At 46.9% G+C, this 60,948-nt stretch overlaps 3 non-coding genes across 3 annotated transcripts; all 3 read left to right on the top strand.

Moving 5' to 3' along the window:
- The first annotated feature begins 928 nt into the window (after nt 1–928).
- trnav-aac (transfer RNA valine (anticodon AAC)) lies at nt 929–1,001 on the top strand. The gene has a single exon. It is a non-coding gene; the product is annotated as a tRNA-Val (tRNA).
- Nucleotides 1,002–10,570: 9,569 nt separating this feature from the next.
- trnak-cuu (transfer RNA lysine (anticodon CUU)) lies at nt 10,571–10,643 on the top strand. The gene has a single exon. It is a non-coding gene; the product is annotated as a tRNA-Lys (tRNA).
- Nucleotides 10,644–48,979: 38,336 nt separating this feature from the next.
- trnak-cuu (transfer RNA lysine (anticodon CUU)) lies at nt 48,980–49,052 on the top strand. The gene has a single exon. It is a non-coding gene; the product is annotated as a tRNA-Lys (tRNA).
- The last annotated feature ends 11,896 nt before the right edge of the window (nt 49,053–60,948 follow it).

Genomic DNA, 60,948 nt, shown 5'->3' with positions numbered 1-60,948 from the left:
ATTGATGGAGTGCAGCAAAGGTTCACCAGACTGATTCCCGGGATGGCTGGACTAACATATGAGGAGAGACTGGATCAACTGGTCCTTTATACATTGGAGTTTAGAAGAATGAGAGGGGATCTCATCGAAACATACAATATTCTGATGGGACTGGTCAGGTTAGATGCGGGGAGATTGTTCCCGATGTTGGGGAAGTTGGAGCAGGCTCGAGGTTCTAGATGGCCCACTACTGTTCCTAATTCTTATGTTCTTATGTTCTTACAGCAATTCTGGAAGAATAACATTGAAACGAAATGTGACCTGACACCCAGAAACAAGTGTTCAGGTAGAAGGCTAAATGTTGCATCCCTTTCTGCAAAAAATTCCTTTCACAAACATTTCTCTGACCGAAACGGCACAAAGCAAAAATGTTCCTTTCAAAGTCATTAAACTCCCGAATTTCCGTGCCCCGCGAATCTCCTGAATCAGATGACTCTAGTTTTGCCGACTCAATCCATGTACCTTTGCAATGTTCTGCTTCCACCCACACTTTGAAATGTGCCACTAACTTATCGAATCATGGAATGGTTACAGCACGGTAGGCCATTCGGCCCATCGAGCCCGTGCCGACTCTCAGCGAGTCCCAATCCCGCGCCCTTCCCCCATCGTACTGCAATTGTTTTTCCATCAGACACTTTTCCAACTCCCATCTGAAAGATAATATTGAGTCTCTCTCCACCGCCCTTTCAAGCCGTGCATCCCAGATCCTAACCACTCGCTCCTGTTCCTATGTGTAAAGTCTGGGAAACACGAGATCAATTCCTGCCACACACACAGCCTTCCGAAAGATCGCACATTCATTCTATTCTCGAAAAACCAGCTCCTGAAGTATCGGCCAGCTGTGTAGGTTAAGGCTAGGTTAGATTCCTAGCAACATATCAATCGCAGTGTTTCTGTAGTGTAGTGGTTATCAAGTTCGCCTAACACGCGAAAGGTCCCCGGTTCGAAACCGGGTGGAAACATTTTCGACATTGTTCAATTAAATGTTAGAAAAAATGGAATAATTGACATTAAATGTTCAATATTAACAAAGTTGGTGTTTGTTTCTGCTGATGTTAATAACACTTCAACTAGGCTGGAGTTTAATATTATGATATTTCAAATAACAGTGTTAATATTTGATGTCTCCAAGATTAGAGGGACTAATTGATGTCCTGTTTCTGACTGCTCCATATTTGATCGGGGCGGAGGGGCGGTGTGAGATCGGGGCTCAGGAGAGGCGAAGGCCCAGGGACAGTACGGGCCAGCGCACACTGCGATCTATGGATAGTCGGCACATGTGTACACACTAGGTCCATGCAGCAGAGCTTGGTCTGTGGTCGCCTTGGGTAATCCTTGCCTCTGGACCAAGACCTAGCTCTGTCAAGCCCGTGTGGTGGCAGGTGTGCAACGGTCACCCCACGTTAAAACCATCCACCCACAGGCATATTCCACCTTTCATGATGTAGTTCGGGACCTAGATTGTCAGGTCCCTCATCGAAACACCTGTGAACTCATCCCTTTTTAGTGTGGAAACAAATCATCCTCGATCCGAGGGACTGCTTAATACTATACTATTAACAAAATGCAGTGTCTCACAGCCCTGTTACATTGGCTGGTTTCTCTGTACAGTTCTGTACACACTCAAACTCTGCACAGCGTCTCTCACTCCGTCCCGTTTCCAGCCCTGACGGTGCAGAAAGACCCTCTCAAAGCTGCACGTTCCGGCTGCTTTCAGTTGAGCTGTGAGAGATTATTAAAGGATCCTGCATCTCCGCCGCGCTTCACAACAGCAGATCGAAGCCGCAAACAACCCCTCGACTAATCGCTCGTCCACAGCTCCACAGTGAGTGAGGCCAGGACTGTCATGTATGCAACCAGCATTGTAACCCATGTAAAATCTGACCTAAGTTGTACACTGTGAGAACAATGACCACTTGGTGGTGAACTTGTTCGAGACATTCCTAACCTGGACCTTCAGGTATAAAAGGGGAAGCTCCACCCACTTCCATCACTTGAGTGCTAAGAAATAAAAGACAGGTCACAGACTGACCTTCCCTGAAGCATGGGCCTCGTGTGCCTTTACACTGTATAGTAAGGACGTATCAATGGCGACGAGAAACTGGGATTTAAACCACACGAGCATGGCCACGAGCAGAACCGACAAGAGGTTCTGTGTTAAGCAATGGTTGGGACAGAGATTCAACATTGTTAAAGCATCACACAGTTCTCCAGGCAGCCAAGGGCAGTCAGGCATGCCCCAATATGTAGCCAAACCCAGAGGGGGTGTTCTACAGAGACAATGGCAAGCTGAATAGCGATTCACGTCATTGCAAGGGACAATGCGGCCAGTAATGGGGCCATCAACACCTGTTAATGGTGCACTCAAGGACAATCACGGGGCAGTCAATGACGATCGACTGGCAAGAGACCTTTTGTTTCCCACAGCAGCTCATGTTGGAGGCATGGAGGCACACACTCAGCCAGAGTTTGCAGAGATGAGCAAAATACATGCAGAAATTGCAGAAATGAACACTGGGGGAAATCGCTGGAAGCTGAAGTTCAGCGAGTTCATGTGGTGCACGTATAAAGTTCATACACCAGGACGCCACCGATAATGATGAAAGTGCTCCTCAATGGCATCCCAGTATCAGTGGAGCTAGACACGTGGTCCAGCCAGTCCCTGATGGGTATCAAATAGTTCGAAAAGTTGTGGGCGTCCAAGGCCAGGAGGCCAAAATTATTGCCGATTGACGCACAGCTACGAACGTACACAAAGGAGATCATTCTGGTGCTAGGCAGCGCCACAGTAGTCGTGACCCACAAGTTCGCTTGCTGTCATGAACTGGAAATGGGGCGATGTCAATGCAATTTCCTCTGTGGAGCGAGTATCATGCTCACAGATCCTGAACAAATTTGACTCATTATTTCAACCCGGCATTGGCACTTTCATGGGGGCCAAGGTAGTGATTCACATGAACCCGTACGCCAGGCCAGTACACCACAAGTTCAGGGCAGAGCCGTGCGTGATGCGGGAAACGATAAAAGGCGAATTGGACCACCTGCTAAGGGAAGGCATCATTTCGCCAGACGAATTCAGTGACTGGGCGAGCCCGATTGTGCCGGTGCTCAAGGCGGATAGGTCGGTCAGGATATGTGGTGATGACAAGGGGACCATCAATCGGGTGTCATTCCAAGACCAGTACCCGCTACTGAGAGCGGAGGACCTCTTTGTGATGCTATCCGGTGGCAAGCTTTTTTCAAAATTAGACCTGAACTCAGCTTACATGACCCAGGAGCTGGCGAGTGAGTCGAAAAAGCTGACCACCATCACGACACACAAGGGGTTGTTTGAGTACAACAGATGCCCGTTCGGGATTCGTCGGTTGCCGCGATCTTACAATGAAATATGGAAAGCCTCCTCAAGTCGATTCGAGGGACGGTGGTTTTTTCAAGACGACATCCTCATCACGGGTTACGATACTGAAGAACACCTCCACAACCTGGAGGAGGTGCCACGCAGACTGGACCGGATAGGGCTGCGACTGAAAAAGGCGAAGTGCGTCTTCATAGCTCCAGAGATAGAATTCCTGGGGAGAAGGGTAGCAGCAGACGGGATCAGCTCTGCTGCCTCCAAAACGGAAGAGATCCAGAGAGCACTCAGACCACGTAACACGACGGAGCTGATTCGTTCCTGGGGCTCCTGAACTATTTTGGTAACTTTCTTCCCAAATTGAGCAAGCTGCTAGAGCCGCTACACGTGCTCCTACGCAAAGGTCACGAATGTGTCTGGGGGGACAGCCAGAAAAGGACTTTTAATAGAGCTCGCAATTTGTTATGTTCCAACACTCTGTTAACGCTATATGACCCATGTAAGAAACTTGTGTTAACGTGCGATGCGTCGTCCGATTGTGTCGGGTGTGTGTTGCAGCATGTCAATGCCAAGTGTCAGTTACAGCCGGTAGCTTTGGCCTCCAGAAGTCTGTCCCAGGCAGAAAGGGGCTACGGGATGGTAGAAAAGGAGACGTTCGCATGTGTATATGCAGTAAAGAAAATGCACCAATACCTGTTTGAAAGGAAATTTGAGCTGGAGACAGATCACAAACCCCTAACGTCCCTTTTGGCAGACAACAAGGCCATAAATGCAAATGCATCGGCCCGCATACAGAGGTGGGGACTCACTTTAGCCGCCTATGACTACACAATTCGGCACAGACCGGGCACCGAAAACTGCGGCGATGCATTCAGCAGGCTCCCACTCGCCATCACTGAGGGGGCTACCGAGCATGGTGCTGAGATGGTCATGGCTGTTGAAGCTTTCGGAAGTGAAGGCTCACCCGTGACAGCCCGTCAGATTAAAGTCTGGACAAATAGAGACCCGCTATTGTCTCCAGTCAAGAAATGTGTCCTGAATGGGGACTGGGCAGCCACGTACAGGGCATGTCGTGAGGAAGTTAAACTATTTCACCGGCGCAGGGATGAACTCTCGATTCAGGCCGATTGCCTACTGTGGGGAAACCGCGTAGAAACGAGATGGGCAGAGAGGTGTTCATCAGAGAACTCCACAATGAGCACACGGGCATTGTCATGTGGAAGGCAATTGCCAAGTCACACATTTGGTGTACAGGGAAAGACGCAGATCTGGAACTTTGCGTTCGCAGGTGCAACACCTTTGCCCAGCTGGGTAATGCGCCCAGGGAAGCCCCCACTAGCCCATGGTCCTGGCCCACCAAGCCTTGGGCACGCATCCATGAGGACTACGCAGGTCCTTTAAAAAATGTTTTTTTGGTTGTAGTAGACGCCTGCTACATAAGAAACATAAGAAACATAAGAATTAGGAACCGGAGTAGACCATCTACCCCCTCGAGCCTGCTCCGCCATTCAACAAGATCATGGCTGATCTGGCCGTGGACTCAGCTCCACTTACACACCCGCACCCCGTAACCCTTATTTCGCTTAGTGGTTTAGCATCTATCTATCTGTGACTTGAATACATTCAATGATCCCGCCTCAACTTCTTCCTTGGGCAGATAGTCCCACAGATTCACAAACCTCTGGGAGAAGAAATTGCTTCTCAACTCGGTTTTAAATTGGCTCCCCCGTATTTTGAGGCTGTGACCCCCTATTTCTAGTCTCCCCTAACAGTGGAAACAACATCCCTGCCTCTATCTTGTCTATCCCTTTCATTATTTTAAATGTTTCTATGAGATCACCCCTCATCCTTCTGAACTCCACCGAGTAAAGACACAGTCTCCTCAATATATCATCATAAGGTAACCCCCTCCTCTGCGGAATCAGCCGAGTGAATCGTCTCTGTATCCCCTCCAAAGCCAGTATATCCTTCCTTAAGTAAGGTGACAAAAACTGCACGCAGTACTCCAGGTGCGACCTCACCAATACCCTATACAGTTGCAGCAGGACCTCCCTGCTTTTGTACTCCATCCCTCTCGCAATGAAGGCGAACATTCCATTCACCTTCCTGATTACCTGCTGCACCTGCAAACTAACTTTTGGGGATTCATGCACAAGGGCCCCCAGGTCCCTCTGCACCGCAGCATGTTGTAATTTCTCTCTATTCAAATAATATTCCCTTTTACTGTTTTTTTTCCCAAGGTGGATGACCTCACACTTTCCGACATTGTATTTCATCTGCCAAACCTTAGCCCATTCGCTTAACCTATACAAATCTCTTTGCAGCCTCTCTGTGTCCTCTACACAACCCGCTTTCCCACTAATCTTTGTGTCATCTGCAAATTATTTTACACTACACTCTGTCCCCTCTTCCAGGTCATCTATGTATATTGCAAACAGTTGTGGTCCCAGCACCGATCCCTGTGGCACACCACTAACCACGGATTTCCAAACTGAAAAGCACCCATTTATCCCGACTCTCTGCTTTCTGGTCTCCAGCCAAATCTCGATCCATGCTAATACATATCCTCTGACTCCGCGTAGCTCTATCTTCAGAAGTAACCTTTTGTGTGGTACCTTATCGAATGCCTTTTGGAAATCTAAATACACCACATCCATCGGTACAACTCTATCCACCATGCTCGTTATATCCTCAAAGAATTCCAGTATATTAGTTAAACATGATTTCCCCTTCATGAATCCATGCTGTGTCTGCTTGATTGCACTAAGCCTATCTAGATGTCCCGCTATTTCTTCCTTAATGATAGTTTCAAACATTTTCCCACCTACAGATGTTAAACTAACCGGCCTATTGTTACCTGCATTTTGTCTGCCCGCTTTTGTAAACAGAGGCGTTACATTAGCTGCTTTCCAATCCGCTGGTACCTCCCCAGAGTCCAGAGAATTTTGGAAGATTATAACGAATGAATCTGCTATAACTTCCGCCACCTCTTTTAATACCCTGGGATGCATTTCCTCAGGACCAGGGAACTTGTCTACCTTGAGTCGCATTAGCCTGTCCAGCACTACCCGCCTAGTGATAGTGATTGTCTCAAGTTCCTCCCTTCCCACATTCCTGTGACCAGCAATTTCTGGCATAGTTTTTGTGTCTTCCACTGTGAAGACCGAAGCAAAATAATTGTTTAAGTTCTCAGCCATTTCCACATTTCCCATTATTAAATCCCCCTTCTCATCTTCTGAGGGACCAACATTTACTTTAGTCACTCTTTGCCGTTTTCTATATCGGTAAAAGCTTTTACTATCTGTTTTTATGTTTTGCGCAATTTTAATTTCGTAATCTATCTTTCCTTTCCTTATTGCTTTCTTATTCATTGTTTGCTGTCGTTTAAAATTTTCCCAATCTTCTAGTTTCCCACTAACCTTGGCCACCATATACGCATTGGTTTTTAATTTGATACTCTCCTTTATTTCCTTGGTTATCCACAGCAAGTTATCCCTTCTCTTACTGCCCTTCTTTTTCATTGGAATATATTTTTGTTGTGCACTATGAAAGAGCTCCTTAAAAGTCCTCTGCTGTACCTCAATTGTGCCACCGTTTATTCTGTGTTCCCAGTCTACTTTAACCAACTCTGCCCTCATCCCACTGTAGTCCCCTTTGTTTAAGCATTGTATGCTCGTTTGAGACACTACTTCCTCACCCTCAATCTATATTACAAATTCAACCATACTGTGATCACTCCTTCTGAGAGGATCTTTTACTAGGAGATCGTTCATTATTCCTGTCTCATTGCACAGGACCAGATCTAAGATAGCTTGCTCCCTTGTAGGTTCTGTAACATATTGTCTCAGAAACAATCCTGTATGCATTCGATGAATTGCTCCTCCAGGCTACCCCGTGCGATTTGAATTGACCAATCAATATGTAGGTTAAAATCCACCATGATTACTGCCGTTCCTTTTTCACATGCCTCCATTATTCCCTTGATTATTGCCCACCCCACCGTCAAGTTATTATTTGGGCGCCTATAAACTACGCCCACCAGTGACTTTTTCCCCTTACATTCTCTAATCTCCACCCACAATGATTCAACATTTTGTTCATTAGAGCCAATATCATCTCTCACAACTGCCCTGATGTCATCCTTTATTAACAGAGCTATGCCACCTCCTTTCCCTTCTTGTCTGTCTTTCCAAATTGTCAGCTTCCCCTGTATGTTTAATTCCCAATCTTCGCCACCCTGCAACCACGTTTCTGTAATGGCCACCAAATCATACTCATTTGTCATGATTTGTGCCGTCAACTCATTTACTTTATTTTGAATGCTGCGTGCGTTTAGGTAAAGTATTTAATACTAGTTTTTAATCTATGATTATTAGTTTTGACCCCTCCTGCAGCCCCTTTATATTCATACATATTGTCCCTTCCTATTACCTTGTGGTTTACAGTTACCCCAGTACTACTCTGCTCTGTTGCCTCCTGCCTTTTGCATTCTTTCTTGGGCTCCTTTTTATCTGCGCTCTCACCCACTCTAACTAGCTCAGAGCACTCTCCGGCGTTCTGAATACTCCTCGCATTGAGGCACCGAGCTTTCAGGCTTGCCTTTTTATTCCACTTTGACCCTTTAGAATATTGCTGTACAGTGGCCATTTTTGGTTTTTGCCTTGAGTTTCTCTGCCCTCCATTTATACTCATCTCCTTTCTGTCTTTTGTATCTGTCTCCATTTTGTTTCCCTCTGTCTCCCTGCATTGGTTCCCATCCCACTGCCATATTAGTTTAACTCCTCCCCAACAGCACTAGCAAACACTCCCCACTGAGGACTTTGGTTCAGGACCTGCCTAGGTACAGACCGTCTGGTTTGTACTGGTCCGACCTCCCACAGAACCGGTTCCAATGCCCCAGGAATTTGAATCCCTCCCTGCTGCACCACTGCTCAAGCCACGGATTCATCTGAGCTATCCTGCGATTCCGACACTGACTAGCACGTGGCATTCGTAGCAATCCCGAGATTGCTGCTTTTGAGGTCCTACTTTTTAATTCAGCTTCTAGCTCCTTAAATTCATCTCGTAGGACGTCATCCATTTTTTTACCGAAATCTTTGGTACCAATGTGCATCACGACAACTGGCTGTTCTCCCTCCCTTTTCAGAATGTCCTGCACCCGCTCCGAGACATCCTTGACCCTTGCACCAGGGAGGCAACATACCAAACTGGAGTCTCGGTTGCGGCCGAAGAAACGCCTATCTATTCCCCTTTAAATCGAATCCCCTATCACTATCGCTGTCCCACTGTTTTTCCTGCCCTTCTGTGCAGCAGAGCCAGCCACGGTGCCATGAACTTGGCTGCCGCTGCACTCCCCTGATGAGTCATCCCCCTCAACAGCACTCAATGTGAGGCCAACGTGATATCCGCTACACTGCAGCCCATCAAAGGGCGAGAAACCACTGAATGCAAAGGATGAGCTCACAAATATCAGGGGCAGTGCAGACTGGTCAATGTCAAACCCTCCTTTCTTATTCAGCAGTGGCATGAATGGGAGTCAGACGCCACAAAATTTGATTAAAGACACAAATACAAGCAACACTTGCAAATCTTTTCAGTGCAAAATTCTTTCACTTTATTTGAAATGCTACAGCGTTGAATCTGAAAATACGCATGTTGGGATTTTATCTTTACTACTGATTGTATGTTGTGTGCACGGTAGGAATAACCGGTGCTTTTAAATTTGATAAAAGTTGCCCCAGATTCGTGGTGTCATCGGCAATGAGGATTTTGAACCAGAAAGCTATAATACAGTGAGTAAAATGGGATATGGTTTTCGAGTTAAGATGCAAAGCACAGGACAAATGATTGAAGTATGGACTGTTCCTGAGTTAGCATGTGTTTGATTGTGCAAAAGAAGGTGAGGGGTTAATTAATGATGGTTTCCCGTGAAAGCAAGAGAAAAGTTCAAGAAGAAACCATGCGGTGCCTGTCAGGTGAGCGCTACTTGTGATGCCTGGTGGGAATGGGCCGAGATTTTAAAGCCCATTGTATTACAGAACCTTCATAGAGACGAACATCTCCAACTCACTGTGTAGGTCTCATGGTGCAATGGTAGCGTGTCTGACTCGAGTTCCGAAGGTTACGTGTTCAAATCACGTAGTGGTCACTGTTCTTTCGGATAATGTTCTTCCAGAATTAATATTTCCTTTGCTGTTTGGCAATAACCAGACACTTGCTCCAAGGGCTGTCTCATTGTTTCCAAGGTGGCAGGCAGATAATTATTTTTATTTAAAAAAATACTTTATCCAAACCAGGTTCCCTAATGGTCTAGTGGTTAGGATTTAGTGCTTTCAACGCCACGGCTCGGGTTCGATTCCCGGTCAGGGAAATTGTACTTTTAATTCAAAACCTTATAAAAAAAATGGTTCATCTATTTTACACATCTTTATGCATCTCCTGTGTAAAAAAAAATGAAGCATTGATTTAAACATCATTAATTAATGCATAAAATTCTATTGTCATATGATATATTTTGCTCTGAGCATATGAGGAACTTTTCTCCCGATCCCATTGGGTTTAATTCTGGTAATCTGGTGCTGAAAGTGGAGATGTTTCCGCAGTGTACCGCAAATCATAGACACCTTCAGAGGCAGTCTCTCGGGATCGAGGAGGACTTGCTTCCATCCCAAAGTGAGTCCTTTGATGGCTGAACATTCCGATACGAGAGCCACAGACCCTGTTACAGGTGGGACAGACATTCGTCGAGGGAAGGGGTCGGTGGGACTGGTTTGCCGTGTGCTCCTTCCGCTGCCTGCACTTGGTCTCTTCATGCTCCTTGCGTCTAGAGTCAAAGAGCTCAACGCCCTCCCAGAAGGACTATCTCCACATCGGGCGGTCTGCGGCCAGGGCCTCCCAGGTGTCAGTGGTGATGTCGCACTTTACCAGGGAGGCTTTGAGGGTGTCCTTATAACGTTTTCCCTGTCCTCCTTTGGCTCGTTTACCCTGAAAGGAGCTCCGCATAAAGACGTAAACATAAACACGTCAGGATGAGGGGCCGGAGTTGGCCAATCGGCCCCTCCAACCTGGTCCACCATTCAAGAAGATCCTGGCAGTTCTTCAACAGCAAGTTTGAACATCTGGGGCGGAGCCAACAGGCGCCTGGCTGCAATGAGTGATAAACACCTGCTTTGAATGGAAGCCTGGCTAGCTCAGTCGGTAAAGCATGAGACTCTTAATCGCAGGGTCGTGGGTTCGATACCAACGTTGGGCGATTTATTTTCATTTAATGTTGCTTTGATGGAAAACCTCTGACCGAAACGGCACAAAACAAAAATGTTGCTTTCAAAGTCATTGAACTCCGAAATTCCCACGCCCCGCGAATCTCCTAAATCAGATGCCTCTACTTTTGGCGACTCAATCCATGTCCCTTTGCAATGTTGTGCTCCCAGCCACACTATAAAATGTGCCACTAACTGATCGAATCATGGAATGGTTACAGCACGGAAGACCATTCGCCCCATCGAGCCCGTGCCGACCCTCAGCGAATCCCACTCCCCGCCCTTTCCCCGTAGCCCTGCAATTGTTTTTCCTTCAGACACTTATCCAACTCCCGTCTGAAAGATAAGATTGAGTCTGCCACCACCGCCTTTTCAAGCCGTGCATTCCAGATCCTAACCACTCGCTGCTAAATGGCCATCTCCTGTTCCTATGTATGAAGTCTGGGAAACACGAGATCAATTCCTGCCACGCTCACTGCCTTCCGAAATATAGCACCGTCATTCTCTTCTCGGAAATCCAGCTCCTGAAGAATCGGCCAGCTGTGTAGGTTAAAGCTCTGGTTATATACCTAAGGTTGCTTGAGATACAGTGTTTCTGTAGTGTAGTGGTTATCATATTCACCTCACACGTGAAAGGTCCCCGGTTCGAGCCCCGGTGGAAATTGTATTTTGGAGAATACTTTTGCTGTGAAATAAATTGAACAAAAGTCGCCCCAGGTTCCTTGTCGCATGAGCACTGAACATTTTAAACCAGTCTCCAACATACAGAGTGAGTAAAGTCAGATAGGGGAAAAAACTTCATCAATGATTAAAAATCCTTAAATAATTAAAGTTCAGTTATTGAAGTTTCCACTGTCCCTCAGTAACAATTCTACAAAACAACGCTGTCGGTTAATGAATGGGGCATAAAACAAATAATCTTCACCCATCCCCATCCCCCGGCACACAGTTTAATTAGTTGCATGTCATTATTTTAAAGATTTTGAATGGAAGAATTATTTTCTGAATTCGTACTCCCTCTGTGAGCGCCGCATCACGAAACGAGCAGGAAACACATTAATAAGTTTACCACAATTGCTGACCTTTCTTTGCTTTTTTCTTGTGTTTTTTCAGCTCTTCGTCCTTTTCAGCTCCTGACTGCGGATATTGCTGTGATGAAACCTGAACAAAATGCAATGTCTGTCTCACTGTTTCCCCGGTGTCAGGCAGAGATACGCCTGCTGCCCTCATTTATTGCATGTGACAGGACACAAAAGTTCAAAATCAACCTGCAGGTGGCCACACACAGCAGTGAATAGTCAGGATGGCCGAGCAGTATGCGGTGCTGTGTTTAGATCACTGTCTCCACTGGAGATATTATTTTTGCACCAAAAACTAATGTGCGATAAAAGGGAACAAGAGCATTCCGGTGTGCATTGTCACATGATGCAAGCTACCTCGGTCCCGGAACAAAGCTCCCCGGACACCGTGCACAAGCTCAGGAAAACAACGGGGGAGAGGATATCCCGGCCGCTGGGCCTTCCAGCAACACTGAACAAGTGCCCGGTCTGAAACTTTCCAGAGTAATAACTTGTAACTGGAGCTTCTAACAGTCGGGATGGCCAAGCGGTCTGAGGTGCTGTGTTCAGGTCACCGTGTCCTCTGGAAGTGTGGGGTCAAATCCCACTCCTGACATTCAGTGTTTTTAATTGCAAACTCATTTGTTTGGACACCACTCGCAAGTGCTTTGGGACATCCATGGAACTTCATAAAATGACCCCACTTCAGTTGCAAACAATGATATCAAAGTTCCTTCTCAAACCGGGAATCGATCCTGGGTGGCTGTAACGAAAGGAATGGTTTTGTGAAGCATTGAAATGTGCCCTCTAAATATCTCGCACTGCTCATTTAAAAACACGGTTATAATTTGTTTCATTGCAAAAGAAGGCAGGCTCGAAGGGCGAAATGGCCGACTCCTGCTCCTGGTTCTTGAGTTCTCATACAGAGCACAGAAAATATGATCAAATGATCAACTCTCCCTCAGTTCGCATTTTGTTCATTGTGCAAAAGAAGATTATGGGTTCATTAATGATGTTTTCCAGTGAAAGCACCATAAAAGTTTAAGGACAATAATTCACCCAACATGGGGCTCAAACCCACGACCCGGAGATTAAAAGCCTAATACTCCACCGACTGAACTAGCCGGGTCTGCTGAAGGTGCATCTTCCTGTCGCTGATTGCTGCCAGGTGCCTGTTGGTATCGCCCCGTGGCTTTATCTCGAGCTTTATCTCGAGCTTCAAACCACGATACCGGTTCTCCTGAATTTCAAGGCTTGTACGGAGATCAATCATCAAAAGCCGTGTCATTAACCACAGCTGGGCCGTCAAATTTCTGATCGCAAAGTGCTTTCAGTCCTTGTCAATATCTATTGTCTATTTGCCGGTGTTACCCGATTCTGTCGGTCTCTCTGGCTCTTTAATCTGTGTGTGGTCACCTGCATGTTGATTCTCGATGAATGCCTGTGTTTGTGTCTTCTACAACGATAGAAAATGTTTCTTATATATTTCTTACGTTCTCTCCAATGCCTTGATATCCTTCCTAAATTGTGGTGCTCAGAACTGTAAACAGTTCTCCAACTGAGGCCGAAACCGGGATTGAAAAGTTATGGTACAACTTCTTCGCTGGTGTCCTCTATTTCACTTCATATAAAGCCAAGGGCCCTGTATTCTTTTTAAACAACTTAGTAACTTATCTACCCAGCTTCAAAGATTTCTGTGTGTAAATCACTCAATCCTGCTGCTTCTCTTTTAACACAATACCATTTAGTTTATGTTTTCTCATATCACCTCCCTTGGTTTCAGAGACCTTACACACAGGAACAGGAGGAGGCCCATTCAGCCTCTCGAGCCTGTTGCACAGGAACAGGAGGAGGCCCATTCAGCCCCTCGAGCCTGATACACAGGAAAAGGAGGAGGCCCATTTAGCCCCTCGAGCCTGTAACACAGGAACAGGAGGATGCTATTCAGCCGCTCGTGCCTATTACAGAGGAACAGGAGGAGGCCCATACAGCCTCTCGAGCCTGTTACAGAGGAACAGGAGGAGGTCCATTCAGGCCCTCGAGCCTGTTACACAGGAACAGGAGGAGGCCATTCAGCCGCTCAAGCCTGTTACACAGGAACAGGAGGAGGCCATTCAGCCCCTCGAGCCGGTTCCGCCATTCAATGAGATCATTGCTGATCTGTGAGCAAACTCCATATGCCCGCCTTTGGACAATCTTCCTTAATACCTTTGATCAAAATGCGATGTAAAATGAACAACTGACCTAGCACGAACTGCCCTTTGCAGAAGGGAATTCCAAACCTCTCCCACCATGTGTGTGTTGGAATGTTTCCGAATTTCACTCCTGAAACGTCTGTCTCTAATATTTAGACTATGGCCCCTAGTCTGGGACTCCCCAACCAGCGGGAATCATTTCTCTCTATCTACTATATCTCTTCCCTTATTATCTTTGAAAATTTTGATCAAATCAATGCTCGACCCTCTAATTTCCAGTGGGTGTAATCTCATATCTTAATTTAAACCTTGGAATCCAGGTATCATTCTGGGAAACCGAAACAATGCTTCCTCCAACGCCAATATATCCTTCCTAAGGCAAGGCCAGTGAAAACTGAATCAAGGGATGGGTCTTACTAGATTTAATCTGATGGTTTCCAGCAGGCATTTGCTAAGGTCCCACACATCATCATCATCATCATCATAGGCGGGTCCTCGAACGAGGAAGGCTTAATTCCACACGGGTTCGCAGGTGTTTCAATGAAGGACCCGATGTTCCAGTTCTGAACTCTAATCAAAGGGTGGAAGATGCCTGTGGGTGGATTGTATTAACGTGGTGTGACCGTTGGACACCAGCCACCACACGGGCTTGACAGAGCGAGGTCTTGGTCCAGTGGCAAGGGTTAACCAGGACAGCTGGAGTCCTGCTCTGCTGCACGTCATCAAAACATAGGTCGCTGTTTTGTGCGTGGGTAGGCAGGAACATCGGCGTGACCCAGGTACAGCGGAGGAGCGGGAAGGTCAGTGTGGAGGAACGGTGAGAGGTCGTGGTGGAGGAGCGGTGAGAGATCGTGGTGGAGGAACGGTGAGAGGTCGTGGTGGAGGAACGGCGAGAGATCGTGGTGGAGGAACGGTGAGAGATCGTGGCGGAGGAGTGACAAGAGATCGTGGTGGACGAACTGTGAGAGATCGTGGTGGAGGAGCGGGGAGAGATTGTGGCGGAGGTGCGGCGAAGGTTAAATACAAGGGATGTTGGCAGAAAGCAAAGTTGAGGCAAAGAATGTGTTGTGTATCTGTAAAGCATGCACTCCCATGTTCCACCATCAGTTAGCTCATCCCCTGAAGTCCCAAGGGATCCCAACACCCCTTGGGAGCACTGTATTTAAGCCGGCCCCGAAGGCCAGTTTCTCACTCTAGAGTGTCTTATTAAAGACTCAGGTCACTGTTACTTTAACGTCCCTGTGTGCAGCCTCATCTGTGTTAGGAACACAATAACTGGCGTCGAGTATACGAATCCAACACAAAGATGCAGCAAACTTTGGGCAACCTGGAGAAGTTCTCGGACGGTGAGGACTGGGAAGTCTATGTCGAACGAGCTGGACGGAGAAGGAAGTGCTGCAAAAAAGGAGAGTGGTCCTCCTCACAGTCTTTGGGGCTCAGACCTACAGCCTCATGAAGAATGTTCTGGCTCTGGTGAAACCCACAGGTAAGTCGTATGAGGAGGTGAGTAGACTGGTTCGGGACCATCTTTACCCGAGAGAGAGCGTGCTATGGCGAGGTATCGGTTCTGTACGTGCCAGCGAACTGAAGATCTGGAAGTGGCGAGCTACCTCGCCGAGCTAAGGCGACTTGCAGGATAATGTGAGTTTGATGGCTACCTGGAGCAAATGCTCAGAGAATTTTTTGTACTGGGCATTGGCCACGAGACCATCCTACGAAAACTTTTGGCTGTAGAGACACCGATCGTCAGTAAGGCCATTGCGATAACAAAGGTATTTATGTCCACAAGTGAAAACACCAAACAAATCTCTCAGCACACAAGTGCTAGCAATGTTCATAAATTAACTGGAACTGTGTTTGTGAGAAGAAATGTACAGGGCAGAACCCACGAATCTGCAACTGCGAGCAGGCCTCAGGTGACCCAGATGACTCAGAGTCTCCAACAAAGGATGAGTGCAAGGCAATTCACACCTTGTTGGTGTTGTGCAGACTTCCATTCAGCCTATTCATGCCGCTTCAAAGGGTATGTTTGCAAGAGCTGTGGAACAATGGGGCATCTCCAACGAGCTTGCGAATGAGCTGAAAGCTCTGCAAAACCTGCTAACCACCATGTGGCAGAGGAAGATCGGTCCATGGTGGATCAAAGCAATTTCGAGCCTCAGAGAGAGGAGGCAGATGCTGAAGTACACGGGGTGCACACATTTTCGACGAAATGTCCACCTATAATGCTAACTGTAAAATTGAATGGCTTACCCGTAACCATGGAACTGGACACTGGCGCTAGCCAGTCCATCTTGAGTAAAAAGATGTTTGAGAGACTGTGGTGCAACAACGCATTCAGACCAGCCCGAAGCCCCATCCACACGAAACTAAGAGTGTACACCAAAGAGCTTATCACTGTCCTGGGCAGCGCCATGGTCAAGGTCACCTACGAGGGCACGGTGCACGAACTGCCACTCTGGATTGTCCCGGGAGATGGCCCAACACTGCTTGGAAGGAGCTGGCTGGGCAAAATCCGCTGGAACTGGGATACCATCCGAACGCTATCACATGTCGATGAGGCATTATGTACCCAGGTTCTGAACAAATTTCATTCACTTTCTGAGCCAGGCATTGGAAACCTTTCCGGTGCGAAGGTGCGGATCCACTTGGTCCCAGAGGCACGACCCATTCACCACAAGGCGCGAGCGGTACGTCATATGATGAGGAGAGAGTGGAAATCGAGCTGGACAGGCTGAAACGCGAGGACATCATCTCCCCAGTGGAATTCAGCGAGTGGGCCAGCCCGATTGTTCCAGTACTCAAAAGTGATGGCACGGTCAGGGTTTGCGGCGATTATAAAGTAACTATTAATCGTTTCTCGCTACAGGACCAATACCCGCTACCTAAGACAGACGACCTATTTGGCGCGCTGGCAGGAGGCAAGGCGTTCACCAAGCTTGAGCTGACTTCGGCCTACATGACGCGGGAGCTGGAGGAGTCTTTGAAGGGCCTAACCTGCATCAACGTGCAAAAGTGACTGTTCAGCGACAACAGATGCCCGTTTGGAATTCGGTCGTCTGCAGCGATCTTCCAGAGAAACATGGAGAGCCTACTCAAGTCGATACCACACACGATGGTCTTTCAGGATGACATATTGGTTATGGGTCTGGACACCGTCGAACACATACAAAACCTGGAGGAGGTCCTCCAGCGACTGGATCGCGTAGGGCTGCGGCTGAAGAGGTCGAAATGCGTCTTCAAGGAAACAGAAGTGGAGATTTTCGGGAGAAAGATCACGGCGGACGGCATTCGGCCACAGACGCCACTACAGAGGCTATGATGTACGCGCCCAGGCCACAGAACGTCACGGAGCTGCGGTCATTCCTGGGACTCCTCAACTATTTTGGTAACTTCCTACCGGAGTTAAGCACCTTTTAGAGCCCCTACATGTGTAATTGCACAAAGGTGAGAAGTGGGTATGGGGAAAAAAAACAAGTAATTGCTTTTGACAAAGCCAGCAACCTTTTGTGCTCCAACAAGCTGCTTGTATTGTATAACCCGTGTAAAAGACTTGTGCTAGCATGTGACGCGTCGTCGTACGGAGTCGGGTGTGTATTACAACAAGCTAACATTGTAGGGAAGTTGCAACCTGTAGCCTATGCTTCCAGGAGCTTGTCTAAGGCCGAGAGGGCCTACAGCATGATTGAGAAAGAGGCATTAGCGTGTGTGTTCGGGGTAAAGAAAATGCATCAGTTCTTGTTTGGCCTCAAATTTGAGCTGGAAACCGATCACATGCCCCTCACATGCCTGATCGCTGAAAACAAGGGGATAAATACTAATGCCTCAGTCCGCATACAAAGGTGGGCACTCACGTTCTCAGCGTATAACTAGACCATCCGCCACAGGCCAGGCACTGAGAACTGTGTGGATGCTCTGTCGGCTACCATTGCACACAACGGGGGTGAAAATGGCGCAACCTGCAAACTTGTTGATGGTGGCGCAGCCCTCTGACTTGTTGATGTTCATGGAAGCATTTGAAAATGATAAATCACCTGTCACGGCCCGCCAGATTAGGACATGGACCAGCCAAGATCCTCTGCTGTCCCTAATAACAAACTGTGTATTGCATGGAAGCTGGGCCAGCATCCCCGTTGAAATACAAGAGACAATCAAGCCGTTCCAGCGGCGAAAGGAGGAGCTGTCCAGTCAGGCAGACTGCCTGTTGTGGGGTAACCGCGTAGTTCTGCGAAAAAAAGGCAGGGAGACGTTCATCTCGGATCTCCACAGCACACACCCGGGTATAGTAATGATGAAAGCGTTAGCGAGATACCACATGTGCTGGCCCAGTATCGACTCTGACTTCGAGTCCTGTGTACGGCAATGCAGTGTATGTGCTCAGTTGAGCAACGCGTCCAGAGAGGCACCACTAAGTTTGTGGTCCTGGCCCTCCAGACCAGGGTCGAGGATCCATGTCAACTTTGCAGGCCCATTTCTTGGTAAAATGTTCCTGGTGGTGGCGGATGCTTTTTCAAAATTGATTGAATGAGAAATAATGTCGGTAAGCACCGCCACCGCCACCATTGAAAGCCTGAGGGCCATGTTTGCCACCCACGGCCTGCCTGACATACTGGTCAGTGACAACGGGCCTTGTTTCACGAGTGCCAAATTTAAAGAATTCATGACCCGCAATGGGATCAAACATATCACCTCGACCCCGTTTAAACCAGCCTCCAATGGGCAGGCAGAGCGGGCAGTACAAACAATCAAACAGAGCCTCAAACGAGTCACAGAAGGCTCACTCCTAACCCGCCTGTCTCGAGTACTGCTCAGCTATAGCACGAGACCCCACTCTCTCACAGGGGTGCCCCCGGCTGAGCTACTCATGAAAAGGACACTTAAAAGCAGACTCTCGCTGGTCCACCCCAACCTGCATGATCAGGTAGAGAGAAGGCGTCAGCAACAAAATGTAAATGATGGTTGCGCCACTGTGTCACGGGAAATTGATCTGAATAACCCTGTGTATGTGCTAAACTATGGAAATGGTCCCAAGTGGATCGCGGGCATGGTGATAGCTAAAGAAGTGAGTCGGGTGTTTGTCGTCAAACTAGACAATGGACAAAGTTGCAGAAAGCACCTGGACCAAACGAGGCTGCGGTTCAGAGACTGCGCTGAACAACCTACAGCAGACACCACCTTTTTCGAACCCGCAACACACACCCAAAGGATCAACGACACCACCACGGATCGGAAATCGAACCCATCACACCCAACAGACCAGCAAGGCCAGACTCAACCAGCAGCCCTGCAGGGCCAACAACACGCCTGCTCAGCGAGGGCACAGCCAACACACCAGAACAGACATTTGTACCGAGGCGGTCCACCAGGGAAAGAAAGGCTACCGACCGCCTCACCTTGTAAATAGTTTTCACTTTGACTTTGGCGGGGGAGTGATGTTGTGTCTCTGTAAAGCATGCACTCCCATGTTTCACCACCAGGGAGCGCATCACCTGAAGTTCCAAGGGATCCCAAGAGATTGTTGGATGCTCTCGTTACAAGTTATTACTCTGGAAAGTTTCAGACCGGGCACTTGTTCAGTGTTGCTGGAAGGCCCAGTGACCGGGATATCCTCTACCCGGGGTTTTCCTGAGCCTGTTCTCGGTGTACGGGGAGCTTTGGTCCGGATCGGAGATAGCTTGTATCATGTGACAATGTACCCCGGACTGCTCTTGTTCCATTTTATCGTCCACAAGTTTTCATTTCAAAAATGTTTCCGCCAACAGGCGCTCAATCCCTTCTCTGCAACACGTTCCTTTCTCATACATTTCTCTGACTGGAACTGCACCAAACAACAATGTTCCTTTCAAAGTCATTTAACTCCCCAATTTACACGTCCGCAATTTTAAGGACAAGGACTGAAAGCGCATTGCGATCAGAAAATTGCCGGACCCCCTGTGGTTAATAACAAAGCTTTTGATGGTTGATCTCCGTACACAGCTTGGAATTCAGGAGAACCTGTTTCGTGGTTTGAAGTTCGAGATAAACCCACGGGGCGTATCCATCAGGCGCCTGGCAGCAATCAGCGACAGGAAGATGCAACTGAAGCAGGCCCGGCTCTCACCGGCATGACCATCGCCGAATCCCCCGCCATCAACAGCCTGGGATCACCATTGACCAGTAACTGAAGGTGATTGACAGGAGCAATGTTGAGAAGCCCGGCTAGCTCAGTCCGTAGAACATGAGGCTATTAATCTCAGGGTCCTGGGTTCGAGCCCCACATCGGGTGAATTATTTTCCTTAAACTTTTATGTTGCTTTCACGGTAATTAATCTTCTTTTGCACAATGAAAGAAATGCTAACTGTTTTGGTCTCCTTATTTAAGGAGCGCTATACTTACATTGTAGTCAGTTCAGACAAGGTTCACGAGGATGCAGGAAGAATGTTCCCGATGACAAGTTGGCAAAAATAATTAAAGTCTGTGAGATACTCAACCATTATTTCAATAATTAATCTACCCACAAGATTTGAGATACAACAAGCATCCATAGATTTGCCAAGACCAGCCAGCTCACTTGGTCAAACATAAAACTCTGAATCTCAGGGTTGGGCGTTTGAGCCCCACATTGGGTAAATAGCTTTTGTTGCAAGCCAGTAATGACATGGACTCTTTCAGTAATCCACCCCAACTTACAGTAACACAGTCCCGCCCAAAGAATGAGGAATTGTGGGTGACTGCATGTTGATCAGCAGAGAACTTCCTCCTCTCCGATTCCACTAAGGCTCACCCTCCCACGATCACCTCTCGACAGGACAGGCTGCTGTCCAGATCGATTATACAGAGGCTTGGAATACAAGAGCAGGGAGGTTATTCTTGAACTGTTAGGCCACAGCTAGAGTACTGCATGCAGTTCTGATCACCACATTACAGCAAGGACGTGATTGCACTGGAGAGGTTACAGAGTAGGTTTATGAGGATGTTGCCTGGACTGGAGAATTTTAGCTCTGAGCAGAGATTGGATAGGCTGGGTTTGTTTTCCTTGGAACAGGAGATGCTGAGGGGAGAGGATTGAGTTTTATAAAATTATGAAGGGCCTGGATAGAGTGGACAGGAAGGACCTGTTTCCCTTAGAAGAGGGGTCAACAACCAGGGGGCACAGATTTAAAGTAATTGGTCGAAGGTTTAGAGGGAATTTGAGGGGAAATCACTGGAACTCACTGCCTGAAAGGGTGATCGAGGCAGAAACACTCAGCACATTTAAAAAGTACTTGGATGTGCACCTGAAGTGCCGTAACCTACAGGGCTACGGACCGAGAGCTGGAAAGTGGGACTGGGCTGGGGAGCTGTTTGTCGGCTGGCACGGACACGATGGACCGAATGGCCTCCTTCCGTGCTGTAAATTTCTCTGATTCCATGACGAGCAATTAACATTTTAAACCAGTCTCCTAAAACACAGAGTGAGTAAAGTCAGATAGGGGATAAAAATCCCTCAAGGGACACACAGGGTAAGATAAAGGAAAAAGGTAAGCTGAGGACAGATAGCGAGAACTCGACACTGCAGAAACTCGAGAGGAGTATAAAAAGAGCAGGGGTGCAGGATCAGAACAGCCACGTTATTATTGGATGGTGGAGCAGTCTCGAGGGGCCTAATGGCCGACTCCTGCTCCTTACGTACTTATGTAAATTGTTGAACCATTGCCCATTGCACGCACTTGACTTGAGGTGTCTGATTCAGAATGTTCATTGTAACATGTAACAGTGTAATATCTCCAAGTTGGCAGATGTCACTAATCTGGGTGGCGGTGTGAGCTGTGAGGGGGACGCTAAGAGGCTGAAGGGGGACTTGGACAGGTTAGGCGAGTGGGCAAATGCATGGCAGATGCAGTAAAATGTGGATAAATGTGAGGTATACAGTTTGGGGGCAAAAACACTAGGGCAGAATATTATCTGAATGGCGGCAGATTAGGAAAACGGGCAGTGCAACGAGACCTGGTTGTCATGGTTCATCAGTCATTGAAAGTTGGCATGCAGGTACAGCAGGCGATGAAGAAGGCAAATGGTATGTTGGCATTCATAGCGAGGGGATTTGAGTATAGGAGCAGGGAGGTCTTACTGCAGTTGTGAAGGGCCTTGGTGAGGCCCCACCTGGAATATTGTGTTCAGTTTGGTCTCCTAATCTGAGGAAGGACGTTCTTGCTATTGAGGGAGTGCAACAAAGGTTCACCAGACTGATTGCCGGGATGGAAGGACTGACATATGAGGAGAGACTGGATCAACTCGGCCTGTATTCATTGGAGTTTAGAAGGATTAAAGGGGAACTCATAGAAACATTTAAAATTTGGATGGGACGGGACAGGTTCGATGCAGGAAGAATGTTCCCGATGTTGGGGAAGTCCAGAACCTGGGGACACAGTCTAAGGATAAGGGTTAAGCCGGACTGACATATGAGGAGAGACTGGATCAACTGGGTCTTTATACATTGAAATTTAGAAGGATGAGCGGCGATCTCAGAGAAGCATTTAAAATTCTGATGGGACTGGTTAGTGCCAACATTAGCTCAGCCGTTACTTCGGAAAACCAACTTTGTGAAAAGTTTGAATTTGTCTTAATGTAGTCGCTGCCTGGTGTTTTTGTTGTCATTTTCAATCTCCTTCTTTCATACTGAAACAAATGGTAACCCTATTTGTAAATTAGGAATGCGAGATTTTTAGAGAGCATATTTAAATGCTTCACAAAAACATTCTGATCACGACAGCTACCGGGGTTCGATTCCCAGTTAGAGAAGTAATTTTGCTACCACCGTTTTTAATTAAAGTGAAGTAACTTAATTAAATTACACAGATGACCCAAAGCACTTCAGAGTGGTGTCAAAACAAATGAGTTGGTAATTAGAAATAAGGAATGTCAGAAGTCGGATTTGAGTTTCTGGGATGGAGGATGAAAAACCCTCTGTGCACTGGAACTGGGAAGGGTGAATAATGAATGAGTTGTTTCCGGGTTTGAAATCCGGCTTTTATCTGCTGGTATTAACCGATAGCATTGTTTAGCAGAATGAAAGAAATGCTAACATGATCACTGAGGGACAGTCGAAACTTCAACAACTCAATTTTAATAATTTGTGAAACTTGAATCATTGAGGAATTTTTTTATTCCTTTTCTGATTTTACACACTCTGTATTTTAGGAGACTGGTTTTAAATGTTCAATGCTCATCATGGAATCAGAGAAGTTTACAGCACGGAAGGAGGCCATTGTCACATGAACAATGAACATTTTAAACCAGTTTTTGTTTCAGAAATAATGTTTCCACTCGGGCTTGAACCGGGAACTTTTCGTGTGTGAGGCGAATGTGCTAACCGCCACACTACAGAAACTGTGCCTAACTCTTTGCCCAGAGAGAAATGTTCAGCAACAAGCTGAAATACTCAATCCCTCTCTGCAAAAAGTTCCTTTCACAACTTCTCTCTGACCGGAACTGCACCAAACAAAAATATTCCTTTCAAGTGTGCAAATTATTTTCGTTTAACTTTTATTTTGCTTTCATTGTATAACATCGTTAAGGAATCGATAATCTTCTTTTGCACAATGAAAGAAATGCTAACTGACGGAAAGTCAATCGGTCAATAATTGGTTCTGTGCTCTGCATGTTGGTAATTTAGCCAAGATGATCCAAAGATCGGTGGGAAAGCGAGATATGAGGAAGACACAAACAATCTGCAAAGCGATATCGATAGGCTCAGTGACTGGGCAGTAGTTTGTCAGAGTGAGTATAATGTTGGAAAACTGAGGTTATCCACTGTGGTACGGATAATAGTCAGGCCATCCTGACTATTCAGTGCTGTGTGTGGCCACCTGCAGGTTGATTTTGAACTTTTGTGTCCTGTTATGTGAAATAAATGAGGGCAGCAGGCGTATCTCTGACTGACACCGGGAAAATAGTGAGACAGACCTTGGAACAAGCGTCTGGTTATTGCCAAAAAGCAATGTAAGTATTAATTCTGGAAAACAAATGTCTGAAAGAACAGTGACCCCAACCTGATTGGAACACAAGACCTTCGGATCTACCGTCAGACACATTACCATTGCGCCACGAGGCCTACACAGTGCGGTGAAGATGTTCATCGAAATGAAGGTTCTGCAATACAATGGGCTTGGAAATCAGCAGAACCAGTTTCGAGGTTTGAATTTCGAGATCCCTGGCAGCGATCAGTGACAGGAAGATGCAACTTAAGCAATCCTGACGAGCTCAGTCGGTAGAGTATGAGACTGTTAATCTCAGGGTTGTGAGTTCAAACCCCACGTTGGACTAATTATTTTCCTTATACTTTTTTGGTGCTTTCACAGGAAAACATCATTAATGAACCCATAATCTTCTTTTGCACAATGAAAGAAATGCGAACTGAGGGAGAGTTGATCATTTAATCATTTATTCTGTGCTCTGTATAAGAACACAAAAACCAGGAGCAGGAGTCGGCCATTTGGCCCTTCGAGCCTGCGTTCTTATGCACTGAAACAAATTTTAACTGTGTTTTTAAATGAGCAGTGCGAGATATTTAGAGGGCACATTTCAATGCTTCACAAAACCATTCCTTTCGCTACAACCACCCAGGATCGATTCCCGGTTTGAGAAGCAACTTTGATATCACTGTTTGTAATTGAAATGGCGTCATTTTATTAAGTTCGATCGATGTCGCAAAGCACTTCAGAGTGGTGTCCAAACAAATGAGTTTGTAATTAAAAACACTGAATGTCAGGATTGGGATTTGAACCCACGCCTCCAGAGGAGACAGTGACCTGAAACAACGCCTTAGACCGCTCGGCCATCCTGACTGTTGGATGCGCCAGTTGCAAGTTATTACACTGGAAAGTTTCAAAACGGGCACTTGTTCAGTGTAGCTGGAAGGCCCAGTTACCGGGATATCCTCTCCCCCGGAGTTTTCCTGAGCCTGTGCTCGATGTACGGGGAGCTTTGGCACGGGTCCGAGGTAGCTTACATGTGTAGGCTGCTTGCTGGCTTCAGGTGGTCTCTTTCCAGTGTGATCAATTCTTCAAACGGCTTGCTTGCTGGTCTCTCGTGTGCCAGCAGGTCCTTCATTGAAGCGTATGTTTTCGCGCCGCAGCTGGTCAAGAGATGGGCTCTTCTCTTGTCTGCCTTATTGTCGCCTAACCAGTCTTTGGTTACAAAGCTTTGCTGGAGCCTTTCTATAAAGTCCTCCCAATTATCTCCAGCATTGTATTTTTCATCTGAGCCGTTGGTCGCCATTCTGTGGATTCTGCAATCCCGTAACTCGTCGCCACTGAAAAGTCCTGACCCTGTAATACAGACTCACACGAGGCACATACTGAAGTCAAGTTCACTCTGGACCTGCAGCTTTATTACACAGCTCTCGAATGCCACACTTGCCTGAGACCTATCCTTATATACCTGTCTGGGAAACGTATCCAGTGTCTGCTGCAAATGCACCCCTGGTGGTAAGGTAAGTTTGTGGTTACAGGTCATCTCTGGTTACAGTCACGTATGGTATGGTAAGGTACAGTTATGTACAGTAGTGTGAGATACATGACAGTATTGGTATTTATGGTGATTACACCAATTATTAATCGTCTCACAGACCTCAATTATTTTTATGCGATGACTTGATCGAGGATTGAAACCAGGTTAGCGCGCCAGATCTTAACCCCTCGACCACCAGGGAACAGTTACGATACATGTCGATATACTTATATATATTTATATATGATCCTGAATATCAACGGCGACCTACCTAGACCTCGTGTTGCAACGGTAGTGTGTCTAACTTTGAGTGAGAGAAATTGTTCCACAGTGGCACCCATCTCATCTTTTGTTCACTTTTAAACACGAGAAACTGAGACAGGGGAATAAATAGAGAAACCAAAGCACAGGGTTATAGACAAGAGGAAGAGAGAAGGGGAAAAATACTGTCCCCACCCAGAACGAATGCAGAAACCCCTCTGCTGCGCTCGGGGTGACCACCCACAGCCTGGATACACTAACGTCCCAACAGCTCATTGACTGTCGGAGTGGGACTGTGCGGTGCTTCAGAGGACAGTTCGAAAAAGCAAAGTCACTGATTCAGTATCATGTGCTCCTCCAAACAAGAAGAGCAACACAGTAAAAATGCTCCAATAATGGTTACAACTTATCTTCAGAATTGTTAAACAGTTGGCTCGTTGGTCTAGGGGTATGATTCATTTTTTCGGGGTTGATACTTGAAATTTGCGAGAAGTCCCGGGTCCAAATCCTGGACGAGCCCTCAATTTACCCAAGAATTTTGAAATTGCATCGAACTTTTGCAAAGAGGTTTTGCTTTTCTTCAACACTTTTCAGGAACTCATGACGCCCCATAGCGCTTTATAGCCATTGAGTTATGTTTGAAGTGTTAAAGTGTTGTATTGTGGGGAAAGATGTGCCCAAATCACCCCACACGAACCGCAACTCTTTGCGAAGGAGTTCGGTGCAAATAATCAGGTGCCTCAGGGACTTGGATTTTCTGTGAATGAGTTTTGCTTGTACCTGCTTTCAAGCTTGAAACAGTAACTGGGCTTCCAACTCACGGGAGCAGTGTTTAGCGGTTAGTGAGTAGGTGACCAGGTTGATGTGCGCCGCTTTCAATCTTTGAAATTTCACCAAACAAAGAAACGGTGAATCCAACTGTCACTGTAAGCGACGGATTGAAGGGATCGCTGCTCCAAACAGAGCTGGAACACGCACAGTGCAGGAATAGGGTCCGCAACATTAAATGTCAAAGTTATTAAGCAGACAATAATTAAACATACACTTAACAGTACTTACAGCCAAACCATGCGAATGTTAGCCGAAGAACTCAAACACGTTACAGTTCCCAGCTCGGTGTACAAATTGATCAAACATTAATCGGATTCTAAACTATCTGTTCCAAATGGCACATTTTATATCTTTTCCTTAGCACTGCTACGTGACAATTTAAACTTTTAATAGTATTACAGAACACAAGTGCCCAACTTCTGATGGAAGGTCATTAACCTGAAACGTTAACTCTGTTTCTCTCTCCACAGATGCTGCCTGACCTGCTCAGTGTTTCCAGCATTTACTCTTTTTATTCTCCAAACTTATAATCAGAATATCACTTCCCTTGTCATCTAACTACACTCCTTCCTGATATGTAGCCTTGTCCTACAAACCGGGCTCCTTTCGGATGATTCAGGCATTCATTGGAATTATAACTTCTTAATGATAACAATTATGTGAAGTATGTAACGATGTAATACTTGCCACCAGAGCGCGCGACTGTTGGAGTCCTAATGGTCACCTGCCCACACGAACAGGGCCAGTATAAAAGGTTGGCTGCCATGTAGTTCAGGCACACTGCAGTTGTAATAAAGAAGACTAAGATCACACTAAATTTAGCTCACAGAACTCAGCCTCGGGGAGTCCTTCTATGCACAACAATTGGCGACGAGTAACAGAATTCGAATTTTCACGCAACCATGGCTGCTGTTGGAATATTAGAGAGATCCAAAGAGGATGATGATTGGGAAGCCTTCGTCGAGCAGCTTGACCTGTACTTTGTGGCCAACGAGCTGGAAGGAGACACTAACGTGGCCGAGCACAGGGCGGTTCTCCTCACCATCTGTGGGCCTAAAATATACAGCCTCATCAAGAATCTGCTCACACCGACAAAACCAAAGGAGAAGGAATATTCAGCGTTGTACACACTGGTTTAGGACTACCTGAAGCCGAAGGAGAGTATCCTCATGGCCAGATATCGTTTTAACACGCACCATCGCACCGGGGACCAGGACCTGGCGGATTATGTCACTGACCTGAGACACCTCGCGGGACTTTGCTATTTTGGAGCTGCGTTGGGGCAAATGCTGTGGGACTTTTACGTGCTGGGCATCAGCCACGAGGTCATTCTTCGAAAGCTGCTGCCTGCTGAAACCCGAGACCAGAGCAGGGCCATCGCGATCGCCCAGGCATGCATGGCCACGGACGATAACACCAAACAGATATCTTTTCAACATCGAAGCTCATCGGCAAGTACTGTGCATAAAATAATGTCGCTAGCAGGCCGAACTTCATATGGCAGGGTCTAAACGTCAGGGGCTGCAAGACCTGTAATGATTCAGAGTCCGCCATCGGGGATCGATGTGAATCTATTAGCACCGTGTTGGTGCTGAGGGGATAATCCTCGGGCCCATCAATATCGAATCAAGCACTACGTGTGCAAAGGCTGCACAACGATGGGGTACCTTCAGTGAATGTGCAAACGTGCTGTGACATAACACGTGGCAGAGGATGATCGATCCGGCACGGATTATGCAGCACAGGCAACTCTACCAGAGGAACCAGGACTCCCAGGTGCCGGTGGGGATGTTGCATTTTATCAGGGAGGCTTTGAGGGTGTGGCCGAAACGTTTCTTCTGCCGACCTGGGGCTCGCTTACCGTGTCGGAGTTCTGAGTGGAGCGTTTGCTCAGAGAGTCTCGTGTTGGGCATGTGGACAATGTGGCAAGCCCAACGGAGCTGGCCTAGTGTGGTCAGTGCTTCAATGCTGGGGATGTTGGCCTGATCGAGAAAACTGATGTTGGTGCGTCTGTCCTCCCAGGACATTTGCAGGATCTTGCGGAGACAGCCCTGGTCGTATTTCTCCAGTGATTTGAGATGTCTGCTGTATATAGTCCATGTCTCGGATCCATACCGCGGGGCAGTTATCACCACCGCCCTGCACACCATAAGCTTGGTGCCAGATTTGAGGTCCTGGTCTTCAAACACTCTCCTCCTCAGGTGATCGAAGGCTGTGCTGGCACACTGGAGGCGGTGTTGGACCTCGTCTTCGATGTCTGCCCTTGCTGATAGTAGGTTCCCGAGGCGTGGTAAATGGTCTACGCTGTCGAAGGCCACACTTACAGCCTTCTTAAATATAGCACCCTCATTCTATTCTCTTGAAACAAGTTCCTGAATTATAGGCTAGCTGTGTAGGTTAGAGCTGTGGTTTTATCCTGTGATAGATTCTATCATAGTGTTTCTGAAGTGTAGTAGTTATCACATTCGCCTCACACACGAAAGGTCCCCGGTCCGAAACCGGGCGGAAAGATCTTGAAAACTTGAAAATGGGCCGAATGGCTGACTCCTGTTCCTAACTCTTACGTTCTTTTGATCTCTTGACCTTTCACAGGAGAACAAACTCTCCTCTAAACATGCATGAGAAAGCTTCAGAAATAATTTCCGTCCGAGGTGCTTTCGCGTGTGAGGCGAACGTGTTAACCGTTACACTGCGGAAACATCTCCACTTTCAGCACCAGATTACCAAAATTAAACCCAATGAGATCGGGATAAAAGTTCCTCACATGCTCAGGGCAAAATATCTGATTGATGGTCCACAAAAGAATGAACAAACTTCAGCACGAGGTCAGACGGAAATGTTAAGCGAGCACGTGGACTGCTGAATTGCACTTTTGAGGAGTTGGTGATGACAAAACAAATGGGTTCCGCTTGAAGATGAGAAAAGTCACAAGTGGGATTCGAACCCTCTCCTTCAGAGAAAACTGCAATTTGAACACACCACCTTAGACCGCTCGGCCATCCTGACTATGCAGTGCTTTATGTGGCCACCTGCAGGTTGATTTTGAACTTTTGTGTCCTGTCACATGAAATAAATAAGGGCAGCAGGCGTATCTCTGCCTGACACCGGGGAAACAGTGAGACAGACATTGCAGCAAGGGTCTGGTTGTTGTCAAACAGCAAATGAAATATTAATTCTGGAAGAAAAATATCCAAAAAAACACTGACCCTAACGTGATTTGAACACGCAACCTTCTCATTTGGAATCAAACACACTACCGTTACAGCATGAGACCGACACATTGAGCTGGAGATGTTCGTCTATATGAAGGTTCTGCAAGACAAGGGGCTTTAAAATCCCCGCCCATTCCCACCAGGTATCACAAACAGCGCTCACCGGACAGTCACCGAATGGTTTGCTCGAAAACTTTTCTCTTGCTTTCACGGGAAACCATCATTAATTAACCCCTCACCTTCTTTTGCACAATCAAACAAATGCTAACTCAGGGACATTCCATAATTCAAATCATTTGGCCTGTGCTTTACATCTTAACTCGAAAGCCATATCACATTTTACTCACTGTATTTTAGCTTTCTGGTTCAAAGTCTTCAGGGATCTGGGGCAACTTTTATCAAATTTAGCAGCACCGGTTTTTCCTATCGTGCACAAAAAATAAAATAACTCGTGAAGATAAAATCCCACCGTGCGTATTTTCAGATTCAATGCTGTCGGATTTCAAATAAAGTCAAAGAATTTTATAGTGAAAAGATTTGCAAGTGTTACTTGTATTTGTGTCTTTAATTAAACTTTGTGGCGTCTGACTCCCGTTCATGCCACTGGTAAATAAGAAAGGAGGGTTTGACGTTGACCAGCTCATCCTTTATATTCAGTGATTTCTCACCCTTTGATGGGCTGCAGTGCAGCGGATATCACGTTGGCCTCACACGCAAAAGGTCCCCGGTGTATCCGTTTTCTCTCAGTCAAAGTTATCTATTTGTTGAAGTGAAATAAAGTGCAATTAAGGAATAAGGGAGCCCTTTTACCAGGAGAAAACATTGCAAATGCTGGAAATCTCAGCAGGTCAGGCAGCATTTGCCAGGAGACTAAACTCGGGATTAAACCAGGGACTTTCCCCGTGTAAAGCAAACGTGATAACCACTAAACTACAGAAACCTCTGGTACAATAACCCCAACAGAGGGGAGGTGACCAGTAAGCTCCGTCTGTGCTGATCGGCATTGTGTGTTGGCTCACCTAAAACAACTTCTGTCCTGCACTGAATGTTCTCAATCCTTCTCCTCCGCTGCCCTTTACAGAAATGTCAGGGATCACCCAGCCACCGTGTTCACTTCCACATCCTCGCAGTGGGGCCACAGAGGCTCCTACCTTTCTCTCCGTGATCAGCGAACTCACACAGTTTACAAAATTCAACCCGGAATACATGCCCGGAAAAGTCAGATAGTCTGTAAGCTCGGTCTATCACAGAAAGTATTGGTATTCATGGTGGTTACAGCAATTATTAATCGTCTCACAGACCTCAATTATTTTTATGCGATGAATTGATCGAGGATTGAAACCAGGTTAGTCCGCCGGGTCTTAATCTCTCGACAACCAGGGAACTGTTGCGATGCATGTCCATATATTTATATATATTTATATATGACCCTGAATATCAACAGCTACCTACCTAGACCTCGTGCTGCCCACGGTAGTGTGTCTAACTTTGAGTGAGAGAAATTGTTCCACAGTGAGACCCATTTCATCTTTTGTCCCCTTTTAAACACTAGAAACTGAGACAGGGGAATAAATACAGAAACCAAAGCACAGGGTTATAGACAAGAGGAAGAGAGAAGGGGAAAGATACTGTCCCCACCCAGTACTAATGCAGAAACCCCTTGCTGTGATCACACACAGCCTGGATACACTAACGTCCCAACAGCTCATTGACTGTCGGAGTTGGACCGTGCGGTGCTTCAGAAGACAGGTCGAAAAAGCAAAGTCACTGATTCCATCTCATGTGCTCCTCCGATCAAGAATAGCAACACACTAAAAATGTTTCAATAATGGTTACACCTTATCTCCACGTTTATCGAGCAGTTGGCTCGTTGGTCTACGGGTATGATTCTCGCTTCGGGGTTATTGCTTGAAATTTGCGAGAGGTCCCGGGTTCAAATCCCCGACGAGCCCTCAGTTTACCCAAATATTTTGAAATTGCATCAAACTTTTGCAAAGCAGGACTTGCATTTCTACAACACCTTTCAGGAACTCATGACGCACCAAAGCGCTTTGCATCCGTTGAGTTGTGTTTGAAGTGTTGTCGTGTGGGGAAAGATGTGCCCAAATCACCTAACACGAACCGCAACTCGTTGCGAAGGAGTTTGGTGCAAAAAATCAGGTGCCTCAGGGACTTGGACTTTCTATGAATGAGTTCTGCTTGTACCTGCGTTCAAGCTTGTAACAATAACTGTGCTTCCATCTCACGGGAGCAGCGTGTAGCGGTTAGTGAGTAGGTGACCAGATAGATGTGCGCCGCATTCAATCTTTTAAATTTCACCAAACAAAGAAACGGTGAATCCAACTGTCCCTGTAAGCGACGGATTGAAGGGATCGGTGCTCCAAACAGAGCTGGAACACACGCAGTGCAGGAATAGGGTCCGCAACATTAAATGTCAGAGTTATTAAGCAGACAATAATGAAACATACACTTAATAGTACTTACACCCAAACTTTGCGAATGTTAGCCGAAGAACTCAAACACGTTGCAGTTTTCATCTCGGTGTACAAATTGATCAAACATTAATCGGATTTAAACTATCTGTTCCAAATGCCACATTTTATATCTTTTCCTTACCCCTGCTTCGTGACAATTGGAACTTTTAATAGTATTACCTAATACAACTGCCCAACTTCTGATGGAAGGTCATTAACCTGAAACGTTAACTCTGTTTCTCTCTCCACAGATGCTGCCTGGCCTGCTCAGTGTTTCCAGTATTTACTCTTTTTATTCTCCAAACTTATCATCAGAGTATCACTTCCCTTGTCATCTAACTACGCTCCTTCCTGATATGTAGCCTTGTCCTACAAACCAGGGTCCTTTCTGATGACTCAGGCATTCATTGGAATCCTAACTTCTTAACGAAAACAATTATGTGAAGTATGTAACTATGTCATGCTTGCCACCAGAGGGCGTGAATGTTGGAGTCCTAATGGTCACCTGCCCACACCTGCAGGGCCAGTATAAAAGGTTGGCAGCCATGTTGCTCAGGCACTCTGGAGTTGTAATAAAGAAGACTAAGATCACACATAGATTAACTCACAGTACTCAGCCTCCTGGTGTTCTACTTTTCACAACAATTGGCGACGATTAACAGAATACAAACCTTCACACAACCATGGCTGCTGTTGGAATATTAGAGAGATTCATAGAGTGTGAAATATATGAGGGCCGCAGGCGGATCTCTGCCTGACACCGGGGAAACAGGGAGACAGACCTTGGAGCAAAGGGATATGGATGGAGTCGGCAAAACTTGAGGCATCTGATTCAGGAGAGTCGCGGGGCGTGGAAATTCGGGAGTTTAATGACTTTGAAAGGAACATTTTTGTTTTGTGACCTTTTGTTCAGAGAAATATTTGTGAAAGTAATTTTTTGTAGGAAGGGATGCAGCATTTATCCTTTTGCCTTAGCACTTGTTTCTGGGTGTCAGGATCATATTTTGTTTCAATGTTATTCTTCCAGAATTAATATTTCATTTGCTGTTTGACAACAACCAGACCCTTGCTCCAAGGTCTGTCTCACTCTTTCCCCGGTGTCAGGCAGAGATCTGCCTGCTGCCCTGATTTATTTCATGTGACAGGACACAAAAGTTCAAAATCAACCTGCAGGTGGCCACACACAGCACTGAATAGTAATGATGGCCGAGTGGTCTAAGGTGATGTGTTCTGGTCACGAAAGATAGTGTTCGAATCCTATTGCAGACATTTCTTATATTGAATCATGAGGCAGAACCCATTTGCTTTGTCACCACCAACTCCTTAAAAGTGCGATTCAGCAGTCCACCTGCTCGCTTAACATTTCCGTCTGACCTGGTGCTGAAATTTGTTCATTCTTTTGTAGAACGACAATTATTTATTTTGCCCTGAGCATGTGAGGAACTTTTCTCCCTATCTCATTGGGTTTAATTTTGTTAATCTTGTGCTGAAAGTGGAGATGTTTCCGCAGTGCAACGGTTAACACCTTCTAGTTTTTTGAGTTCATGCTCTACTTTCTCCTTGAGTGCATATGGTACGGAAAGGGACTTGGAGTAAACCAATCTAGCGTCCTTCTCTACCCTGACACTCTCCTTGAAGCCCTGGATCGGACTGTCCGTTTCGCAGAACACCTTTGGATCCTTCTTGATAACCTCATCCGTTGATGAAAATATCGCTTCCACACAGAAAATCTGACTACAATCCAGCTTCAGTGAGCTTAATCAATTTCTTCCTTGTAAGGCAGACTTGTCTCTTTTCACTACTATTCGAGGCAAGTTCTAAAATTAATCTTTATATTTCACCGATCGGTACAGTGATATGACCAACCACAGGAATTTACTCTCCCGAGTAGCCTCGCTGCTCCATCTTGGGTTTCTCCAGTTGGAAATCACGCATCTATGTGGATTTTGATGCTTTCCGAATCACTGTCCGTTAAACTAGTGCTCCTGATGATGTGTAACTCTAACATCGCATCGTCCTGTTGTTGGTCTTCCATACTATGTAGTCTCTTGGGATTTCTACTCATAGCTTTGAACGCTGGAGTCATAGCTTTAAAAATAGGTTTACCCTTCAGTCGGCATGACTTCGCAAGATGCCCAGTCTTTCTGTCGAAGAAACACTCTGCCTTCACGTGTGGAGAACTTTGAGCAATGTGTTGTCCCAGGCAGCTACAGCATGACTTCGACGCTTTGGTAGAATTTCCAGTTTCTGAGGCTTTTGGCTCCCTTGTTATACCTTCAAATGCTCTGATAATGACTCCACGAGACAATGTGTCGTTCTTTAACTGTAGTGACCTGAGTCCTTTATTGATAACCACAGAGTGAGGATCACACCTGGTGGCCTGCCTTTTATACAAGGCCAGGCACACCTGTGCAGGTAAGCTACAAGTCTCCCACTGCAGTGCCCTCTGGTGGCACACCTTGTAATAGTACAAGCAGTAACCATGTCGAACACATGACAGGTGTCACTGTGGAAGCGTTTCTCTCACTCAAAGTTAGACGCACTACCGTGGGCGCCACGAGTTCTAGGTAGGTAGCCATTGACATTCAGGTTCATATATAAATATATATAAATATATCGACATGCATCGTGACTGTTCCCTGGTGGGCGAGATGTTAAGACCCGGCGCACTAACCTGGTTTCAATCCTCGATCAATTCATCGCAGAAAAATAATTGCGGTTTGTGAGACGCTTAATAATTGCTGTAATCACCATGAATACCAATACTCCCTGTGATAGACCGAGATTACAGACTATCTGGCTTCTCCTGCACTTTGCCGGGCACGTGTTTGGGGTTTAAATTTGTAACCTGGGTGAGTTCGCTGATCGCGGGGAGACAGAAGGAGCCTCTGTGGCCCGACTGTGAGGATGTGGAAATGAACACGGTTGGTGGGTGATCCGTGACATTTCTGTGAAGGGCAGCGGAGGAGAAGGATTGAGAATTCTCAGTGTGGGACAGAATTTGTTTCAGGAGAGCCAACACATTCCCGATCAGCACAGAGGGAGCTCACTGGTCAGCTCCTCGCTGAGGGGGCTGTTGTGCCAGAGGTTTCTGTAGTGTAGTGGTTATCACGTTTGCTTTACACGCAGTAGGTCCCAAGTTCAATCCCAGGCAGAAACATTTTTTTTTAAATTGCTGTGGATGAACAATCGGAGGCGAGTTGAGTCTCCCTGCAAATGCTGCCTGACCTGCTGAGATTTCCAGCATTTGCTGTTTTTATTTGCTATTTATTCTCCTGGCAAAAGGGCTCCCTTATTCATTAATTGCTCTGTATTTCACCATTAAATAGATAACTTTGAGTGAGAGAAAACGGATCCACGGGGACCTTTTGCGTGTGAGGCCAAAGTGATATCCGCTACACTGCAGCCCATCAAAGTGCGAGAAACCACTGAATATAAAGGATGAGCTGACAAATATCAGGGGCAGGGCAGTCTTGTCAATGTCAAACCCTCCTCTCTTATTCAGCAGTGGCATGAACGGGAGTCAGACGCCACAAAGTTTAATTAAAGACACAAATACAAGTAACACTTGCAAATTTTTTAGTATAAAATTCTTTCACTTTATTTGAAATGCTACTGCTTTAAATCTGAAAATACACACGGTGGGATTTTATCTTCACTACTGATTGTATTTTGTGTGCACGGTAGGAATAATCGGTGCTGATAAATTTAATAAAATTTGCGCCGGATTCCTGGTGTCATCGGCAATGAACACTTTGAACCAGAAAGCTAAAATACAGTGAGTAAAATGGGTTAACATATATAAGAACATATGAAATAAGAGCAGGAGTGGGCCATACGGCCCCTCGATCCTGCTCCGCCATTTGATACGATCATGGCTGATGTGATCATGGACTCAGTTCCACTTCCCGGGCCGCTCCCCAAAGCATAGGCCAAATGATTGAAGTATGGAGTGTCCCTGAGTTAGCATTTGTTTGATTGTGCAAAAGAAGGTGAAGGGTTAATTAATGATGCTTTCCTGTGAAAGCAGGATAAAAGTTTTCGAACAAGCCATCCGGTGACTGTCAGGTGAGCGCTGCTTGTGATACCTGGTGGGAATGGGCTGGGATTTTAAAGTCCCTTGTATTGCAGAACCCTCATATAGACGAACATCCCTTAACGACTGTGTAGACCTTGTGGTGCAACGGTAGTGCGCCTGACTCTAGATCAACGAGTTGAGTGTTTAAATCATGTCGTGGTCATTGTTCTTTTAGCAATTGCTGCTTCACAATAACCAGTCACTTGCTGCAATGTCTGTCTCACTGGTTTGTAGTGGTCGGGTTGTGGACAGCATCAAAGTAGAAAGAAGGGATGTGTGCAGTGGTGGTACAGCAGTTATCATGGGTAATTTTACCTACATCGTGATTGAGCTAAACACATGGTAGTGATGTGTTGGAGGAGGATTTCATGGAGTGTATTATGGATGGTTTTCTCAACCCAGAAGAGATCTGGCCATCCTTGACTGGGTGATGTGTAATGAGAAGGGACTAATTATCAATCTTGTTGTGCGAGGCCCCTTGGGGACGAGTAATATAATATGGTAGAATTCTTCATTAAGATGGAGAGTGTCACAGTTATTTCAGAAACTTGGGTCCTGAATTTAAGGAAAGGTAACTTTGACGGTATGAGGTGTAAATTGGCTAGAGTAGACTGGCCAAGGATACTTAAAGGGTTGATGGTGGATAGGCAATGGCAAACATTTAAAGATCACACGGGTGACTTCAGCAATTGCACATCCCTGTCTGGAGTAAAAATAGAACGGAGAACGTTGCTCAACCGTGGCTAACAAGGGAAATTAAGGATAGTGTTAAAACCAAGGAAGAGGAAAATAAATTGGCCAGAAAAAGGAACAAACCTGTGAACTGGGAGAAATGTTGAATTCAACAGAGGAGGAGTAAGGGTTTCATGAGGAGGGGGAAATGGATTTTGAGAGGAAACTTGCTTGGAACATAACAACTGACTGCAAAAGCTTCTGTATACACGTGAAGAGAAAAAGATTAGTGAAGACAACTGTAGGTCCCTTGCAGTCGGATTCAGGTGAATTTATATTGGGGAACAAAGAAATGGCAGACCAATTGACCAAATACTTCAGTTCCGTCTTCACGAAGGAAGACACGAATAACCTTCCAAATGTACTCGGGGACCGAGGGTCGAGTGAGAAGGAGTAACTGAAGGATATCCTTATGAGGTGGGACATTGATGGGATTGAAGGATGATAAATCCCCGGGGTCTGATAGTCTGCATCCAAGAGTACTTAAGGAAGTCGCCCTAGAAATAGTGGATGCATTGGTGATCGTTTTCCAACAGTCTATTGACTCGGGATCAGTTCCTATGGACAAGAGGGTAGCTAATGTAAAAATACTTTTTAAGAAGGGAAGGAGAGAGAAAGCGGGTAATTATACACCGGTTAGCCTGAATCAGTCGTGGGGAAAATGTTGGAATCAATTATTCAGGATGAAATAGCAACGCATTTGGAAAGCAGTGACAGGATCGGTCCAAGTCAGCATGGATTTATGAAAGGGAAATCATGCTTGACAAATCTTCTGGAATTTTTGAGGCTGTAACGAGTAGAGTGGACAAGGGAGAACCAGTGGATGTGGTATATTTTGACTTTCAAAAGGTTGTTGACAAGGGTCCACACAAGAGATTGCTGTGCAAAATCAAAGCACATGGTATTGGGGGTAATATACTGACGTGGATAGAGAACTGGTTGGCAGACAGAAAGCAGAGAGTCGGGATAAAAGGGTCCTTTTCAGAATTGCAGGCAGTGACTAGTGGAGTGCCGCAGGGCTAAGTGCTGGGTCCCCAGCTCTTTACAATATACATCAATGATTTGGATGAAGGAATTGAGTGTAGATTTACAGATGAAACAAAACTCGGTGGCGGTGTGAGCTGTGAGGGGGACGCTAAGAGACTGCAGGGTGACTTAGACAGGTTAGGTGAGTGGGCAAATTCATGGTAGATGCAGTATAATATGGATAAATGTGAGGTTATCCACTTTGAGGGCAAAAACGTGAAGACAGAATATTATCTGAATGGTGGCAGATTAGGAAAAGGGGAGGTGCAATGAGACCTGGGTGTCATGGTTCATCAGTCACTGAAAGTTGGCATTCAGGTACAGCAGGCAGGAAAAAGGTAAATCGTATGTTGGCCTTTATAGCTAGGTGATTTGAGTATAGGAGCAAGGATTTCTTATTGCAGTTGTACAGGGCCTTGGTGAGGCCTCAACTGGAATATTGTTTTCAATTTTGGTCTCCTAATCTGAGGAAGGACGTTCTTGCTATTGAGGGAGTGGAGCGAAGGTTCACCAGACTGATTCCCGGGATGCCTGGACTGACATATGAGGAGAGGCTGGATCAACTGGGCCTTTATACATTGGAGTTTAGAAGGATGAGAGGGGATCTCATCGAAACATATCAGATTCTGATGGGACAGGACTGGTTAGATGTGGGTAGATTGTTCCCGAAGCTGGGGAAGTTGGAGCAGGCTCGAGGGGCTAGATGGCCCACTCCTGTTCCTAATTCTTATGTTCTTATAGCAATTGATTAACATTAAAACGAAATGTGACCTGACACCCAGAAAGAAGTGTTGAGGCAGAAGGTTAAATGCTGCATCCCTTTCTGCAAAAAATTCCTTTCACAAACATTTCTGTGACCGAAACGGCACAAAACAAAAATGTTCCTTTCAAAGTCATTAAACTCCCGAATTTCCGTGCCCCCTGAATCTCCTGAATTAGATGCCTCTAGTTTTGCCGAATCAATCCATGTCCCTTTGCAATGTTCTGCTTCCACCCACACTATGAAATGCGCTACTAACTTATCGAATCATGGAATGGTTACAGCACGGAAGGCCATTAGGCCCGTCGAGACCGTACCGACTCTAAGCGAGTCATACGCCCCCGCCCTTTCCCCGGAGCCCTGCAATTGTTTTTCCTTCAGACACTTATCCAACTCCCATCAGAAAGATAAGATTGCATCTGTCTCCACCGCCCTTTCAAGCCGTGCATCCCAGATCCTAACCAATCGATCCTGTTCCTATGTGTAAAGTCTGGGAAACACGAGATCAGTTCCTGCCACACACACAGCCTTCCTAAATATAGCACCGTCATTCTATTCTCGTAAAACCAGCTCCTGAACTATCGGCCAGCTGTGTAGGTTAAAGCTCTGGTTATGTTCCTAGCAGTGCGTCGATCGCAGTGTTTCTGTAGTGTAGTGGTTATCATGTTCGCCGAACACGCGAAAAATCCCCAGATCGAAACCGGGTGGAATCATTTTCAACATTGTTCAATTAAATATTAGAAAAAATGGTATAATTGACATTAATGGTTCAATATTAACAAAGTTGATCTTTGTTTCTGCTGATGTTAATAACCCTTCAACTAGGCTGGAGTTTCATATTTTGATATTTCAAATAACATTGTTGATATTTGATGTCTCCAAGATAAGAGAGACTAATTGATGTCCTGTTTCTGACTGCTCCATTTTTGATCTGGGCGGAGGAGTGGTGAGAGATCGGGGCCCAGGAGCGTCGTGATCGGGGCTCAATAGAGACGAGGGCCCAGGGACAGCACGGGCCAGCCCATTCTGCGTTCGATGGATAGTCGGCGCATGTGTACACAATTGGTCCATGCAGAAGAGCTTGGTCAATGGTCGTCTTGGGTAATCCTTGCCTCTGGACCGAGACCAAGCTCTGTCAAGCCCGTGTGGTGGCTGGTGTGCAACGGTCACTCCACGTTAAAAAAATCCACCCACAGGCATCTTCCACCCTTCAGGATGTAGTTCGGGACCTAGATTGTCAGGTTGCTCATCGAAACACCTGTGAACTCATCCCTTTTTAGAGTGGAAACAAATCACCCTCGATACGAGGGACTGCCTAATACTATACTATCAACAGTGTCTCACAGCCCTGATACATTGGCTGGTTTCTCTGTACAGTTCTGTACACACTCAAACTCTACACAGTGTCGCTCACTCCATCCCATTTCCAGCCCTGACGGTGCAGAAAGTCCCTCTCAAAGCTGCACGTTCCGGCTGCTTTCAGTTGAGTTGTGAGAGATTATTAAAGGATCCTGCATCTCCGCCTCGCTTCACAACAGCAGATCGAAGCCGCAAACAACCCATCGACTGATCGCTCGTCCCCAGCTCCAGCGTGAGTGAGGCCGGGACTGTCATGTATTCAATCAGCATTGTTCCCCATGTATAATCTGACCTAAGTTGTACACTGTGAGAACAATGACCACTATGTGGTGAACTTGTGGGAGACACTCCTAACCTGGACCTTCAGGTATAAAAGGGGAATCTCCACTCACTTCCATCACTTGAGTGCTAAGAAATAAAGGACAGGTCAAAGACTGACCTTCTCTGAAGCATGAGCCTCGTGTGCATTTACACTGTATAGTGAGGACGTATCAATGGCGATGAGAAACTGGGATTTAAACCACACGAGCATGGCCACTAGCTGAACCGACAAGAGGTACTGTATTAAGCAATGGTTGGGACAGAGATTCAACATTGTTAAAGCATCACACACTTCTCCAGGCAGCCAAGGGCAGTCAGGCATGCTCCAATATGTAGCCATACCCAGAGGGGAAGTTCGACAGAGACAATGGCAAGCTGAACGGCGATTCACGTCATTGCAAGGGACAATGCGGCCAGTAATGGGTCCATCAACACCTGTATATGGTGCACTCATAGACAATCACGGGGCAGTCAGTGACGATCGACTGGCAAGAGACCTTTTGTTTCCAACAGCAGCTCATGTTGGAGGCGTGGAGGCATGCACTCAGCCGGACTTTGCAGAGCTGAGCAAAATACCTGCAGAAATTGCAGAAATGAACACTGGGGGAAATCGCTGGAAGCTGAAGTTCAGCGAGTTCATGTGGAGCACGGATACAGTTCATACACCAGGACGCCACCGATAATGATGAACGTGCTCCTCAATGGCATCCCAGTATCAGTGGAGCTAGACACGTGGGCCAGCCAGTCCCTGATGGGTATCAAATAGTTCAAAAAGTGGTGGGCGTCCAAGTCCAGGAGGCCAAAATTATCGCCGATTGACGCACAGCTAAGAACATACACAAAGGAGATCATTCTGGTGCTAGGCAGCGCCACAGTAGTCGTGACCCACAAAGTTCGCTTGCTGTCATGAACTGGAAATTTGGCGATGTCAATGCAATTTCCTCTGTGGAGCGAGTATCATGATCACAGATCCTGGACAAATTTGACTCATTATTTCAACCCGGCACTTTCATTGGGGCCAAGGTAGTGATTCACATAAACCCGGACGCCAGGCCAGTACACCACAAGGCCAGGGCAGAACCGTATGTGATGCGGGAAACGACAGAAGGCGAATTGGACCGTTTGCTAAGGGAAGGCATCATCTCCCCAGTCGAATTCAGTGACTGGGCGAGCCAGATTGTGCCGGTGCTCAAGGCGGATGGGTCGGTCAGGATATGTGGTGATTACAAGGCCAGCATCAATCGGGTGTCACCCCAAGACCAGTATCCGCTACTGAAAGCGGAGGATCTCTTTGCGACGCTATCCGGTGGCAAACATTTTTCAAAATTAGACCTGACCTCAGCTGACATGACCCAGGAGCTGGCGAGTGAGCCGAAGAAGCTGACCACCATCACGACACACAAGGGATTGTTTGAGTACAACAGATGTCGGTTTGGGATTCGCTAGGTTGCTGCGATCTTACAATGAAATATGGAAAGCCTCCTCAAGTCGATTCCAGGGACGGTGGTTTTTTAGGACGACATCCTCATCACGGGTTACGATACTGAAGAACACCTCCACAACCTGGAGGAGGTGCTACGCATACTGGACCGGATAGGTCTGCGACTGAAAAAGGCGAAGTGCATCTTCACAGCTCCAGAGGGATAATTCCTGGGGAGGAGGGTAGCAGCAGACAGGATCAGCCCTACTGCCTCCAAAACGGAAGCGATCCAGAGAGCACCCAGACCCCGTAACACGACGGAGCTGCTTTCGTTCCTGGGGCTCCTGAACTATTTTGGTAACTTTCTTCCCAAATTGAGCAAACTGCTAGAGCTGCTACACGTGCTCCTACGCAAAGGTCGCGAATGTGTCTGGGGGGACAGCCAGGAAAGGACTTTTAATAGAGCACGCAATTTGTTATGTTCCAACACTCTGTTAACGCTATATGACCCATGTAAGGAGCTTGTGTAACGATGCGTCGTCCGATGGTGTCGGATGTGTTGCAGCATGTGAATGCCAAGGGTCAGTTACAGCCGGTAGCTTAGGCCTCCGGAAGTCTGTCCCAGGCAGAAAGGGGATACGGGATGGTAGAAAAGGAAGCGCTCGCATGTGTATATGCAGTAAAGAAAATGCACCAATACCTGTTTGGCTGGAAATTTGAGCTGGATACAGAGCACAAACCCCTGACATCCCTTTTGGCCGACAACAAGGCCATAAATGCAAACGCATCGGCCCGCATACAGAGGTGGGCACTAACGTTAGCCGCCTATGACTGCACAATTCGGCACAGACCGTGCACCAAAAATTGCGCCGATGCACTCAGCAGGCTCCCACTCGCCACCACTGAGGGGGCTACCGAGCATGGTGCTGAGATGGTCATGGCTGTTGAAGCATTCGGAAGTGAAGGCTCACCCGTGACAGCCCGGCAGATTAAAGTCTGGACAAATAGAGACCCGCTATTGTCTCTCGTCAAGAAATGTGTCCTGAATGGGGACTGGGCTGCCACGTACAGGGCATGTCCTGAGGAAGTTAAACTATTTCACCGGCGCAGGGATGAACTCTCGATTCAGGCCGATTGCCTACTGTGGGGAAACTGCGTAGAAACCAGATGTGCAGAGAGGTGTTCATCAGAGAACTCCACAATGAGCACCCGGGCATTGTCATGAGGAAGGCAATTGCCAAGTCACACATTTGGTGTCCAGGGATAGATGCAGATCTGGAACTTTGTGTTCGCAGGTGCAACACGTTTGCCCAGCTGACTAATGCGCCAAGGGAAGCCCACCTTAGCCCCTGGTCCTGGCCCACCAAGCCTTGGGCACGCATACATGAGGACTACGCAGATCCTTTCAAAAATGTTTTTGGTTGTAGTCGACGCCTACTCCATAAGAAACATAAGAAACACAAGAATTAGGAAGAGGAGTAGGCCATCTTCCCCCTCGAGCATGCTCCGCCATTCAACAAGATCATGGCTGATCTGGCCGTGGACTCAGCTCCACTTACCCGCCCGTTCCCGTAACCCTTAATTCCCTTAGTGGTTAAACTACTATCTATCTGTGACTTGAATACATTCAATGAGCTAGCCTCAACTGCTTCCTTGGGCAGATAATTCCACAGATTGAAAAACCACTGGGAGAAGAAATTCCTTCTCAACTCGGTATTAAATTGGCTCCCCCGTATTTTGAGGCTGTGCCTCCTAGTTCTAGTCTCCCCTACCAGTGGAAACAACCTCTCTGCCTCTATTTTGTCTATCCCTTTCATTATTTTAAATGTTTCTATGAGATCACTCCTCATCCTTCTGAACTCCACCAAGTAAATACCCAGTCTCCTCAATCTATCATCATAAGATAACCCCCTCATCTGCGGAACCAACGAGTGAATCGTCTCTGTAACCCCTCCAATGCCAGTATATCCTTCCTGAAGTAAGGTAACCAAAACTGCACGCAGTACTCCAGGTGCGGCCTCACCAATACCCTATACAGTTGCAGCAGGACCTCCCTGCTTTTGTACTCCATCCCTCTCGCAATGAAGGCGAACATACCATTCACTTTCCTGATTACCTGCTGCACCTGCAAACTAACTTTTGGGGATTCATGCACAAGAACCCCCAGGTCCCTCTGCACCGCAGCATGTTGTAATTTCTCCCTATTCAAATAATATTCCCTTTTACTGTTTTTTTTCCCAAGGTGGATGACCTCACACTTTCCGACATTGTATTCCATCTGCCAAACCTTAGCCCATTCGCTTAACCTATCCAAATCTCTTTGCAGCCTTTCTGTGTCCTCAACACAACTCGCTTTCCCACTAATCTTTGTGTCATCTGCAAATTCTTTTACACTACACTCTGTCCCCTCTTCCAGGTCATCTATGTATATTGCATACAGTTGTGGTCCCAGCACCGATCCCTGTGGCACACCACTAACCACCGATTTCCAACCTGAAAAGCACCCATTTATCCCCACTCTCTGCTTTCTGTTCGCCAGCCAAATCTCGATCCATGCTAATACATATCCTCTGACTCCGCGTACCTCTATATTCGGACGTAACCTTTTGTGTGGTACCTTATCGAAAGCCTTTTGGAAATATAAATACACCACATCCATCGGTACACCTCTATCCACCATGCTCGTTATATCCTCAAAGAATTCCAGTAAATTAGTTAAACATGATTTCCCCTTCATGAATCCATGCTGTGTCTGCTTGAGTGCACTAAGCCTATCTCGATGTCCCGCTATTTCTTCCTTAATGATAGTTTCAAACATTTTCCCCACGACAGATGTTAAACTACCCGGCCTATTGTATCCTGCCTTTTGGCTGCCCCCTTTTTTAAACAGAGGCGTAACATTAGCTGCTTTACAATCCGCTGGAACCTCTCCAGAGTCCAGATAATTTTGGAAGATTATTACGAATGCATCTGCTATAACTTCCGCCATCTCTTTTAATACCCTGGGATGCATTTCATCAGGACCAGGGAACTTGTCTACCTGGAGTCCCATTAACCTGTCCAGCACTACCCGCCTAGTGATAGTGATTGTCTCAAGGACCTCCCTTCCCACATTCCTGTGACCAGCAATTTCTGGCATGGTTTTTGTAATTTCCACTGTGAAGACAGAAGCAAAATAATTGTTTAAGATCTCAGCCATTTCCACATTTCCCATTATTAAATCCACCTTCTCATCTTCTGAGGGACCAACATTTACTTTAGTCACTCTTTGCCATTTTATATATCGGTAAAACCTTTTAATATCTGTTTTTATGTTTTGCGCAAGTATAATTTCGTAATCTATCTTTCCTTTCTTTATTGCTTTCTTAGTCATTGTTTCCTGTCGTTTAACATTTTCCCAATCTTCTAGTTTTCCACTAACCTTGGCCACCTTATACGCATTGGTTTTTAATTTGATACCCTCCTTTATTTCCTTGGTTATCCACGGCAGGTTATCCCTTCTCTTACTGCCCTTCTTTTTCACTGGAATATATTTTTGTTGTGCACTATGAAAGAGCTCCTTCAAAGTCCTCTGCTGTACCTCAATTGTGCCACCGTTTAGTCTGTGTTCCCAGTCTACTTTAGCCAACTCTGCCCTCATCCCACTGTAGTCCCCTTTGTTTTCGCATTGTATGCTCGTTTGAGACATTACTTCCTCACCCTCAATCTATATTACAAATTCAACCAAACTGTGATCACTCATTCCGAGAGGATCTTTTACTAGTAGATCGTTTATTATTCCTGTCTCATTGCACAGGACCAAATCTAAGATAGCTTGCTCCCTTGTCGGTTCTGTAACATATTGTTCTCAGAAACAATCCAGTATGCATTCTATGAATTCCTCCTCCAGGCTACCCCGTGCGATTTGAATTGACCAATGTAGGTTAAAATCACCCATGATTACTGCCGTTCCTTTTTCACATGCCTCCATTATTCACTTGATTATTGCCCGCCCCACCGTCAAGTTATTATTTCGGCGCCGATAAACTACGCCCACCAGTGACTTTTTCCCCTTACTGTCTCTAATCTCCACCCACAATGATTCAACATTTTGTTCATTAGAGCCAATATCATCTCTCACAACTGCCCTGATATCATCCTTTATTAACAGAGCTACCCTACCTCCTTTCCTTTCTTGTCTATCTTTCCGAATTGTCAGCTACCCCTGTATGTTTAATTCCCAGTCTTCGCCACCCTGCAACCACGTTTCTGTAATGGCCACCAAATCATACCTATTTGTCATGATTTGTGCCGTCAACGCATTTACTTTATTTTGAATGCTGCGTGCATTTAGGTAAAGTATTTAATACTAGTTTTTAATCCATGATTTTTAGTTTTGACCCCTCCTGCAGCCCCTTTATATTCATACATATTGTCCCTTCCTATCACCTTGTGGTTAACACTGACCCCAGTGCTACTCTGCTCTGTTGCCTCCTGCCTTTTGCATTCTTTCTTGGGGTCCTGTTTATCTGCGCTCTCAACCACTCTAGCTCAGAGCCCTCTCCTGCGTTTCGAATACTCCTCGCATTGAGGCACCGAGCTTTCAGGCTTGCCTTTTTATTGCACTTTGACCCTTTAGAATTTGGATGTACAGTGGCTATTTTTGGTTTTTGCCTTGGGTTTCTCTGTCATCCACTTTTACTCATCTCCTTTCTGTCTTTTGAATCTGTCTTCATTTTGTTTCCCTCTGTCTCCCTGCATTGATTCTCATCCCCCTGCCATATTAGTTTAACTCCTCCCCAACAGCACTGGCAAACACTCCCCCCTAGGACTTTGGTTCCGGACCTTCCCAGGTGCAGACCGTTTGGTTTGTACTGGTCCCACCTCCCCCAGAACCGGTTCCAATGCCCCAGGAATTTGAATCCCTCCCTGCTGCACCACTGCTCAAGCCAAGTATTCATCTGAGCTAACCTGCGATTTCTCCTCTGACTAGCACGTGGCATTGGTAGCAATCACGAGATTACTACTTTTGAGGTCCTACTTTTTAATTTAGCTTCTAGCTCTTTAAATTCAACTCGTAGGACCTCATCCCTTTTTTTTACCTAAATTTGGTACCAATGTGCACCACTACAACTGGCTGTTCACCCTCCCTTTTCAGAATGTCCTGCACCCGCTCCAAGACATCATTGACCCTTGCACCAGGGAGGCAACACACCATCCTGGAGTCTCGGTTGCGGCCGCAGAAACGCATATCTATTCCCCTTACAATCGAATCCCCTATCGCTATCGCTGTCCCACTCTTTTTCCTGCCCTTCTGTGCAGCAGAGCCAGCCATGGTGCCATGAACTTGGCTGGTGCTGCCCTCCCCTGATGAGTCATCCCCCTCAACAGTACTCGATGTGAGGCCAACGTGATATCCGCTACACTGCAGCCCATCAAAGGGTGAGAAAGCACTGAATATAAAGGATGAGCTCACAAATATCAGTGGCAGTGCAGTCTAGTCAATGTAAACACTCCTTTCTTATTCAGCAGTGGCATGAATGGGAGTCAGACGCCACAAAGTTTAATTAAAGACACAAATACAAGCAACACTTGCAAATCTTTTCAGTGTAAAATTTATTTGAAATGCTGCTGCGTTGAATCTGAAAATACGCACGGTGGGATTTTATCTTCACTACTGATTATATTTTGTGTGCACGGTGGGAATAACCGGTGCTGTTAAATTTGATAAAAGTTGCCCCAGATTCGTGGTGTCATCAGCAATAAAGATTTTGAACCAGAAAGCTACAATACAGTGAGTAAAATGGGATATGGTTTTCGAGTTAAGATGCAAAGCACAAGACAAATGATTGAAGTATGGACTGTTCCTGAGTTAGCATTTGTTTGATTGTGCAAAAGAAGGCGAGGGGTTAATTTATGATGGTTTCCCGTGAAAGCAAAAGAAAAGTTTAAGAAGAAACTATACGGTGCCTGTCAGGTCAGCGCTGCTTGTGATACCTGGTGGGAATGGGCGGAGATTTTAAAGCCCCTTGTATTACAGAACCTTCATATAGACAAACATCTCCAGCTCACTGTGTAGGTCTGATGGAGCAACGGTAGTGTGTCTGACTTCAAATCCGAAGGTTACTTGTTCAAATCACGTCGTGGTCACTTTGATTGAGTTGATAGCCCTCCAGCAACAGGTGATGTGTTTGTCCCTCGTAACAGCCCGTCGAGCACAGAGTCGTGTGTTACGGAGCTGCGCGATGTGAACCTCGACAAAACCACTGCTTCTGTGTCCAAACTGGGTTTCCTGATGGTCTAGTGGTTAGGATTTAGCGCTCTCACCGCCGCTGCCCCGGTTCGATTCGCGGTCAGGGAAATTGTACTTTTAATTCAAAACCTTATAAAAAAATAGTTCATCTATTTTACACATCTTTATGCATCTCCTATGCAAAAAAAAAGAACCATTGATTTAAACATCATTAATTAATTCATAAAATTCTATTGTCATATGATATATTTTGCTCTGAGCAGATGAAGAGCTTTTGTGCCGATGCCATTGGCTTTAATTCTGGTAATCTGGTGCTGAAAGTGGAGATGTTTCCGCAGTGTACCGCAAATCACAGACACCATCAGAGGAAGTCTCTCGGGATCGAGGAGGACTTGCTTCCATCCAAAAGTGAGTCCTTTGATGGCTGAACAGTCCGATACGAGAGCCACAGATCCTGTTACAGGTGGGACAGACATACGTCGAGGGAAGGGGTCGGTGGGACTGGTTTGCCGCGTGCTCCTTCCGCTGCCTGCGCTTGGTCTCTTCATGCTCCTTGCATCGAGACTTAAAGAGCTCAACGCCCTACCGGATGGACTTTCTCCACCTCGCGCGGTCTGCGGCCAGGGTCTCCCAGGTGTCAGTGGTGATGTCGCACTTTACCAGGGAGACTTTGGGGGTGTCCTTGTAACGTTTCCGCTGTACTTCTTTGGCTCGTTTACCCTGAAGGAGCTAATCATAAACACGTAAGGATTCGGGGCCGGAGTTGGCTATTCGTCCCCTCGAGCCTGGTCCACCATTCAAGAAGACCCTGGCAGTTCTTCAACAGCAAGATTCAACATCTGGGGCGCAGCCAACAGGCGCCTGGCTGCAATGAGTGATAAAAACCTGCGTTGGACAGAAGCCTGGCTAGCTCAGTCCGTAGAGCATGAGACTCTTAATCTCATGGTCGTGGGTTCGAGCCCCACGTTGGGCGATTGTATTTTTTTTCATTTAATGTTGCTTTCATGGAAAACCTCTGACCGAAACGGCACAAAACAAAAATGTTCCTTTCAAAGTCATTGAACTCCGAAATTTCACCGCGCCATGAATCTCCTGAATCAGATGCCTGTAGTTTTGCCGACTCAATCCATGTCCCTTTGCAATGCTGTGCTCCCACCCACACTATGAAATGTGCCACTAACTTATCGAATCATGGAATGGTTACAGCACGGAAGGCCATTCGGCCAATCGAGCCCGTGCCGACTCTCAGCGAGTCCCACTCACCCGCTCTTTCTCTGTAGCTCTGCAATTGTTTTTCCTTCAGACCCATATCCAACTCCTGTCTGAAAGATAAAATTGAGTCTGCCTCCACCGCCCTTTCAAGCCGTGCATTCCAGATCCTCACCACTCGCTGCTAAATGGTCATCTCCTGTTCCGATATGTAAAGTCTGTGAAACACGAGATCAATTCCTGCCAAACTCACAGCCTTCCGAAATATAGCACCATCATTCTATTCTCGTTAAACCAGCTCCTGAAGTATCGGCCAGCTCTGTAGGTTAAAGCTCTCGTTTTATACTTTAGATTACTTTAACTGTAGTGTAGTGGTTATCACGTTAGCCTTACACGCGAAAGGTCTCTGGTTCGAGCACGGGTGGAAACATTATTTTGGAGACTGTTTTTGCTGTGAAATAAATTGAACAAAAGTCGCCCCAGGTTCCTTGTCGCATGAGCACTGAACATTTTAAACCAGTCTCCAACATACAGAGTGAGTAAAATAAGATAGGGGAGAAAACTTCATCAATTATTCAAAATCCTTAAATAATTAAAGTTCAGTTATTGAAGTTTCCACTGTCCCTCAGTAGCAATTCTACAAAACAACGCTGTCGGTTAATGAGTGGGGAATAAAACAAATAATCTTCATCCATCCCTATCCCCCGACACACAGTTTAATTAGTTGCATGTCATTATTTTAAAGATTTTGAATGAAAGAGTTACTTTCTGAATCTGTGCTCCCTCTGTGAGCACCGCACCACGAAACGAGCAGGAAACACATTAAAGAGTTTACCACAATTGCTGACATTTCTTAGCTTTTTTCTTGTGTTTTTTCAGCTCTTCCTCCTTTTCAGCTCCTGACAGCAGATATTGCTGTGATTAAACCTGAACACAATGCAATGTCTGTCTCACTGTTTCCCCGGTGTCAGGCAGAGATACGCCTGCTGCCCTCATTTATTTCATGTGACAGGACACAAAGGTTCAAAATCAACCTTCAGGGAGCCACACACAGCACTTAATAGGCAAGATGGCCGTTCTGTGTTCACGTCATTGTCTCCTCTGGAGATGTGGGTTCATGTCCCACTTCTGATATTATTTTTGAACCAAAAACTAATGTGCGATAAAATGGAACAAGAGCAGTCCGAGGTGCATTGTCACATGATGCAAGCGATCTCGGATCCGGACCAAAGCTCCCCACACACCGAGCACAGGCTCAGGAAAACGCCGGGGGAGTGGATATCCCGGTCACTGGGCCTTCCAGTCACACTGAACAAGTGCCCGGTCTGAAACGTTCCAGAGCAATAACTTGTAACTGAAACTTCTACCAGTCAGGATGGCCAAGCGGTCTCAGGTGCTGTGTTCAGTTCACAGTCTCCTCTGGAAATTTGGGCTCAAATCCCACTCCTGACATTCAGTGTTTTTAATTGCAAACTCATTTGTTTGACACCACTCTGAAGTGCTTTGGGCCATCCATCGAACTTAATAAAATGACCCCACTTCAAGTGCAAACAATGATATCAAAGTTACTTCTCAAACTGAGAACCGATCCTGGTTGGCTGTAGCGAAAGGAATGGTTTTGTGAAGCATTGAAATATGCCCTCTAAATATCTCGCACTGCTCATTTAAAAACACGGTTATAATTTGTTTCAGTGCAAAAGAAGGCAGGCTCGAAGGGCCAAATGGCCGACTCCTGCTCCTGGTTCTTGTGTTCTTATACAGAGCACAGAATAAATGATTAAATGATCAACTCTCCCTCAGTTCGCATTTCTTTCATTGTGCAAAAGAAGATTATGGGTTCATTTATGATGTTTTCCTGGGAAAGCACCATAAAAGTTTACGGAAAATAATTCACCCAACATAGGGCTCTATCCCACGACCCTGAGATTAAGAGTCTTATACTCTCCATACTGAGCTAGCCGGGCTTGCATAAATTGCATCTTCCTGTCGCTGATTGCTGCCAGGCGCCTGTTGGCATCGCCCCGTGGGTTTATCTCGAGCTTCAAACCACGAAACCGGTTCTCCTGAATTTCAAGGCTTGTACGGAGATCAATCATCAAAAGCCGTGTCATTAACCACAGCTGGGCCGTCAATTTTCTGATCGCAAAGTGCTTTCAGTCCTTGTCAATATCTCTTGTCTATTTGCCGGTGTTTCCCGATTCTGTCAGTCTCTCTGGCTCTTTAATCTGTGTGTGGTCACCTGCAGGTTGATTCTCGATGAATGCCTGTGTTTGTGTCTTCAACACCAATAGAAAATGTTTCTTATATATTTCTTACGTTCTCTCCAATGCCTTGATATCCTTCCTAAATTGTGGTGCTCAGAACTGTAAACAGTTCTCCAACTGAGGCCTAAACCGGGATTGAAAACGTATGGTATAACTTCCTCGCTGGTGTCCTCTATTTCACTACATTTCAAGCCAAGGGCCCTGTATTCTTTTTAAACAACTTAGCAACTTATCTATCCAGCTTCAAAGATTTCTGTGTGTAAATCACTCAATCCTTCTGCTTCCCTTTTAACACAATACCATTTCGTTTAAGTTTTCTCATATCACCTCCCTTTGTTTCCCAGACCTTGCACACAGGTACAGGATGCGGCCCATTCAGCCCCTTGAGCCTGTTACACAGGAACAGGAGGAGGCCCATTCAGCCTCTCGAGCCTGTTACACAGGAAGAGGTGTAGGCCCATTCAGCCTCACGAGCCTGTTACACAGGAACAGGAGTAGGCCCACTCAGCCCCACGAGCCTGTTGCACAGGAAGAGGAGTAGGCCCATTCAGCCCCTTGAGCCTGTTACACAGGAACAGGAGTAGGCCCATTCAGCCCCTTGAGCCTGTTACACAGGAACAGGAGTAGGCCCATTCAGTCCCTCGAGCCTGTTGCACAGGAACACGAGGAGGCCCATTCAACCCCTTGATCCTGTTACACAGGAACAGGATTAGGCCCATTCAGCCCCTCGAGCATGTTGCACAGGAACAGGAGGAGGCCCATTCAGCCCCTCGAGCCTGATACACAGGAACAGGAGGAGGCCCATTCAGCCCCACGAACCTGTTGCACAGTAACAGGAGGGTGCCATTCAGCCCCTCAAGCCTGTTACACAGGAACAGGAGGAGGCCCATTCAGCCCCTCGAGCCTGATACACAGGAACAGGAGGAGGCCCATTCAGACATAGAACCTGTTGCACAGGAACAGGAGGAGGCCATTCAGCCCCTCAAGCCTGTTACACAGGAACAGCAGGAGGCCCATTCAGCCCCTTGAGCCGGTTCCGCCATTCAATGAGATCATGGCTGGTCTGTGAGCAAACTCCATATACCCGCCTTTGTCCCATGTTCCTTAATACCTTTGGTCAAAATGCGATGTAAAATGAACAACTGACCCAGCACCAACTGCCCTTTGCAGCAGGGAGTTCCAAAGCTCTCCCACCATGTGTGTGTTGGAATGTTTCCGAATTTCACTCCTGAAACATCTGGCTCTAATATTTAGACTATGGCCACTAGTCTGGGACTCCCCAACCAGCGGGAATCATTTCTCTCTATCTACTCTATGTGTTCCCTTATTATCTTGAAAATTTTGATCAAATCACTGCTCGACCCTCTAATTTCCAGTGGGTGTAATCTCATATCTTAATTTAAACCTTGGAATCCAGGTATCATTCTGGGAAATCGACACAGTGCTCCCTCCAAAGCCAATACAGCCTTCCTCAGGCAAGGTCAGTGAAAACTGAATCAAGGGACGGGTCTTACTAGATTTAATCTGATGGTTTCCAGCAGGCATTTGGTAAGGACCCACACATCATCATCATCATCATCATAGGCGGGTCCTCGACCGAGGAAGGCTTAATTCCACACGGGTTCACAGGTGTTTCAATGAAGGACCCGATGTTCCAGTCCTGAACTCCAATCAAAGGGTGGAAGATGCCTGTGGGTGGATTGTTTTAACGTGGTGTGACCATTGCACACCAGCCACCACAGGGGATTGACAGAGCGAGGCCTTGGTCCAGTGGCAAGGGTTAAACAGGACGGCTGGAGTTCAGAAGAATGAGAGGGGACCTCATAGAAACATATAAAATTCTGACGGGGTTAGACAGGTTAGATGCAGGAAGAATGTTCCCAATGTTGGGGAAGTCCAGAACCAGGGGTCACAGTCTACGGATAAGGGGTAAGCCATTTAGGACCGAGATGCGGAGGAACTTCTTCACCCAGAGAGTGGTGAACCTGTGGAATTCTCTACCACAGAAAGTTGTTGAGGCCAATTCACTAAATATATTCAAAAAGGAGTTAGATGAGGTCCTTACTGCTAGGGGGATCAAGGGGTATGGCGAGAAAGCAGGAATGGGGTACTGAAGTTGAATGTTCAGCCATGAACTCATTGAATGGCGGTGCAGGCTAGAAGGGCCGAATGGCCTACTCCTGCACCTATTTTCTATGTTTCTATGTTTCTATGTTTCTATGAGACCTGCTCTGCTGCACGTCATCAAAACCCATGTCACCGTTTGGTGCGTGGGAAGGAACATCGGCGGGACCGAAGTACAGCGGAGGAGCGGGAAGGTCAGTGTGGAGGAACAGTGAGAGATCGTGGTGGAGGAGCGGTGAGAGATCGTGGTGGAGGAACGGTGAGAGGTCCTGGTCGAGGAACGGCGAGAGATCGTGGTGGAGGAACGGTGAGAGATCGTGTTGGAGGAGTGACGAGAGATCGTGGTGGAGGAGCGGTGATAGGTCGTGGGGGAGGAACGATGAGAGATCGTGGTGGTGGAACGGTGAGAGTTCGTGGTGGAGGAGTGAAGAGAGATCGTGGTGGAGGAACGGTGAGAGATCGTGGTGGAGGAACGGTGAGAGGTCGTGGTGGAGGAACGGTGCGAGATCATGGCGGCGGAATGGTGAGAGATCGTGATGGAGGAGCGGTGATAGGTCGTGATGGAGGAACTGTGAGAGATCGTGGTGGAGGAACTGTGAGAGATCGTGGCGGAGGAACGGTGAGAAATCGTGGTGCAGGAACGGTGAGAGTTCGTGCTGGAGGAACGGTGAGAGATCGTGGTGGAGGAACGGTGAGAGATCGTGGTGGAGGAACGGTGAGAGATCGTGGCGGAGGTGCGGCGAAGATTAAACACAAGTGATGATGGCAGAAATCAAAGTTGAGGCAACGTATGTGTTGTGAATCTGTAAAGCATGCACTCCCATGTTCCGCCACCAGGGAGCTCATCCCCTGAAGTCCCAAGGGATCCCAGCACCATTTGGGACCACTGTATATAAGCCGGCCCCTACGCCAGTTCCTCACTCTGGAGTGTCTTATGAAAGACTGAGGTCACTGTTTCTTTAACCTCCCATGTGCAGCATCATCTGTGTTAGGAACACAATAACTGGCGACGAGTATATGAAACCAGCACAAACTTGCAGCAAACTGTGGGCATCCTGGAGAAGTTCTCGGAAGGTGAGGACTGGGAAGCCTATGTCGAATGGCTAAACCAGTACTTTGTAGCCAACGAGCTGGACGGAGAAGGAAGTGCTGCAAAAAGGAGAGTTGTCCTCCTCACAGTCTGTGGGGCTCAGACATACAGTCTCATGAAGAAACTTCTGGCTCCGGTGAAACCCACAGACAAATCGTATGAGGAGCAGTGTACACTGGTTCGGGAGCATCTTAACCCGAGGGAGAGCGTGCTGTGGCGAGGTATCGGTTCTACACGTGCCAGCGATCTGAAGATCAGGAAGTGGCGAGTTACATCGCGGAGCTAAGGCGACTTGCAGGATAATGTGAGTTTTATGGCTACCTGGAGCAAATGCTCAGAGGCTGTACTGGGCATTGGCCACGAGACCATCCTACGAAAAACTTTAGCTGTACAGACACCGACCCTCAGTAAGGCCATTGCGATAACACAGGTATTTATGTCCACCAGTGATAACACCAAACAAATCTCTCAGCACACAAGTTCTAGCAATGTTCATAAATTAACTGGAACTGCGTTTGTGAGCAGAAATGTACAGGGCAGAACCCACGAGTCTGCAACTGCCAGCAGGCCTCAGGTGACCCAGATGACTCAGTGTCCCTAACAAAGAATGAGTGCAAGGCAATTCACAACTTGTTGGCGTTGTGCAGGCTTCCATTCAGCCTATTCATGCCGCTTCAAAGGGTATGTTTGCAAGAGCTGTGGAACAATGGGGCATCTCCAACGAGCTTGCGAATGAGCTGCAAGCTCTGCAAAAGCTGCTAACCACCATGTGGCAGAGGAAGATCGGTCCATGGTGGATCAAGCAATTTCGAGCCTCAGAGAGAGGAGGCAGATGCTGAAGTACACGGGGTGCACCATTTTCGACGAAATGTCCACCTATAATGCTAAATGTAAAATTGAATGTCTTACCCCTAACCATGGAACTGGACTCTGGCGCTAGCCAATCCATTCTGAGTAAAAAGATGTTTGAGAGACTGTGGTGCAACAAGGCATTCAGAGCAGCCCGAAGCCCCATCCACATGAAACTGAGAATGTACACCAAAGAGCATTTAACTGTCCTGGGCAGCGCCATGGTCAAGGTCACCTACGAGGGCACGGTGCACGAACTGCCACTCTGGATTGTCCCGGGCGCTGGCCCCACACTGCTTGGAACGAGCTGGCGGGGAAAATCCGCTGGAACTGGGATACCATCCGAACGCTATCACATGTCGATGAGGCCTTATGTACCCAGGTTCTGAACAAATTTCCTTCCCTTTCTGAGCCAGGCATTGGAAACTTTTCCAGGGCGAAGGTGCGGATCCACTTGGTCCCAGAGGCACGATCCATTCACCACAACGCGCGAGCGGTACCTCACATGATGAGGAGAGTGAGGAAATCGAGCTGGACAGGCTGCAACACGAGGGCATCATCTCCTCAGTGGAATTCAGCGAGTGGGCCAGCCCGATTGTTCCAGTACTCAATAGTGATGGCACTGTCAGGGTTTGCGGCGATTATAAAGTAACTATTAATCGTTTCTCGCTACAGGACCAATACCCGCTACCTAAGACAGACGACCTATTTTGCGCGCTGGCAGGAGGCAAGGCTTTCACCAAGCTTGACCTGACTTCGGCCTACTTGACGCAGGAGCTGGAGGAGTCTTTTAAGGGCCTCAGCTGCATCAACACGCAAAAGGGACTGTTCAGCGACAACAGATGCCCGTTTCGAATTCGGTCGGCTGCAGCGATCTTCCAGAGAAACATGGAGAGCCTACTCAAGTCGGTACCACACACGGTGGTCTTTCAGGACGACATATTGGTTATGGGTCTGGACACCGCCGAACACATACAAAACCTGGAGGATGTCCTCCAGCGACTGGATCGCGTAGGGCTGCGGCTGAAGAGGTCGAAATGCATCTTCATGGCAACAGAAGTGGAGATTTTGCGGAGAAAGTTCACGGCGGACGGCATTCGGCCCACAGACGCCAATAAAGAGGCTATCATGAACACGTTCAGGCAACAGAACGTCACGGAGCTGCGGTCGTTCCTTGGACTCCTCAACTATATTGGTAACTTCCTATCGGGGTTAAGCACCTTTTAGAGCCTCTACATGTGTTATTGCACAAAGGTGAGAACTGAGTCTGGGGAAAAAAAACAAGTGTTTGCTTTTGACAAAGCCAGCATCCTTTTATGCTCCATCAAGCTGCTTGTATTTTATAACCCGTGTAAAAGACTTGTGCTAACATGTGACGTGTCGTCGTACGGAGTCGGGTGTGTATTACAACAAGCTAACATTGCGGGGAAGATGCAACCTTTCGCCAATGCTTCCAGGAGCTTGTCTAAGGCCGAGAGGGCCTACAGCATGATTGAGAAAGAGGCATTAGCGTGTGTGTTCGGGGTAAAGAAAATGCATCAGTTTCTGTTTGGCCTCAAACTTGAGCTGGAAACCGATCACATGCACCTCACATCCCTTTTCGCTGAAAACAAGGGGATAAATACTAATGCCTCAGCCTGCATACAAAGGTGGGCACTCACGTTCTCAGCGTATAACTAGACAATCCACCACAGGCCAGGCACTGAGAATGGTGCGGATGCCCTGTCGGCTACCATTGCCCACCACAGGGGTAGACATGGCGCAGCCTGCAAACTTGTTGATGGGGGCGCAGCCCGCTGACTTGTAGATGGTCATGGAAGCGTTTGAAAATGATAAATCACATTTTACGGCCCGCCAGATTGGGACTTGGACCAGCCAAGATCCTCTGCTCTCTCTCGTAAAAAACTGTGTATTGCATGGGAGCTGGGCCAGCATCCCCGTTGAAATACAAGAGCCAATCAAGCCGTTCCAGCGGCGAAAGGACGAGCTGTCCAGTTAGGCAGACTGCCTGTTGTGGGGTAACCGCGTAGTGCTGCCAAAAAAGGGCAGGGAGACGTTCATTTCGGATCTCCACAGCACACACCCGGGTATAGTAATGATGAAAGCGATAGCGAGATACCACATTTGCTGGCCCGGTATCGATTCTGACTTAGATTCCTGTGTACGGCAATGCAGTGTATGTGCTCAGTTGAGCAACGCGTCCACAGAGGCACCACCAAGTTTGTAGTCCTGGCCTCCAGACCAGGGTCGAGGATCCATGTCAACGATGCAGGCCCATTTCTTGGTAAAATGTTCCTGGTGGTGGTGGATGATTTTTCAAAATGGATTGAACGTGAAATAATGTCGGGAAGCACAGCCACCGCCACCATTGAAAGTCTGAGGGCCATGTTTGCCACCACGGCATGCGTGCCATACTGGTCAGTGCCAACGGGCCATGTTTCACCAGTGCCAAATTTAAAGAATTCATAACCCGCAATGGGATCAAACATATCACCTCGACCCCGTTTAAACCAGCCTCCAATGGGCAGGCCGAGCGGGCAGCACAAACAATCAAACAGAGCCTCAAACGAGTCACAGAAGGCTCACTCCGAACCCGCCTGTCCCGAGTACTGCTCAGCTATAGCACGAGACCCCACTCGCTCACAGGGGTGCCCCCGGCTGAGCAACTCATGAGAAGGACACTAAAAAGCAGACTCTCGCTGGTCCACCCCAACTTGCATGATCAGATAGAGTGCAGGCGTCAGCAACAAAATGTAAATGTTGGTCGCGCCACTGTGTCACGGGAAATTGATCTGAATGACCCTGTGTATGTGCTAAACTATGGAAATGGTCTCAAGTGGATCGCGGGCACGGTGATCGCTAAAGAAGAGAGTAGGTTGTTTGTCGTCAAACTAGACAATGGATACATTTGCAGAAAGCACCTGGACCAAACGAGCCTGTGGTTCACAGGCTGCCCTGAACAACCCAAGGCAGACACCACCTTTTTCGAAACCGCAACACATACCCAAAGGATCAACGACACCACCACGTACCAGGAAATCGAACCCATCACACCCAACAGCCCAGCAAGGCCAGACACACCCAGCAGCCTGGCAGGGCCAACAACACACCAGCCCAGCGAGGGCACAGCCAACACACCAGAACAGACATTTGTACCGAGGTGGTCCACCAGGGAAAGAAAAACTCCCGACCGCCTCAACATGTAAAAACTTTTTGCTTTGACTTTGGCGGGCGAGTGATGTTGTGTCTCTGTAAAGCATGCACTCCCATGTTCCACCACCAGGGAGCGCATCATTTGAAGTTCCAAGGGATCCTAAGAGACTGTTGGATGCTCTAGTTACAAGTTATTGCTCTGGAAAGTTTCAGACCGGGCACTTGTTCAGTGTTGCTGGAAGGCACAGTGACCGGGATATCCTCTACCCGGGGTTTTCCTGAGCCTGTGCTCGGTGTACGGGGAGCTTTGGTCCGGGTCCGAGATAGCTTGCATCATGTGACAATGTACCCCGGACTGCTCTTGTTCCATTTTATCGTCCACAAGTTTTCATTTCAAAAATGTTTCCGCCAACAGGCGCTCAATCCCTTCTCTGCAAAACGTTCCTTTCACAAACATTTCTCTGACCGGAACTGCACCAAACAACAATGTTCCTTTCAAAGTCATTAAACTCCCCAATTTACACGTCCGCAATTTTAAGGACAAGGACTGAAAGCGCATTGCGATCAGAAAATTGGCGGACCCCCTGTGCTTAATGACAGAACTTTTGATGGTTGATCTCCGTACACACCTTGGAATTCAGGAGAACCTGTTTCGTGGTTTGAAGTTCGAGATAAACCCACGCGGCGGAGCCAACAGGCGCCTGGCAGCAATCAGCGACAGGAAGATGCAACTTCAGCAGGGCCGGCTATCAACGGCATTACCATCGCCGAATCCCCCGCCATCAACAGCCTGGGATCACCATTGACCACTAACTGAAGGGGATTGACTGTAGTGATGTTGAGAAGCCCGGCTAGCACAGTCGGTAGAACATGAGGTTATTATTCTCAGGGTCATGGGTTCGAGCCCCACGTCGGTTGAATTATATTCCTTAAACTTTTATGTTGTTTTCACGAGAATTAATCTTCTTTTGCACAATGAAAGAAATGCTAACTGTTTTGGTCTCCTTCTTTAAGGAGGGATATACTTACATTGTAGGCAGTTCAGACAAGGTTCACGAGGATGCAGGAAGAATGTTCCCGATGACAAGTTGGCAAAAATAATTCAAGTCTGTGAGATACTCAATCATTATTTCAATCATTAATCCACCCACAACATCTGAGATACAACAAGGATCCATAGCTTTGCCAAGCCCAGCTAGCTCAATTGGTCAAACATAAAACGTTTAATCTCAGAATTGGGGGTTTGAGCCCCACGTTGGGTAAATAGCTTTTGTTGCAAGCCAGTAATGACATGGACTCTTTCACGAATCCACCCCAACTTACAGTAACACAGTCCCGCCTAAAGAATGAGGAATTGTGGGTGACTGCATGTTGATCAGCAGAGAGCTTCCTCCTCTCCGATTCCACGAAGGCTCAGCCTCCCATGATCACCTCTCGACAGTACAGGCTGCTGTCCAGATCGATTATACAGAGGCTTGGAATACAAGAGCAGGGAGGTTATTCTTGAACTGTTCGGCCACAGCTAGAGTACTGCATGCAGTTCTGGTCACCACATTACAGCAAGGACGTGATTGCACTGGAGAGGGTACAGAGGAAGTTTATGAGGATGTTGCCGGACTGGAGAATTTTAGCTCTGAGCAGAGATTGGATCGGCTGGGTTTGTTTTCCTTGGAACAGAGGATGCTGAGGGGAGACCTGATTGAGGTGTACAACATTATGAAGGGCCTGGATAGAGTGGACAGGAAGGACCTGTTTCCCTTAGAAAAGGGGTCAACAACCAGGGGGCACAGATTTAAAGTAATTGGTCGACGGTTTAGAGGGGATACGAGGGGAAATCACTGGAACTCACTGCCTGAAAGGGTGATAGAGGCAGAAACACTCAGCACATTTAAAATGTACCTGGATGTGCACCTGAAGTGCCGTACCCGACAGGGCTACGGACCGAGAGCTGGAAAGTGGGACTGGGCTGGGGAGCTGTTTGTCGGCTGGCACGGACACGATGGGCCGAATGGCCTCCTTCCGTGCTGTACATTTCTCTGAATCCATGATGAGCAATTAACATTTTAAACCAGTCTCCTAAAACACCGAGTGAGTAAAGTCAGATGGGGGATAAAAATTCCTCAAGGGACACACAGGGTAAGATAATGGAAAAAGGGAAGCTTAGGACAGATAGCGAGAAC

The sequence above is a fragment of the Pristiophorus japonicus genome, unplaced genomic scaffold (genome assembly GCF_044704955.1).
Source record: "Pristiophorus japonicus isolate sPriJap1 unplaced genomic scaffold, sPriJap1.hap1 HAP1_SCAFFOLD_35, whole genome shotgun sequence".
In the NCBI taxonomy this organism is placed as follows: Eukaryota; Metazoa; Chordata; class Chondrichthyes; family Pristiophoridae; genus Pristiophorus; species Pristiophorus japonicus.
This window is presented reverse-complemented; position numbering and strand designations above follow the sequence as displayed.